Source organism: Cupressus sempervirens, chromosome 4, assembly GCF_028749045.1.
Source record: "Cupressus sempervirens isolate cs-2001-9-10 chromosome 4, ASM2874904v1, whole genome shotgun sequence".
NCBI classification, from domain to species: domain Eukaryota; kingdom Viridiplantae; phylum Streptophyta; class Pinopsida; order Cupressales; family Cupressaceae; genus Cupressus; species Cupressus sempervirens.
In genome coordinates, this window is record NC_143121.1 from 103748241 (window position 1) to 103820329 (window position 72089).

General features: G+C 32.9%; 2 protein-coding genes and 1 pseudogene across 2 annotated transcripts; 1 reads left to right on the forward strand and 2 right to left on the reverse strand.

The window, feature by feature from the left end:
* Window positions 1-16771: 16771 nt before the first annotated feature.
* Window positions 16772-18786, reverse strand: LOC149560155 (bidirectional sugar transporter SWEET16-like). Its single transcript, XM_089823561.1, has 6 exons — window positions 18686-18786; window positions 18314-18350; window positions 17981-18197; window positions 17706-17867; window positions 17421-17540; window positions 16772-17327 (listed from the first exon to the last, which is right to left on the reverse strand). Exons 1-6 carry the CDS (start codon window positions 18720-18722, stop codon window positions 17073-17075), a joined length of 828 nt encoding a protein of 275 aa, XP_089679687.1. The 5' UTR covers window positions 18723-18786; the 3' UTR covers window positions 16772-17072.
* A 12221-nt stretch (window positions 18787-31007) lies between these two features.
* LOC149560156 (bidirectional sugar transporter SWEET16-like) lies at window positions 31008-32992 on the reverse strand. The gene is made up of 6 exons (XM_089823562.1): window positions 32872-32992; window positions 32473-32509; window positions 32140-32356; window positions 31814-31975; window positions 31528-31647; window positions 31008-31434 (listed from the first exon to the last, which is right to left on the reverse strand). Exons 1-6 carry the CDS (start codon window positions 32906-32908, stop codon window positions 31225-31227), a joined length of 783 nt encoding a protein of 260 aa, XP_089679688.1. The 5' UTR covers window positions 32909-32992; the 3' UTR covers window positions 31008-31224.
* Window positions 32993-33057: 65 nt separating this feature from the next.
* LOC149560157 (inorganic pyrophosphatase TTM1-like) lies at window positions 33058-45914 on the forward strand (annotated as a pseudogene).
* The last annotated feature ends 26175 nt before the right edge of the window (window positions 45915-72089 follow it).

The following is a 72089-nucleotide window of genomic DNA, read 5'->3' on the forward strand; positions in this document are numbered from 1 at the left end:
CATTCTTATATTTGATGCTACTTCTTATTGCTTGACCTAGCATAATGGATTGCACTTTAAATGAAAAATAAAAACAAAAATTTCTCAAACCAACAATGTTATTAGTTATTAGTGGATTGAATTGTGCTATTGATACATTTATTTTTATTAATGCTGCTTTTTTTTTATTATTATAGAGGAGAAAAATCATATTTGAATTTCTAGGTATAAAAGAGGCCAGTAAATTTTAACCAAAAAAACCCTAAAAACATAGAAAGAAAAAGCTAGAGGTCTAGGAGGTAATTGTGATTCTTATATTTAATGCTACTTATTATAGCTTGACCTAGCATATGGATTACACTTTAAATGAAAAGCAAAAACAAAAATTTCTCAAACCAACAATATTATTAGTTTATTATTTTTATCAGTAAATGGCCAATGGCTATGATAATTGATTATTATTAAAATAAATATACAAATACAGTAGCGTTCCACCATTCAAACGGGCACTAGTAGGAAAGAATGGGGAAGGAAAACCTCCAGTCTAGCCTAGGACTAAAGTCCTATATTATTACATCATAAAAGGGGCATACCCTAGTCCAAAATTCTATCCCATATGTTGTAACAATCGAATTAAAAATACATCTTGGAGCTTTTGCTCTTTAAAAAATTACAAGTTTTCTTAACGAAGTACATCTCAAACTTTATGCATTGCATAGGTGCCAAAGCCAAGCTTACCTGTCTACCATCTTACCAAAAAAAAAGGTTAATCGTAAAATATTGCATACTACTTTATGTAATGACACCATATGATACAAAACAAAATAAAACCCATATAAAATATCATTGCATAGCTCCATGTCGAGGATAGACTAGGCTACTTAATAGACCTAACAAACTATTTAAATTGCTAAAGTTGCCCTAAACCATGAAAAAAGTCATAAAACTAATGAAAAAAATACTAATCATGCCTAAAACTAAGAAATAAAAAATGAAGTGGATAATCCATAGAAGTCAAAAACACCACACCAAATCAAGTCTCTTAGGATTTAAGCTGGTCCGAACAAAATAGACACCCTACTAATCTTCAATCTCTCCATTGGTAGCCCACCACCAAACACCATCCAAAAGCCTAATTCTGAAAGCCCATTAAAGAGATTCCAAAATATGCATATTAACTATACCATCAAATGATACAAGTACCAATCCTACCAGAAATAAGCCCTCATCAGCATAACTAGTTCATAATACAAACAAAGGCCCTTTATGTCAATTGAATCAAATTGTAATCATGATTATATTAAAACACCTTGAATAATGTAGTCAAAATTAGAAATGCTGAAAAAACTACTTATGCAAGTGCAACATCTTGAAGATTATTCCAGTCATGGTGATAATGCAAAAATGTTTAATCATACATTGTCTTGAATATAGAACATTAATAAATTTGAATTATAGAGAGCTAAGTTATCTTGTCACTATCTAATGAGAAATTAAAGTGAGCTAATAGTAGTAGTAAAACCAAGCAAGCATATTGGAACCATAATTAAAAACCTTAATATCTCATTTTGAATCATAACTTGCCATGAGTGCAGAGACAAGCCCTAAAATCAAGACTTGATTATCATCAAACTAGAATTCTGCAGATATCCATTCAATCAATACAAAGAAATATTAAACTAATAAGCTTCATATATTCGAACTAATATATATACAATATATAGATGATCGATAACTTCATTGTTTAAATTGATGAGCTTCTAGTAGTAAACAAAGTTCATACATATTTATGACATAATAGATTGAATTGTCCTAAAGTCCACCAAAAAAAAAAATGGACAAGATACCTATCTGCTACTAGAGCACTAATCCTATCAACAAGCACAAATTTTTAAAAACCAACAAGAAACACCTTACTTCCAGTACACCATGATCATGTTAGGAATATCATTGGGATGCTCCACATAATAGTTAGGTGAGAATTCAAAGTCAACCTTGGCCCTCCTAATTTTTTTCAGAGTTTGGTGTATAGAAATTTAGGGCATCAAGGTTATCAAACATCACACCCAGTTGCAAATAGGCTTTGGACAAATGTAGATAATTGATCAGCCAGTCTATGTTCCCATCCACAATAATCCCTCCGTAGTGAAGTAGAAAATGGATGCTCACCTCAATTTTAGGCCACTCTTGATAAAATGCAAGGCTCTCATGGACTACCAATGATGGTCGCTGGTATGCAGTTTCTAAATTAGGATACCCCATAGGTAACTTCATATATTTCTCTAGCAATCGGATTTGCAATTTATTATCTATGTTGCATACTACTTTTTCCAAACCCTTCCTCCATGTTGGAAAAAATAGGTAATAACAGAGTCTAATAATCTTAGCTCTAGCCAAGCATCCAATGAAAGATCTGATAATATCATTGTTAATCCTCCATGTAAATTGGTAGTCAAAGACCCCTTCCCCAATAACCCTACTGATAGCAATCCGAGTCATATCATCGACTGGGTTGAGAATTCTATTCCATCTCTTTGGCTTTTCATTTCCACAGAACACCGCGGTTCAATTTTTGGTTGCATAGAACACAAACATATTTGATTCCATATTTGGAGGTAGAAAATGATAGATGATGGAGACAAAATTCAACACCCAGATAAAAAGGGAGAAGAAGCTCCTAGAACTAGACCCACGTGATGCTATGAGCTAATGTCATGCATAATGAAGTAACCATGACCACTAAATGATGGTATTATCATAGGATAAACCAAGAAAACATGGTAATTATAAGATCATCCCACTTCATGATGAGATCAATCACATAAAGTTAACCTAGGAGCCAGTACTAAGGTAGGCTAGCATATATAAAGAATGTGAGACTTCCGTAATATGCCAAAGGAGAATACAAAAACACAAATAGAGAAAAAAAAATGACAGCGAGAAAATACATATACATATATATTTATATAAATGTATAAATATATCTATATTTATCTATGTTTATATCATTTATATACATACATACATACATATATACATACATACATACATACACACACACACACACATATATATATATATATATATATATGTATGTGTATGTATGTATGTATGTATGTATGTATGTATGTATGTATGTATATGCATATCTCTATTACATATAATAATTTATTCTTATCTAAATTATATATATATATATATATATATATATATATATATATATATATATATATATATATATAGAGAGAGAGAGAGAGAGAGAGAGAGAGAGAGAGAGAGAGAGAGAGAGAGAGGAATCTCTCTCTATATATAAATATGGTAATAAGATGTATTGAAAGAGGTGTGCTAAAGGATAGGAAGATGGGTCTTGCTTAGCAAATGTGCTTTACAACCCGGATAGTCATGGATAGGATGATCCATTTTTGAAAATCAAGGAGTTGATCCCATCCAACCCCATATTTTCTAAATGATTTGCTTTCTGATTACCTTCCCTAAAAATATGGTAGATCCAACTATCTTCAAGCTTGTCTAGTTGCACTAGGACCTTCTCTAACTATGAATTGAGTACCCAATTAGGCATCCATCATTTTCTAATTGCATTTAAGACAATTTTAGAGTCATCTTCTATGACGACTTTAGATAGTTTTAACACATGGCATAAATGAAGACCTTGGTTTAGAGCCTCCAATTCTACTATGTTATTAGAGGTTGGATGGATAGACATAGCATTTTTTGCTATCCAGTGACTAGAGTCATCATTAATGATGCATCTGATACCAACTGCACCTAGATTGCCTTGAGTAGCACAATAAAAGTTTAGTTTAGCCCAACCATTTAGAGGAAGCACCTATCTACAATTTCTTCTTACCTTTGAACTATTCTTTAGGTAAAGCAGAGGTGGGTTAATCAAGTTAGGCCAGAGCTTCTTCATTTACCCATCCCAACAGGAGAAGAATCCTTCTTCTTTTGGTGAGTTCCTAAGATGTGAGTTAGTGGTCTCAACAATGCTGGCCTCCAGTTTTAAAATTAATTCTTTAGGTTTCATTTCTAAGTTCTAGAATATATGATAGTTCCTTTCCTTCCAAATTTCCCATACCAAAATCGAGGGACAAATATTCCATAACTTATTATATACCCCTTTGACTAAATCCATGGGCCATCCCTTAACAAGATCACAAAGTGATTTCAAGAAAGGGGTGGACCATCCCAACATGTGCCTGAGCCATTCCCAGTAGCCTTGGGAGAAAGAGAAATTTAAAAAAATGTGATTAGAATCTTTGTTGTCTTGTTTTCATAGAATACATCTAGAAGGACCTTGAAAGCTGAGTTTACGAAGCCTATCCATGGTTCGAATTCTATTTTGAAAAGGCAACCATAAAAAGAATCCTACTTTTGGAAGGCATGAAGAGTCCCAACACACCTTTAGTAGGATGTCCACTTTGTTCCAATCTTGGGAATCTAGTAAGGCCCTATATCCATTTTTAATGCTATACTTCCCATCATTCAAGGCTACCCAAATAAGATCATCTTTCTTATCTGACTACTTAATCATCCTATCTTCTAATAATTTTTGGTAAACTTTGACCGACTTAGTCTCCATACCCAAGCCTTCCACAAATTTCCATACCCATCTAGGAGTACTATCAACATAAACCAAGGTCTTGTAGTCACAAACCTTATTGTCCCATAGATGAATAAATGTATCCTTAAGATCCAATGTGATACAACTTTGATCTAAGGGTGGATGTCCATCCCAAGAATCTTCCCAACAAAGGCCTCATCATCTTTGCCTACATCCTAGGTTAAGAACTTACATATTAAATGGTGGCACTTTAGCATGAAGTTTCAACTTTCTGACCCTTTGGGAGGATTTTTAATTTTGAAAATCAAAAGGGGGTTCTCTACATTGAGATATTTATTGTATATAATTTTTGCCCATTTGTGCTTTCTTTCCTTATAGAGGCACCAAATAAGTTTCACCTCCAAAGCTTCATTTTGCCATTGGAGATTGTTGATCCCTAGCCCACCCAGATCCTTAGGTTTACAAATGTTCTCCTATTTGATAAGTGCCAATTTTTTGTCCTCTTTATTATTTTTCCAAAGAAAATTATGCAACTTGGATTTGAATTTGATGAGGTGTCACTTAGATATAGGAAGACATGATAATGGAAAAGTTGGAATGGTGAACAACATAGATATAATCTTGGTACTTTTCCCAGCTTTTGTAAGCCACTTATCCTTCCAACAACCAAGATTAGCATCCATTTTTCCCAAGGTGTTACACCATACCTTACTCAATTTTGATCCTTTCTCTAAGGAAATTCCCAGATACTTTTAGGAGAATAGATCTTTTTTATATCCCATGATCTTACATATTTGCTGCTCTATATCTGGTGTTGTGTTGATAATTTTTTTTTTGGATTTGAGCTCATTAACTTTCTATCTAGAGGCTTCCATATAGTTTCTTATGATGGTTTTTAGACCAAGCACTTCTTTGACTGTACTTTTGCCAGGCAAGATGATATCATCTACAGATTGTTGGTGTGTGAAGTTGGGCATATTTCTCATAACTTTAATTCTCAAAATATTTTTCTTTTTATGCACATCAGTCAATGCTCTCTTGAATGCCTCTACCATGATAATGTACATAGATGGAGATAGTGGATCTCCTTGTCTATGCCCCTTGATATATCAAAAAACCCTTCCAACATTCCATTTATAAGAATTGAGATTTTGGGGGTGGATATAAATTTGAAAATTAGGTTGATCCATTGATGGGAAAACCCAAAGGCTTCCAAAACCTTACATAAGAACCACTAATCAACCATATTGTAAGCTTTTTGGATGTCCAATTTCATGAACATGCATGCCTCTTTGTTCTTAAATGCTAAATGAATAGTCTCTTGAATGGTAATAATTCCATCAAGAATTGATCTTCCTGACATAAAGCTAGTTTTTTCCTTTGATATTATTTTTGGAAGGATACCTTTAAGCCTGTTAGCCACAATCTTGGAAAATTTTTTTTACATAGTGTTAAAAAGTGCAACCAATCTAAAATCACTCAAAGTCTCAGGTTCAACCTTTTTTAGGGATCAAAGTGAGAAAATAATGATTGATTTCTGATAAAGGAGCACCCCCATTACTGGAGGCTTTAATTTCCTTCTAGAGATCTGAACCTATAATATCCTAAGATTTTTGGAAAAGGAAGGCCTGACAACCATCTGAGGTTGGGGATTTATCTAGATTCATGTCAAAGACTACCTTCTTGACTTCTTCCATTGTTATAGGTTTATGTTGCCCCACTTTTGACCCTATACTCATTTTGCAAAAATGGAATAGATTTTGTCTTAGTTTGGCCTAGGCATGTCTAAGTCTAGTCTTTTCTCCTTAGGTAAAAAGATTCTCCATCAAATTTCTCATCTTTCCCTTCTCTCACATTTCATGGCTAGCTGGGTTTCTCCTTGATGTCATATGGGTAGCTTAGTACCTAATTCAATGGAGATTCTTGTGTTTCATAAAGTTGTTCACAAAGTTATTTTTGAGGATGGACTTGTTTGCAACTTATTAAGATTTACACAAAAAATATGAAGCTTGTAGAGAATCAAACATTGCCTTCTCCTTGGTGGGTTTTTGACCTGTGAAGGTGATTTTTCATAGAGGTTAATAAATGTGGTTTGCAGATTAAAACAAGAAGAGAATTTGTTTTTCTATGGATAAGCCTTACTTTTATCATAGTATTCTACCTTGGACAACATCTGGGATTCATCATGGTGCTTAGAATCACCTTAAGCAGAAAGCTCTGAAATGACTTCTCTACAGCAGGCTTTTGACCCATGAAGTCAATTTTTCGCTAAAGGCATTTGTAAAGGGAAAAAATGAAGAACTGGGCCCTCTTTTGATGCCCATAGTCCTTTTGTGCATTTCTAAATTCAGAGGAAAGGCTAACCCAAGAGTTAGAAGGTAAAAAAAGCTTGAGCAAAAAATTGAAGATCACCTTCTCCTCAACGAGCTTTCAACCCATGAAGGTGATTTTCTACATTCATGAAAAAATCAACTTTGTAAGAAAAATGAGTACAAAAATTGCACGTAAGACACCTTAAGATGACAATGGAAACAAGCTAATCATAGTTGCAGAAGTGTAGTGAGAAAAATTTGATTGAGTAGATATTTCCTTATAGAGTACTCTATTCTTAATTCTCTGGAATTAGGTGAAAAATGGGAAGGTAAGCATGTAATAAAGAAAAGTTACCATTGGGCCAACAAAAATAGTGAAAAGACATGGAAAAGTCCATTAAAAATTCTTGCATTTACTAATCCAATGGATTTATCCTTTATTTCATTTGTGTGGCACAAAACTTGAAGATTAATGGGTGGATTAGGATTTCTATATAGAGAGAAACATAACAAATTACCAAATTACCAATTTTTTTTGAACTATTATGCTATTGAATTGCACAACATTTTCAAATCTCTTATACTTGCAAATTCTATCCTTTACGCTTCCTTCAATTTCAAGGTTTTGATCCACTTCTACCTCAGATAATATGGCAACCAAATTTTCTAAGTTTGACGGACATAATGGGATCAAATCCACATTGTAGAGTTTCAATAATACCTCACTCTATTTCTATGACATGCAAGATTTTCAAAGGAGGCTAAGGTTAGAGCCAATTCACCCTATAGCTAAGAAGCTCTAAGGAAGTGGGTTAGTGGTAGCAACTGGGTTTTTGGTGGTAGTTCAAGCTCCTAAGTTAATTGTTGAATTCATAAATCACTACAACCTAGATACTAGACAAATTTTTCTACTTGATCATATAGTTCTAGTCTCTATTGATAGGCAAATAGTGGTAAATTTCCTCTGAGTTCTAGAATAGGAAGAGTTCTATGAGTTGATAGTAGGAGGGGTAATGTCTGAGTTCTCCTTGAAGAAAATGGTGTGACAAAAATAAATTATGAGGTCCTGCTTCCAAAAGTTGTGGTGTGCTAGGATTAAGGTTCCTAAGACTCTATTTGGCACTGATCTCAAGCCCGAGATCATAGACATTTTGGTTCTCTTACACAGATTGAAAGGTGAGGTAGAAGCACTTAATTTTGTTGAACAATAGTTTTTTTTTGGTACAAATTATCTGTTTAGATATACAGTATGTTGATTGGGCCTATGAGGTAAGTGAGCATCTGTCTAGAGCCCTTAGCACCGCAAAGTTTTATGACACCTTTTATAAGTCTTCTTTCTTGATTTATATGTTAGCTTCTCTAAAATTGTGGCTAGGCCTTCCTCTAATAGATATCTTCCTTGATGATGTGAAAAGATATGAATTTTATCCATGTTTATGATTTCTGAATAGCTATATAGAATATGTCAAAGTTAATGGCACATTTACAATGAGAATTTGTAGGGAACTCCAAGGATGCCTGGAGAGGAGGTCCAGCCTGGAGGCAATGGTGGCCATTAGTCAGTTTGGTAGCTATTTTATCCAATTCTCATCCTTTTCATATTTGTGTCTTGTAGCTTTTGACAGATTTCCTTTGAAGCTACCCAGGTATCCAAGTGATATGATCATTCTAATAGAGATCATGAAGTAGGCAATATAGGTGAATGTGCTAAGTGCAAGCTTGAAGAAGAAAGGGTATGAATTCCCTATGAGGGTTGGGGCTTACAGTTGCGAGTCTCACTCTAATACAAAAAAATGCTCAAAGCATTTGAGAGTAAGTATTAATTAGAAGCATATGAGGTTGCAAGACCCATGTTCAACCCGAATGGATATGCAAGAGATGTGTTGCAAATTAGGAGCATGATCAAACATGTTACTAATATCAAAGATTATTGGGTGGACTATAGAGATGAGCTTGAAAGTAGAGAACGTGCTTTTGCTAGGCTCATAGTGGAGCAAATCAAAACATATGGTATCAACTTTAATGTAAAAGGCTTGGAGGATGATGGCAAAAATATGTATAGAAATATGTATTTAACTAAGTTAAGGGGGATTCCTATTAGTTTCGAGCCGTATGTAGATGTTAACGAGATTTTTTATATCATGATGCCTAGAATTATCAAGAGAATGAGGAAATCGGTTGAATGGACAACCAAGAGGAGTCAGAGTAAAGGCGTAGCTACTCAAACTTCTCCAATAGCTACAACACCTTCCTCATCTCAGAGTGCTACACCAAGCATAACAATAGCTACCACTCAAGGGCTAGCTCAACCATTAGGTGGAGGTGATCAACCTCTAGACAAGAATGTCCTCATTTCTAAGACCTATCATGATGGTTCCCTCCCAATTATTGGAACCTACACTGGCACTGAAGAAAAGAAGATGGAAGAGCTAGACGATAGCACAACCACCTCTATTATATCTCCCCATGTCACACTAGTTCCATCCTAAACTACTCCAATTCCCTCTCCTCATCATAGTCCTATTCTGCCAGCAAGTGCTACACTTTTGCAACCAAGTGGGTCTTTGATACAAATAGTAGACTTAGGAGATGGAAAGAGAAGTAGTAGCGAGTCTACTGAGTCAGATGAAGTGGTAAAGAAAACTCCAAAAGTAGATAAAGGTCAAAGCTCCTCTAAGCTCATCTCCTAGGATCTAAAGAATCCTTTCTCTTCTGCTACTGTGATAGTTGCCCCAGCTAAGAGGAAGATGTTTAGTATAGAATCACTCAAGACAACCTCCAAAGTGATAGGTACTGACTCCTAGTTGGAGGATACTCTGGAGAGAAAAAGGAAAAGGAAAGATGGGAGTACTTTTGCTAAAGATACTATATCTCTCACAATTCACTTTGAGTCTACATTGACAAGAGTAAAGAAGTAGAAAACCTTGCCCATACTAGGGCAAGATCCATAGACAGGTCACTTGACAATGGAGATCACCAAACCCAGCAAAAGAGGGCAGACCAAGGACATGATGGCCAAATATTTTACTCTACACTCTATGGATCTTGGAAAAGCAAGGCATGACACCAAAGTTGGCATATGAAAGTCAACCAATGATGTGATCGAGGGGCAACTAGAAAGTATAAAGTTGTCTAAGACTAAGATGAAGGATGAGATAGTAGAATTAAATAAGTTCATCAAATAGCTAGTCACTCCAGGTTAGTAGCCATCTCTAGAGTATCAGTGAGTAAAAATCCTGCTACTACTAAAGTTTGGGTCCTCATCTCTCAACTCCAAGAAGATAGGCATTTTGGCCAAATTGGTAAAGAATAGATTGAGAAGCTCAAATCTGAAGGAGCTAGTATTGTGGATTAGATTGGTAATGTTATCTTAAGGTTGGAAACAAAAAAGGATAACATTATATCAAATAACAATACTCTAGCTAGAGAAAGGGTGAAGTGTGATGATTGCATCTCCCTCTCGAAGATGATCATCCAAATGAAGGCCAAGGACGTGGTTGAAGCAAAAATATTGCCAAAGGCAGATGAATCTCTATTCAAGTGGCTTCAAAGAATGCAGTTTAAGACTGAGATGATCCAGTTTGTAGAGAAAGGGCTCAAAGAAATAGAGGATAAAGTGAAGAAGACACAAGATAAAGGATTTGAACTTATGAAGGGATTACATACAGATTCTCAAACTAGTGGCTAGGGAAAAGCACTTATTGGAATCAATGTCATGAAGGAGAACTTTTCCAATTTTTTTGATAGTTTGTTTGATACCTCTTACTATAATCAAAATAGGGTTGCTGAACTACAGGCACTTAGCGGATGCATACACATGGCCAAAGAGGAACTGCCAAATCAATTAAATGCTATGAAGGAGATGGCTAGAGAGCATTCTAAATGGCTCTTAAGGTATACCAACATCCACATGCCTAGGCATGAAGAGCTCATCCCAATCATAGTTGCTGCCAAGGCCTACAGAGCAAAAGCAGAAAAGGGGAAGAAGTCAAAGTGATTGACATTCTTCCTTTTCTTTTGTTTTCTTTTGTAATTATTGAAATGTGGCAAATTGGTGCCTTGCCATTTGTCAATCTTGAGAAGATGAACTGATTGAACTTCTATTTTAATGGTCATCTCAATATTGTATATGTATGAAATTGAAAGATTAATGAAAGGTTAGAAATTTTTTGGTGTGAAGTACTTTTTTTTGCAGAGACAATTGGATGGTATTTTATATCAATTATTTTCTATTCCAATTTCTGTTAGATTTAGTCTTATGCTTTTCTCTTTTGTTTGAATTGAAATGAGGAAAGAACAAAGTTTCACTTCCCCTATTTTGAAGCAACGATTGAAAGTGATAGGTAGTGTTATTGTTCATTAAAAGAGAAATCCCTTTAGCATTTTTTATTTATTAATCACGGTTCAGATTCAAATTAACCTAGTTCAATACTAGCCATTGCTCGGTTAAGCTTTGTGAATTCATAAGATGTGTGAATGCATAAACTTGTTTTGATATTCAAAAAAATTTATTCACCTAAGTTAGATTCTATTTAGGTCTATCTTGGTTATAGCTCTTTTTTTCTCAGGTCAAGAACATGCCCCCGAATTAGTTTAGGAGAAAAACATAATTTATTACAAATCTATTCTAGGGAGTTGTATCTACCAATTCAGAGAAAAGCCAATTCATCCACAAGTGGCTTTTAAATTGTTTGTAACTAGATATTGTTCCAAGTTTGGGCATTCAAGAGTTATAATTTAAAAGAACAAATCTGTTTACCAACAATTTGTTTAAAACCTTATTATCTTCGGATGTAATGATTTTTAGGATTACTTTAAGAAGATTAGCACTATTCTATTTGATCCTTCGTAATTGTTTAAAATATTCTGATAATAATTGACAAAGGTATGCATAATTTCACTTAGATTATTAGTCAGAATGCCCAAGTGATTTTGGACACAAGTTATTATACTCTTTGACCTATTATATAGAGTGGAGCTATGAAAGGATTTTGTATTTCAATCTCCTTTAGCTAGCCATCTCTCTCTTGATTTTTATCTCCAAAAAAACTCTTCTTTAGTTAATATATCCTCTGTCCTTCCTAATAAATCTTTTTCTAAAAGGTAGCTTTCATTGCTCATACCTTTCCTAATCACTTATGTATTTAAATATTTTAGTTGCTTCTCTATATCTAGTTTTTCTTTAAAGATGTTATTGAAATGTTCCTTATTCCATTTAAGTATTTGTTCCTTGAGAATCTTCATTTTGGAGACAAAAACAAACATCTTTGAGCCTTCAAAACTATCTTGTGTCCACCAATTTTTAATATTATTGATGAAACTTGGATCTAAAAACCACATTTTTTCACATTTAAATAGATTCCTAGCCAATTTATGTGGCTCTAAAAATTCAAATCTAACTAAAAAGTGGTCTGACCCAACAATAGGCAACATATTAGATTGGATATTCATATTATTGTCATCCAAGTTACCTTTAATCGAGAACCTATCAATTTTTTTAGCAATGTATACGAAATCCTTTCCCCTATTATTCCATGTGTAGGTCCCATTACTGATTGGAATATCAATCTGATAATGTGAAAAATGCCAATCTCTAAAGTCTTTAGCTGCTTGTGATAATTGTTTATTACCACCTACCTTTTCATTGATATCTAAAATTGTGTTGAAATCACCCCCTAATAAAAACATATTGCACTTATACTTGTTCATGAATAGGCCAATATCTTCCCAAACTAATTTTTTTATCGATATTCATAATAGGACCATGAATATAAATGCGAATAAACCTAAGATCTGATTTTAAACTTTGTACACTACCACTAATCCAATTGTTGCTACTATATAGAGTGTTTATACAAACCTTCTTGGGATCCCAAAGGATGCCTAAACCCCCAAAAGCCCCTGTCGATTCTTGACAAATAGAACTCCAAAGACCTAACATCTTATCTAGTTTAACTCCTATGTTACATAATTTAGTTTCCTGAATTAGAACAAGATTACATTCAAAAGCCTTAAAGTTATGTTTTAATAACATCTTTCTGCTAGGGGTATTAAGACCCCTAGCATTCCATGTGGTAATCCTCATACCTCCTCAGGAAGGCACTTCCCCTTCCCATTGTTAAAAAATTGGCCTATCTTTTGTTGTTCCCTACAATGTCCATTTGCTTCCCTGAGCTCTTTTAAAGGTCTTCTACCTTTTTTACCTTTCATTTTACCACATATAGGATATTTCAGACTTCTTGATTCATACAAATCCCTAGACAATGTAAACAAGATTCCACCTTTTCAATAGAAGAGATCTTCTCGACATAGTTCTTTTCCTTTTCTTCATTTTCAACTTCTTTAAGCATCTGAATTAGGAAATCAGAATGCTTCCCTGCATCTATATCAAATCCAACTTTACTAACATTGCGGGTATCATTGCCCTCCTACTCTGCATCTGTACTAGGTTCTACCATATGGGCTTGGCTTAGTATATTATCTTCATTTTCAATGTTTAATAAATCTTTTCTTAGATCTTCTTAACTATAGTTGTCCCCACCTAACTTGAGGATTTTCTACATTAATTCCTCCTTTTGAGCATTAGTCCTTTTATCAATATTTCAAAACAAAACACTTGGATCAATTCCTCCATAAGATTATTCAAGTTAGCTTCTTCTAATTTTGAAATACTCACATTTTCCACTTCAGAATCTAGAGTATTATCCTTGTTCAGGAAGTCATAAAATTCTCTTATCAACACCTTATCTTCTCTCTCTATACTAATTCCTCTAATTTGCTAATTACTAATGGGGGTAAATGGGGAAGTTTTTATGGTAGTAGGAGTTTGCCAAAACTTGTTTTTGGTAACTGGAGTTTCCATATTTTTATCGGCCTGTTGAGGCTAACAATGCTTCATTTGTTCCACTTCCTTCTGGGTATTGAATTCCATTTCATTATTCCCACTTGAATTAAATAGCAAAGAATTCTCAATTTCTTCTATATTGACCTCTTGATTATCCCATGTGACTTCTGCTTGCTGAACTTTTGAGATACCTTTATGTATGATATCTTTGCTAGCATGATTTATCTTAAGCTCTATGTCTTTTTCATTAGTTGTAGCCTCTGCCTTCTTATGCTTGGCTGAAGTAGTGTTGAGAGTTCCTTTTTCTTTGTCTTTATATGTCTGATGTTCCTATGTACATTGGTCTACTCTATCTCCATTTTTACTTTGGCCCTCACTATTTTTTGATGATTTCTTTATCCCTTTAGATTTTCTTTTCTTTGTGCAATCTAGATCCTTTGATGACTCTGGATACTCCTTGTGACTGACCACTATGATAGATTTTAGCTTTCCTTTATCTACTAGAGGTTCATCTATCCAATTGCTGACTGCTCTTTCTGTACATAATGGCTCTATCTAGAATTCAAACTTTTCTTGAGAGATTGGAGAAATGTTCTGATCCAAAGACCTTTGCTTACTTCTTTTCCTCATTATTCTCATCTAGAGAAACTTACTGTTGAAATCTGAGGTAAGAAGTAAGGTTTTGAATCTGATCATGTTCATGTCATTTAATATTATGATCTCTAAGATTTTACCCTCATAAATTTGCAATTTTAAATCATAAGTAGGTTTGTTAGTTACAACTTTTTTCTGAATTTGAGTAGATTGATTAAACTTGCTCTTGGTAAGTAATTTAACATTATTATAGCATTAGAATGAAGAACCAATGCAAATAAGATCTCCTATAGATGAACCTATAGACTTGAGAATTTCTATTTGAAGAAGTTCCAGAGGTAATGATGGAATGTTAAACCAAGTTGGAACCAAAAAGTCTAAATTTTCTACCTTAAAATCATGAGACCATTCAACGAATTTCACAATGTGATCATTGAAGAACCACTCAGAAACTTAAATAAATTCTTCCTTTATTGATTCCTGAAAGCATTGTAAATAGAGAATCCTATCTAAGAAATGAAAGATACTTACCTAATCATAGCAATTTTCTTCCAGCCAATCGGAGAGAAGGGGAAAATCTTTCATGGGGCCATTCCAAACCATGAAAATTCCTCCCTTTTGGCATTCATACCAAGAATCATCCACTTCTTCTATGGAAATAATCACAGCCTTGTCTACAGGTTTAGCTAGAGATTGCAACTCAAGATAAAAGTTAGGGTTTGATGGAGAATGGACACTTACTGAAGGGTGATTATGCAGGGGAATGTATGGAATCAGAGAAGATGCAACAAGAGATGACTGAGCCTTAGATCTATCAGGATAAGATAAATGAAAATCTACATCTATTGATTTTGTAGACCATTCACAAAACTAAGGGTGGGCATACTTAGTTAAATTAAAAACCCTAAATTAGTGATCTAAAATATTAAGGGTAATGAACGAAAGAGGTTTACAACTACCTGGAAGACTTGAGAGCAAGGGTGGTAATTCAGATGCATTTTCCTGGCCTCTTATTAGTTTTTGATGGAACCATGTTCCCTGATTCCTTCGTTGGCATTGATGTTTTTCTTCATAATTCCCCAAGATGGAGAAGCTATTTGTAGTTTCTATAGCAAATCTAGGATCTAGCAAATCTTGGCCTACCACTGAAAGCCGTTTTCGATTTTGCAGATTAATATCATTGTATACAAAATTACCCTACATATGCTTCTACCTAGGGATTTTCTTCTTGATTCTCTGATTAAATGACAGCCCTTCTCTATTCGCTGCTCTGTAAAAATTCACCATTTTTTATAGATTATTAGAATAAACAACGACATTATTAGTTATTAGTGGAAACAAATGTATAAATGAGCACATGCCTTACTGTCAACCAACGTCTCACATAATTTTTTTATCACTATTTTCTCATTTTAATGACTCTCATTTTAAATTCTATAAAAAAAAGAGTATAAAAATACAAAAATATAAGTTTTAGAAAAATATAACATTTTTCCTATATAGATCAAGCAAATTTAAACTGTCAAATACGATTAAAAAGTGAAAAAATGGCCATTACAGCCATGAAATTCTAGGCCTGACCGACCACAATGCTAATCAAAAGTAATGTCTTGTTTCTAAACGCAATAGGACAATTTGTAGAATAAGGTATATTTCTTGTCATGAAAGAAATTGAAATGACGGAGGGCTCTAAGCAGCGTGACACCCTCTTGTTTTGTCAAGCAATCTTTTCTCAGAAGAATGAAATTGACTTTTGTCTCATGAAAACTGAGAAAGATCAAACTTTTGTACAGCAATTGCAGGTACCTATAATGCAGATCTTTTTGGTGGGGTCGATTTAAGACGCTGATATTTTGGAAAGCAATCATACAAAATGTGATGGAAGAAACATGTAAGCGGTATAATATTAACCTTAATAAACATGTAAAATGTGCTCTTCTCTAATTTAGAGAGATGGTTTGTATAGTATAAATATTATTTTTCTAATTATTAAATACATTTCATTATTCTTCAATTAAAAATAAACTTTTTTTATTAAATTTTTAATAATTTTATGTTTATAAAATTTCGAATAAATTAATTACAACTCAAAGAATCAAAGAATCAGACATTATAATGTGACACCGTATATTAAATTTTAATTTATCAATAACTGTTGTCAAACAATTTAGGAAGCTAATAAATTGTTAATATTATTATTATTTTTCCATTAATTTTATTTATATTCCTTAAACAATCGTTGATGCTTATGCCCCTATTGCCCATTACTTTAAGCGGCTTGACAGAATAAACTTCTTTGTCATCTTCTTTCTTTACAAACAAATTGTTTAATTTTTTATTTTCTCTGTATCTATGGAGATGACGTTGTGTTAATATTTAAATTTGTACTGAGCCTAGCAATGAAACTGTTGCCAATAATAATTGAATAGACTAATACAGAGCAGCTGGAGAGAAGCATCAGATCATAAAAGTACTTTGATTTAGAACGATACAACTCTCCCTAGCAAACCCAGGTGAAGAAACAGCGTACTGATATTATTATAGTGCTTAATTACATAACGTTGTAGACCTAAACACAAATCATTAATACTATTTCATTACTCTGATCTGTAAACTACTCTTTGTCGGGATATACGGTAGATGAAGAACTGCATATTCATCAGCATGGACCTTTAGATCGATATTTAACCGTATTCGTCCAATTCTGATTTTCTCATGAAGCTGTATAGACCTTGTTGATCATTGATCGATGAAGATGAAATCAAACTTGATCAACTGCAGCCACTTTAACAAAGTTCGAAGAGTCCAACTCCACGTTATGGATAGGAAGATCATCTGCATTATTTACCTTCTCAATTTCTGGAAGTTTATGAAGATCAACTGCATTATTTACCTTCTGAATTTCTGGAAGTTTATGAAGTTCAGTAGATATCGGCAAAACACGCTGCGAGCTTCTGTAAATGAGGTAAACAACTAGCTGAGTCATTCCTAAAAGGAAGCCAATGCCACTGGGCACCTGGAAAAAGAAAAATACGTTAATTAGAAAAGAGATGCATAGCTCTTGCCAAAGTTTACATGGAAATTGTACTAGGAAAAGGTAGAAGCTTACAGCTATAAAGATATCCTTGACTATTACAGAGTATGCAGACCAGACAAGTGCATTGAGAGTGCTGAACAGAGAGACCAAAAGAGGCATGTACTTTACACTTTTTGTTCTGATAACATCCCCCTGCAAACAAAGCAGAAAATCGTCAATTTCTCTGAAAAGATGGAATTATCTGCAAATTAGACCTTATAACTTTCAGGGCAAGAGCTCTGTGTAGTTCTAATTTGGTTTAGAACACTTTTCTTAGAAATCTGACTTAGGGGAACATTAATATGATTGAAAACTCACCACTACGGATAATGGGGAGGCATACATAGCAATAGAAAGGATGGCACTTAAAATGCCAACCAGCGACTCCCTGACTTTGTGTGCGTGCAACGCATAAACAGTGACTAGAACCACAACGACAAAAGAAACCATCATCGCAATGACTAACAGCACCGTTTTCACCTGCCAAACAAATTGAAGGAATCTGTTTCAGAAAAAATACAATTAAATATTTAGCTTCTTGCTTATATAATCTATTAGCCATCAGCTATCTACTCGTAGATAAAATAATATACCTTCTCCCGCTTAGGGGCAAAGGTCAGGAAGGACATGAGATAAATTATTTCCAGAACAAATCCTGCACCATTGATAGTCAGCAGCAAAATACTGTTGGGTTTAACGAATGGGGCTCCGTAAAGAAGCCAGAGAGAGCAGTTGAACAAGGTACAGACATATGGAAGTCCCGAATACGCTTGGGTAGACTTACACTTGTATATCCCCCAAAAAGTTGCGCTGCAATTTCATAAGCACGTTATTTTCATCAATAGTTAAAACATCACATGTTCTTCATGGTCATTTACAATAGAATAGTTTTTGGCACACAGAAGTATGGTGTACACAGTACTTACATAGGTGACAGGAAAAGTGCCAGTGAAGTTATATTTCCTGCACCCCAGAACACCACAAAACATCAGTTTAATTTGTACTTACATATAAATCCAACTTAACGAAAATCAACCATTGCACTTAAAATCAAGCTAATGATCAGATAACAAAACATAGAAACAAGCACCCATCCTACAGAAAGAAGATTACAGCCAAATTTGTACACGCAAGTCAAAACAATGATCAGATAACGAAACAATCATCTAGTCGCCCATATGGAAATCCTTGGGATGCAACAATTGAGAAGAGGGTATTTCTTTTATGAAGAAACATTATGATGCATTTATTCGTGGACAGTAATAAAAACATATGAAATAGTGGTCTGGATGTCATACCCACAATTCCCACTAAAAGCTGCACAGAAAAGGCCATTGCGCAAGAGAAGAGAAACTGCCTTTGTTGTGGTCAAAAGGAAAAATGTGTTATGCAAATTGAGATCTAATGTTATGCACAAGAAGAAGACGAAGCTGTGAAAAGCACGAAGTTTTTAGGTTTTTTAGAGGCCTGCAGATTACCTACTTGATATTATCAAGAGGGCGAACGTAGGAAGTAACGCGTTGGCCACTACTACATTGTGGAGATACCTCTTAGGAAGTAACGCGTTATTTAGGATGATAAATTAAGACAAAATTTTACTTTTTTCTAAGACACATTTTATAATTTAAATTAAGTTTTTTAACTTTTTAATTACTCTTAAACAAAGACAAAAACACGTGAGAGTTTAGTTAAGTTCTAATTATATCATCTCATTTCATGACCGCACTAAACTCTTGTGTTGCGGGAGGAACTCATCGCCTGCTACATATCCAACGGCAAAGAATGAAGCATGATCGGTTCTGCTACTTTTCCAATGGTAAGGACTGAGGCATGACCGAATGAATTTATCAGGGGCGGGAAGGGTCATCATGCAGGCCTTGATCTATATGTGGGAGGATCCCAATTTTTAATTTATATGCCTTAGTTGTATTCTTCCATGGTTTTGGAGTATTAATACAAACCAATCTGTTACAAACTATGTGAAGGCCGCATAATCTCTATTCTCTATAAAATCTAAATAAAAAATAAAAAATAATTTGTGTATAAAATTGTGAAGTGATGATTGGTTAATATTAATTAACTTTGATTTGTTATTGTTAATGAATCTTTTTCTAAATATATATTTGATTTTAATTTAATGATATGAAATGATTTGTATGTAAAAATATAATTTTATTTTTATATTGATTTTTAATTAATAAATGATAATTTTTCGTTGAGTTTAAATAAATATGGAATTTTTTATTTCATTTGAAGTGAACGATTATTATAATTAAATTATTAATCCAAAAGATAATACTAAAATAAAATCTGAGTTGCAAACAAGTGTGGTTCTTAATTAGCATTTTTATCATATGAGTAAATATTTAATGGATTCAATATTCTTCTTAAATGTGTGTGTGTGTGTGTGAGAGAGAGAGAGAGAGAGAGAAAGAGAGAGATGGTAATTATGTTGGTAGCATTAATTTCTATCAACTGTCGGCAACCTTATGGTTGGTTAATCGTCCACCGTCCAGCCCACAACCCAGCACCGTCCACATTAAAAGCAGACAAACAACAACATACAGCCATCCAAGGTCATTTTAGAATCAGTCTTCAACTACCAGTAGTTGCATATATTAATTGATATATATTAATATTATATGTCATGCAATACATGTGTTTGATATTCTAGAGAGTTCTCAGACCTCTATAAATAGAGGCATTATGCAAACATTTGAGTATCAGATGTTTATTTGATCATGGTGGATCAGTAGAGCCCATTTTGGGTTTCTCATTGTGGATCATGAGCGAATGGAATGCTGTACCATTCTATGGATTTGTAATAGATTTCAGATATGTTAATGAGTATGAAGTGGTGTAGCAAAACTTGATGTCTTTGTGTTTATCTTTGATCCTCTCTATCCACCTCCTTCAAATTATGGTTAACATATTGTGTGATGAGGGTGTGAGGTGGGTATGAGGCAGAGAGAAAATGGAAAATGGAGAGATATGGGATAGACCTTGAGGAGGGGTAATAGGGGATTAGAAAATACAACGATTTTAGTGGATTTTTTGTTAGAAAGTAAAGTCCACCAAGATATTTGAGAGGCAAGGGGGAAGAAATTATCCAATTATTAAAACACTTATCAACCTTATTAATCCTTAAGCATGTGAAGCATATAATCAACAACCATAAGAATATATACATACACAATAACACTAGATATGTTAACTAAGAAAATCTCTGATTAGAGGGAAAACACTAGTGGAGATGGTATCCACAAAATTGTGTACTAATATAAAAGTTCCTTGTTAGAGGATGGACTCTATTAGGAGCCAATAAAATACATTTAGTACATATAAATCCCTATTAGAAGACTTTTTTATCCCTATTACGAGGAGTTGTAGAAGACAGATGGACCCACTATCCAAACAACTTTAGAGACTAGACTGTTGAACTCACTATTCAACTAATCTTTGTATTATTCCTTGTAGAATAATAGAAATGGAATAGCTTCAGCTCCTCTATCCTCTTGACCCAACTTATCCTATTATGATCTCAATAGCAGATCACTAATTTCACATTCAAATAATCCCTTGGATCACTTGCACACATTTATCAACATCGCATATTATTTGCACAATTCATACTTCATACATAAATCATTCCTTTTACCACAAGGAAACAAGAGGACCTCTTCACTAGTACATTTGGGGATCAATTCCAACCTAAAGTTTTGATGGCAAGCCAATTTGGCTTGTTAAATTCATTTAAAAAATATATATGATCCTAATAACATCAAAATATGGTGACAGTTAAGTTTAGCATCAAAATTTTGACATTGTTGGGGATATAAAAAAATAAAAAGAAAAGTGATTGTTCATTCATTAATGCAAGAAAGTGTAGGCGTGGAGGAGGAAGGCTTTAGGAAGATTTTTACAGCTATTGAAGTTAAGGATTTTTATATGTTTATGATGGTTTTTCCATCATGAGAACCTTTCAACCTCTGACCTAAAAGTGTGATTTTTGTTTTCTGTTGTTTTGAATCAGCCTGAGATTCAAAATGGTGTCACTGTGTAGCTTATGATTCGTGAGTTTCTATCTTGAAATCCTTTCACCTTGTGACTTTAAAATGTGATTTTTAATGTTCCTGTAGTTACTAAATTGGCCTAAGATTTGAACTAGGTTTTGTATAGCTTACATCTAGGGCAATTGCTAGCCATTGCAGTTCTTGGTAGTTGCTTATTGTTAGGGCATCATTTTAGTTACAATGAAATGTTCTTAAAGGAAGAATCTTAAGCGTTAGTAGTTAGTCTTGGTAGTGAAATGTATTAGGGTTTGTTTATATAGTCAAATTTAGAATTTTTTATATTAGGTTTTTTTTTTTCTCTAAAATTTGAAATTCATTTGCAGCATGTTGAAATGCATGTGACATGCTGAATGTCAAAGGTAGGCCCTTTCTTTCTAGCTAATTAGATAGAAGAAAAAGTGAGAGTATGATAAAATTTCCAAACTAGACAAAAATGTATTGTTCTACTCTATTTTAAAAATAAAATATTTGATTAGTTTCATTGGAATGGGAAGTAACTTCATAAATTAGAGACCAAATCAATTGAAATGATATGATAAAGGTACTAAAGAAAATAAGTGAAGTTTAAAAGAGGAGATTTCCACAGTTCAAATTATAAAGTATGTTCCTGGGAGTAATCATGTATCACTATTTTTAATATATGGATTCCAGAATCCACTATTATGTTGACAGATTTTAAGGAATCCATATTATTTATTACACGATAAAAGATAAGATAGTGGCTTCAATTAAATCCAACTATGGCTACATCCTTGATTGGTAGTGCCCAATATTCATACAATCTAACATGAATATGATCATAAAATCAATTCTATTATTTGAAAAAAAAATCTTAACAATGAGATAAATACTTTTAGAATCTCTCCAGAGAATATAGCATAATAGTTATCAACACAAAAAAATGATTAATGGACACAGAAGAGACCTACAAAGCCCAATTAATACCTATATAACTTAGTTTCTAAATCATCTAGGTGCATACTAGGCCCATAGAAATGCCAGAGTTTAAAAATTATAACCAACACAACACAAAAATACAATGATTATCACATACCTGGACCAGCTCATACCTAGAACAAATATTAATAGCTGGTCGATGTTGGGTTTTGAGACTATTTCCCACACTCTAATAGAGTCTCATCTGATTTCAGATCAAATCCTTTGTCTCCTTTATTTTCCATTTTAATCACAATATCAATTGTTGGATCCATTCCAAACATAATTGTGTGAGGAACCATTTCATGCATATTTAATCAAATATATCATTATCGATGTACAAGGTAAGGTAAAAATGAGCATCATTCATGGACATTTCATCAAATATGTCATGGGTAATAACCCCTCTATTGCATTGGCATTCAAACACTTGTCTATCCATGTGGAAATCACCATCGATCAAGATTATTGATTTCTCTTACAACTATGTGCTTTGATTTCTTTCCTACAAGTTGGAGATAAGCCACAGCTTTCGTCACATAGATCATATCAATGGTTTGTGTTTATAGAAATAAGTCATGCATCTGGTCACTTCTATGACATATTTTGCCAATTTTCCAAATTGTAAAGTATGCAAGCTAGGCGGTGACCATTCTTAGGTAAAGCACAAACTTGTGTCACCTTTTTGTAAAGGGAAAGGCTAACAAAAGTATAACTATTCACCTCCAATGAAATCAAATTTGTATTATTATTTTGAATTTTAAATGAATTAAATGAATGAAATGTGTAGAAATGGATGAAATTTATTATTATAATTTTTAATAATTATTTGGAATAAGAATTAATTATATATCTTCTTAATCTGTATAGATGATTTTTTCACTATTGAAAAACACTAAAAGTTAGGGGTCTAGTTCCCACCACAAAACTATATGGAAATCAACTTATTTTCCTTTGATTTCAAACTATGTTAGAGAAAACATATATAGCTAGAAAAATTGAAAATAAAAATCATCTCCAGACCTATATTTTCTCTTTCACAATTATTCAAATTTCAACTCACCTAAAATCGATAATTTTCATCTCCCACCACATTTAAAAAAAAAAATCTATTCTAACCAAGACGAAAACCATACATTCTAGAAGGTGGCTCTCTCCTCTAATATGTCATATAATTTTTAAATTTTTTTAATATGATTTATTATTTTTTTCTTTCTCAAAACTAACATCGTTTCGAGTGTTAAAATATATGCTTGCAGATTTTTTTAATTACAATATATTGAATCTAATTAAAATGTTATAAAACTTATTGAGAATATTCTTGACTTTGGGTTGTATAAAATGTTGTTTATATGTTATTAAAAAAATCTCATAAAAAATAGTAAGAGATATTGAAATGCCCCCTTTTTTTGAAATGATTGTATTTGTTTAGTAATTGGATAAAAAGTACTAGATAACATGCATTTAATATACATTTCCAATTGGAAAAGTGTAAAATCATATATAAGTTAGCTTGAATTAATTCATCTAGATAATTTGTTTGAACAACATTTATTTTTAGATAGAAATACTCAAATTCAAACATTTTGATAAGTCAACATGAAAGGTGACACGACTTTGTACCTTTACTCTGTTATTATAAAGACTTAAAATTTAAATATCTTTCATGGTAGTAACCAATCACTTTGTATTATTTGGGAGATTAATGATAAAAAAATATTTGCAATCCCTTTTGATAACAATCTAAGCCATAGTATGATTGTCTTATCTCAACAACATGAATGATAGGAATTAGGCAAAATAGACTCACCTTTAGGATTGTCAATGATATTCTTAGATTTAAAAAATCACCTATTACAACTCTTAGATTTTATAATACAAAGCCAACTATAGATCATGCTTCACATCTACAATCTTACTATAACACCTTGCTTCGCAATAGCCCCCACCTCCCGCCCCCCCCCCCCCCCGCTTTTTTTTTCTCTTATCAATGATACCCATTGACTTGCATTTAAATCAATTATGATTCTCTGAAGTACTATACTCCTCATATCTGAATTTTTAACTTAATGCTTCTCTAGAGAGATTTAATAGTAAAAGAAAAATCACCTCACATATTCTTTTTAGACTCTAACATAATGTAAACAAATAATAAATATCTCTCCTATCATATATCTCAATCTTGGTATCATTGACTCCATATGACTTGTATTTTCTCATTTAAAAAGATACATAACAAAAATATTGTAACTTTCTTCCAAACTCTAGTAATTTAACTATTCTACTCTTCCAAAGGGTTTTTAGTTAATGGCTACAACACTCCAAACACCATGAAAATTATACATGAGCTTCTACTAGATTTCTTGGATGCTAATTCATTGTATTTACCATGCAATAGGAGATACTCATTATTTCTTGGTCCATTCTTTATAGGAATTAGGGTTATGATGCAGACCCATGAGAGGGTGATTTCACACAACAAAAAAAACCTTTAAACCTTCCCTAATCTCTACAAAATGAAAGCATGCAACCATTGTGGCACTTTTGTCTAAAAGTGTGCAGAATTTACTATTTATATAGTGAGTATTGAGATCTTGGTAATAACCCCATTGATACTAGGTATCCATTTAACATTAGAATTAGTTCAAGCCTCCATTTCCCTATATATAAAAATTAAGAATTGTCACAACCATGAGATAAGGGTGAAGATATTAGGAGTACATTTAAATACCAGTACACAAGTAGATTTTCACCAAAAAAATAGAAAAAAATTAATTTTACTATACAAAACCACACACACCATACCCTTCACCTTGCTTCTCTATATCTCACTCTCTATTTTCTTCATGAGATTCATTTCTTATATAATAGAATAGCTTTGAGATCACCAAAGAGTTCATCCAAGATGGTTGACCTTCCATCTTATACAACATAACATTAAGAAAAATACTATGATCCTTTCAACCAAGGTAGAGGTCTCATTTTATAGACTTGAAAAATATGCAAAGATGAGAAATGGTGGAGATTTTTTAGTTTGTGATCTTTTAGAAGTTTCCAAAACAATGTGCAGTTTAAATTGAGTTAATTTCTTTAGATAAGATAGGCTGAGGTTTCATAGGAGCTTTACATCAATACGATAATGAGTCAATATGTAAGAATTCACTGACTTTCAAAGTAAAAGAATCAATATAAGAAAAAATATTTGCATCAACATCAAAGGAATTCACATTTTATATATGCATCGACCATTGTGCATAGGATGTTAAAGACAAATATAAAGACAAACAAAGTAGCAACCCCTATCAAATGCTAGCATTGTTTTTAAAATATTTGGTGGCTTTTGAGAAATTCAACACCCAAAAGTGATGTTTTGTTGATGCTCTGCATTGTACAATCCAATATCGATTCAAAGTAAAAGGTATTTAATTTGTAGACCATAGGAGTACAAGGTAACAATTAAGTAGTTTTGTATGAATGAGTACTTTAGTAGATAATAGGGTTGCAAAGCAGCAACCCTTATCCAATACTAGCATTCTTTTCAAAATATTTTTGTGGCTTTTGATAACTTCAACACACAAAAGTGATGTTTTATTGATGTTTTACATTGTACAATCCAATATTGATTCAAAACAAAAAGTATTTAAGTTGCAAACCATAGGAGTACAAGGCAATAATTAAGTAGTTTTGTATGAATGAGTACTTTAGCAGACAATAGGGCTGCAAGATAACAATAATGTAGTTTTGTATGAATGATTATTGTGTATCGCATCATAATAGTAAGATAGTTTTGTGTATGCATATCTTTCTAGAGATCTTGAGAATATGTCTAAGAGATCCCCATTTTCTAAAATTAGTCTTCATCATAGAATTTTCTTCTTTTTCCATAAAGAGAAATACTAGCAATTTAGGTTTAAAATTTATTATTACCATATCTATAGTTTGTTGTGCATTTTTCCTTTATTATGTTTCATTTTTTTCATCAACGTTCCAACTCTCTTAACGAAAGAACCAATGATAGATCATAGAATATGATGCAAAAATTAAAACATAATTTACAAAAATAATATACCAAATAATTTTAATTAAATTTTCAAAATTACTATCTTCAATCAGATTTATATTATAACCATGCCTATTGAATTGAATTGTGCTATTGATACATTTATTATTGTTATTGCTTGTTATTTTTTATATTAATGTGGAGAAAAGTCAAATTTGAATTTCTAGGTATGAAAGAGGTCAGTAAGTTTTAACAAAAAAGACCCTAAAAACATAGAAAGAAAAAGGTAGAAGTTTAGGAGCTAATTGTCATTCTTATATTTACTACTAATTGTTATTGGTTGACCTACCATAATGGATTGGACTTTAAATGAAAAAAAAAAAACAAAAATTTCTCAAACCAACAACAGTATCAGTTAATAGTGGATTGAATTGTGCTATTGATACATTTATTATTATTATTGCTGCTTATTTTTTATATTATAGAGGAGAAAAATCAAATTTGAATTTCTAGGTATAAGAGAGGCCAATAAGTTTTAACCAAAAAGACCCTAAAAACATAGAAAGAAAAAGCTAGAGGTCTAGGAGCTAATTGTCATTCTTATATTTAATGCTACTTGTTGTAACTTGACCTAGCATAATAGATTGCATTTTCAATAAAATATAAAAACAAAAATTTCTCAAACCAACAACATTATTAGTTATTAGAAGATCCTAATGTTTAGTTTATAGTTGTATTCTTCCATGGTTTTGCCCCTGATTTGGGTAGAGTGGGGCACTGGGGTAGTCAAACCAAGCAGAGTCAGGGGCACAAGGGGTAATCAATTTTTTTCTTAATGTAGCACCACCTTCCATATTGGTTTCTGACATAACAACTTCCTCATCAAGAACCTTTGATTTCGAACTCTCACCATCCTTAACTCCCTTCCTATTAACTTTTATAGGCTCCCTATAATGACCCATATTAGGTTATATACAATTTGGGTCTGATTTTGATTACCAATTAGTAGGTTTAATTTTAAATTATTTTTTATCTTGATTATTCAAGCATGTAAGAAATGGATATATAGTGGACCCTAATTTATTATATCCACTTATGTAAAATGTGATATTCTTATCTAGTATAATGGGATGTACAATTATAGCTTCTTGTAAAAAGGTATATGATAGTAGGGGTCAATGCTAAAGAAGGGTGTAACGCTTCTCAGACATGTACAAGAAATAGAATAGGAATCTGAACTTAGGAATAAACTGAAGGGCTGGATGGTATAGAATGCAATGCCATGACACTGTTCAAATCCATGAAGACTTGTGACTAATATAACAAAGAAGGGGAGGGGCCATCACCAACATCACAAACTATGGGTGAGAGTTGTTGAACTCATTTGGCATCTTACTTGTTGTGTTATATTTCTTATTTTTATTATACAAAAGATAAATTAGTCAGTGTATATGATTTCATATTTTATTTTAAAGGCTACTTTATACAATAACATTTTGTAATTATTTTCTTAGTTATTGTAATTAAGTTGCTTAAATTAAGAATGACAGAAAACTTTTTAAGCATGTCCATCATTAATTATTTCTACCAATGAGCTATATAGAGTGATTATTTCTCAATTGATAACACCTCCATTTTTTTTTGTTGTGATTTGTGAGAGCTTTTTGTACACTTGCTCTTACATAGCCATGCTTATTTACTATAAAAGGTGTCACTATCTAAAGAATTAATGGATTTTTTTTTTAATTAATGAAAGATAGAATGTCATATCATCTTGTCACTCAAAAGATCTATTTTATGTAGAGGTGATAATTATATCCATTTATCAATATAAATCACAAAAAAAAGAAATTATGAAAGAAAATACTATATATATATATATATATATATATATATTTGTCTTCTCGAGAAAAATGCATAACTTATTATAGGTACAACCTTTCATAGGTAAAAAAGAAAGAACACTAAACTAAAATTGAAGAAAAATATAACTTTTAATGTCTAATTAGAAAGTACACAATCAATAATTAGATATGTATTTTGGTTAAAGTAATATATCATGTATTTTTTTAACCATTTGATCCATTGAAATTCAAAAAAGAAAAAGAAAAAGTGGCCTAGACTATTTAGTTATTAACTAAATTAATCAAATTGGCATTACCATTTAGTTTCATAATTGAAATTATAATATAGATTTGATTTTGATGAATGTCAAGTAGTGGATGCTAGTTTAGTTAGTCATGTATAAAATAGAATATATGTTTGTCACTTTGCAATATCAAATGTTTGCCTCTAAACTTTGTCTACTAGAATAAAGGTTTGTTATTTGTGTTTTATAAAATTTTGTAGTCATTTACACTTGTTCTTATTTACAAACCCTATGCTCATTGGAGTAATCAATGAAGGACAACAATCACATCTTATAATTGCACAAAGATGTCCCTTGTGAAATTTGAACTATTGTTTGTACAATGAGAACTCATTACTCCAAACAACTAAGTCAAACCCATTAGATAGATCTATTGAATTTGTAAAATATAGCTATCATTAAATACTTAAATAATACTTTATTCATTTATTTTTTAAGGATAATATAGAATGTATATTTTGTTCAAAAATCAAATCATACCTCATTTTTGTTCAAAATACTTTTGAAAATTATTATTACTATATCTATAGTTTGTTGCGTATTTTGCATTTATTGTGTTTCAATTTTTTTATCAATGTTCCAACTCTCTCAACAAGAGAACTAATGATAGATCATAGAATATGATGCAAAAATTAAAACACAATTTACAAAAAAAAATACCAAATAATTTGAAATAATTGTACAAAATTACTATCTTCAACCATATATATAGATATTTTCAAACCATGCCTATTGAATTGAATTGTGCTATTGATACATTTATTATTATTATTGCTGCTTATTTTTTATATTATAGAGGAGAAAAATCAAATTTGAATTTCTAGGTATAAAAGAGGTTAGTAAGTTTCAAGCAAAATGACCCTATAAACATAGAAAGAAAAAGCTAGAGGTGTAGGATCTAATTGTCATTCTTATATTGAATGCTGCTTGTGATTGCTTGACCTAGCATAATGGATTGCACTTTAAATGTAAAACAAGAACAAAAATTTCTCAAACCAACAATGTTATTTATCAATGGATTGAATTGTGCTATTGATACATTTATTATTATTATTGGTTCTTATTTTTTATATTATAGAGGAGAATAATCAAATTTGAATTTTTAGGTATAAAAGAGGCCAATAAGTTTTAACCAAAAAGACCCTAAAAACATAGAAAGAAAAAGTTAGGGGTCTAGGAGCTAATTGTCATTCTTATATTTAATACTACATGTTATAGGTTGACCTAGCATATTGATTGTACTTTAAATAAAAACAAAAACAAAAATTTCTCAAACCAACAACATTATTAGTTATTAGTGGAAACAAATATATAAGCAAGCACATCCCTTACTCTCACCCAACCTGTCACATAATTTGCTTATCACCCTTTTCTCATATTAATGACTTTCATTTTAAAGTTCTATAAAACAAATTGATTATAAAAATATAAAAATATAAGTTTTAGAAAAATATAACATTGTCTTTGTATAGATCTAATGAAATTTAAACCGTCAAATACGATTAAAAAGTGAAAAAAGGACCATTACAGCCATCATTACAGCCGTCAAATTCAAGGCGTGAGCAACCACAAAGCTAATGAAAAGTAATGTCTTGTTTCTAAACACAAAAGGACGAGTTGTAGAATAAGGTATATTTCTTGTCATGAAAGAAATTGAAATGATAGAGGTCTCTAAGCAGCGTGACACCCTCTTGTTTTGTCAGGCATCCTTTTCTTAAAAGAATGAAATTGACTTGTCTCATGCTAACTGAGAAAGATCAAACTTATCTACAACAATTGCAGGTACCTATAATGCAGATCTTTTTGGCAGGGTCGATTTTTGAAGCTAATATTTTATTAAACTTTAAATAAACTAATGACAATAAAAAATCAGACATTATAATGTGATATCCTATATTAAATTTTAATTAATTAATAACTATTGTCAAACAATTTAGAATAAACTTCTTTGATCTTCTTTCTTTACAAACAAATTGTTTAATTTTTAATTTTCTCTGTACCTATGGAGATGGTGTTGTGTTAATATTTAAATTTTTACTGAGCCTAGCAATGAAACTGTTACCAAGACTAATAGAATAGACTAATAAGGAGCAGCTGGAGAGTAACATTAGATCATAAAAGTACATTGATATAGAACGATACAGCTCTCCCTAGCAAACCCAGGTAAAGAAACAGCGTACTGATATAATTACAATGCTTCATTATATGACGTTGTAGACCTAAACACAAATCATTAAGACTAATTAATTAGTCTGATCTGTAAACTACTATGTCTTGTGATATGCGGTAGAGGGAGAACTGCATATTCATCAGCATGGACACTGATACTCGAAAGAATTTATTATTTAAGCACAAAGCCAAGGAAATAATTCAATATTCAAAAACGGCAATAAAGGCTCCCCAGTGTCTAAACTCTCCGGAAACCTGAATCCTGTCTTAAACTCAAAAATTGTGAACAAAAGTTGAACTAAAAAATTGTGAGCAAAAATTCCTGGAATTTGTATGGTACTGCTAGCTTCACAATCTCATTTATTTTCTGGCGACGCTTTTGATTTTTATATTGATTCAGTATTACTGAAAAAGGTGAGCTTTAGATCGATATTTAACCGTATTCGTCCAATTCTGATTTTCTCTTGAAGCTGTATAGACCTTGTTGATCATTGATCGATGAGAATGAAATCAAACTTGATCAACTGCAGCCACTTTAACAAAGCTTGAAGAGTCCAACTCCACGATATGGATAGTAAGATCAACTGCATTATTTACCTTGTCAATTTCTGGAAGTTTATGAAGTTCAGTAGATATGGGCAAAACAGGCTCCGAGCTTCTGTAGATAAGGTAAACAACTAGCTGAGTCATTCCTAAAAGAAAGCCAATGCCATTGGGCACCTGGAAACAGAAGAATACGTTAATTAGAAAAGAGGTGCACAGCTCTTGCCAAAAATTACAGGGAAATTGTACTAGTTAAACGTAGAAGCTTACAGCTATAAAGATATCCTTGACCATCATTGGGTATGCAGACCAGACAAGTGCATTTATAGTGCTGAACAGAGAAATCAAAAAAGGCATGTACTTTACACTTTTTGTTCTGATAACATCCCCCTGCAACCATAATAGAAACTCGTCAATTTCTCTGAAAAGATGAATTCATATGCAAATTAGGAGTTTTTAACTTTTAGGGCAAGAGCTCTGTGTAGCGATAATTTGGTTTAGAAGAGTTTTCTTAGAAATCTGACTTAGGGGAACATTAATATGATTGAAAACTCACCACTACGGATAATGGGGAGGCATACATAACAATTGAAAGGATCACACCTAAAGTGCCAACCAGTGACTGCCTGACATTGTGTGCGTGCAACGCATAAACAGTGACTAGAACCACAACGACAAAAGAAACCATCATCGAAATGGCTAACCTCGCCGTTTTCACCTGCCAAACAAATTGAAGAAAATCCATGTCAAAAGAAATAGAAATATTATATTTAACTTCTTGCATAAAACCTAGTTAAGCAGTCACTATGTACAAGGTTTATAAAATTCAGTAGTCACCAGATGGCCTTCAGCTATAAACTCATAGATAGTGTAATTATATACCCTCTCCTGCTTAGGGGCAAATGTGAGGAAGGACATCAGATAAATTATTTCCAGAACAAATCCTGCACCATTGATGGTGAGCAGCAAAATACTGTTGGGTTTAACGAATGGGGCTCCGTAAAGAAGCCAAAGGGAGCAGTTGAACAAGGTGCAGACATATGGAAGTCCTGAATACGCTTGGGTAGACTTACACTTGTATATCCTCCACAAAGTTGTCCTGCAATTTCATAAGCACGTTATTTTCATCAATAGTTAAAACATCACATTTTATTTATGGTCATTTACATTAGAATAGTTTTTGGCACAGAGAAATATGGTGTACACAGTACTTACAAAGGTGACAGAAAAAGTGCCAGTGAAGTTAGATTTCCTGCACCCCAGAACGCCACAAAACATCAGTTCGTACTCATATAGATCCAACTGAGTGAAAGTCAACTAATGAACTTAAATACTTGCTATTGAAAATGAGTAACCAGTCCTACAGATAAACTTGTGCATACAAATCAGAAAGAAAATTATAGCCAAATTTGTACATGCAAACTTCACAACAATGATAAGGTAACAAAACAATCACTCAAATAAAAAATTTGGAACGCAAGTATTAAGAAGAGGGTATTCTTGTAGGGAAGGAACTATTCATTAGAAGTTTTACCATTTGAAAAATTCAAGTATTTATGACCCACTTAATCGTGGACAGTAAGAAGTTCAGAGATAGTGGTCCAGATGTCATACCCACAATTCCCACCAAAAGCTGCACAGAAAAGGCCATCGAACAAAAGAAGGCAACTGCCTTCGTTGTGCTAAAAAGGAAAAATATGTTATGCAAATTGAAATCTGCACAAGAAGAAGATGAAGCTGTGAAAAGCACTACGGTTCTAAGAGTTTTATAGGCCACATATCCTGAAGACGACAAACTTGATGTTATCATCTACGGCGGAATGTAGGAAGGAACGCGTTGGTTTCAGCTTTACACATCAGAGTTGTTGGAAACCAGCACAAATCAAAATGGGCATGGCTTATCTTTATTCCGAGAGAGGAAACTCACCACATTTCCAGAAGATACCTCGCAAGAAAAGTACGAATGCAGTACAGAAGGGCCATATTCTACAGCAGCTAAAAAGTATGGGATACAGAGTGATTGATTGATTTTTAGAGGAATAGTTAATTTTTTTAATATATTTAATAACATATGGGACAGGGTGCCCTCCCTCATAACGATTTCTTCTCTGTTAAGACTTTTTGTAAAGATGCTACTAACTTTCCGATTGTGTAGTAAGCTACAAAGACTGGAACTGATAGCTACCTAGGCAAGTTGCAAAAGGTTGATAATGAGATGTGGAAGAGAATCCATGTGCTGGAGGAGAGAACGCACCTACTGATTATGTTCAAGGTTAAAGTGATACATGCCGCTGCCACCACACTGAATTTTATGGCTAACATTCTTCTATGGAGGAAGGAGGCTAAGAAATCTTAAGAGTTTTCTCCTTTTTATTTTTATGATCTTTATCTGCTGATTGCCGAACTTGATATGTTGCAATGCTGTTAAGCCTTTGTTTATTTTTTTACTATAATTTCTCTATTTTGAATACAGGCAATATGTTTAAAGCCTGCTGAAACTTTTTTAATTATGGTTCTTAATCTTGTTTTTGTTTTACTTAGTGGTCGGGGTTAGTTTTGTTTGATGATAATCTGCTCGTAGTCGACCAAGTTGTCTATTAATGAACCAGCCCCTTAATTTTGACTACTTTTAATTCAAAAACATATTAAAAAATATCTACACGCATAGAACTATTATTTCAAATAAAACCGTACTCCTCCCCATTCACTCAAATACACGTAGATTTCGTGGCAGCTACACCAATTTGCATTTTAATGTAGAAATGACAGCAAAATGCAGTCAAACCGGTATTCTCACTAAACCCTTTCGCCAATGTTTTACACAGTTTTGCAGATCCAGGCTGTAAATGTAGTAGCCTTTATCGTTCATTTGATTTTTCACCGTTTTTTCTGGCACTCGGTCCATTTGTTCTCGATTTTGTGTGTTTTGTTTAGTTTTGTTCTCGATTTCGTGTATTTTGTTTAGTTTTGTGTGCCTGTCTCAGTCTATGCTATTGTTCAAGCGCACTGTTCAATCATAGCTATGTTTTTTCTAAGGAAAAATGTGTTGGATGTGAAGTCTAACTGTCATGTCTTTTTATTTCACATTCTTCTTATTTGTCTCTTCATCTTTTCTTGAAGAACTAATGTAGAAATATAAGGGCAAAGTCCTGTGTATGTAAGCTACAATGATTGAATAATATATTTGTTCTGCTCTCAGTGTAGATGTAGCCACAGTTGTGATGAACCACCATATATCTTGTATCTCGTCTCTATTTTGTATATTCTCAGTTTATCTCTTAAATTAACAAAATGAAGTGTATAAATTCTTTTCTTCCTTCAAAGGCCTAGATGTGTGCAAAAAATTTCAGAACATGCTTTTAGCTTGGATTTAATAGTGTCACGTAACATGAGGGGATAGATGTCTAGCTTCGTGTAAGGATTACAGTCTCACAAGTAATAACCCATCCACATTCGCAAGCTGTGCAACACTAACATTCAGTTTGGTCCCATGTCATTCGAATTATTGCTCTAGAAAGTTTGTAGGCTACATTTTAAATTATAGCTTTGGTTTATTAGTGTTTTGATACTTTAACGATTAAATCTTATTTGATTTTTATTAAATATAAATATAAATAATAGGTTTTTTCAAATATGGAGGTACTAGACCTTCAATGATTATAGAAGATAGAGTTTGAAATAAAGATAGGTAAATTAAAGGTCATTAATCAGTTAGAAGAACAAGAGCTCTAGAGAGCTCTAGTCCCACTTTGTGAATTACAATGATAAAATTTCAAGATTTTAAAGAAGAAAATGTTTCGTAATTAACAAGAAAGAAAATATCGAAATTGATAAATAGTTTAAAAAATTCATAGCATTAAATTAATTCATAAAGTAATAAAAAGGTAAAAATTTAGTTTTAAAATACATAGAAAATTTAGAAAAGAGTCTAATGACAACTTATGAAAGGTTTAAGGTTAAGTGTTAATTAAACCAAATAATAACAATTAATTTTAATAAGTATTATTAATTAGTGTAAGCTTTGACACATTACCTATTAAAAGCTAATTAGAAAATATAATTAATATGTTTTAAAAGTTTTAAAAACGTGTTAAAATAGGTTTATATAATTTATTATTGTAACTCATTTCAAAAAATAAGTAAATGTATAAGAAAACTAGAAATATTAATAGTAGATATGTTTCTAAGTTTCAATAATAATTATTATTTAAAACAATAAAATGATGTATATTATTTTTGACATATATTAGAAAAATCTTTAATTCTTTATCTTTTTTGTATTAGCAATAGCATTACTTGCATGTTTAAAAACTTAATAATCACATAAAAAATACATATACATATTTTCCTATGAATGATGGGCCGAATTGATAAGGAAAAAAATTATTACTTTTAACCAAAATACAATGCTACATCATCCCTTAAATTATGCACCATTTAATTACTTTTTAAGGTTTTACGATTGAGTAGTCATAATAATCAAAGTGAAGATATTCTCTCATTAAAATATAAAATATAATGATAAAGATGCAAATATTAGAGTTAAAACATGTGAATTTAGAGTTAAAACACCTAGAGTGAAATCATAATTAAGTAACCACTATGACCACTTTTAATTTCTACATATTTGTTTTGACAATTATTTTTAATGTTTCATTACTACGAATATAAACCCTAGAAAAATTATAGGAACCAAAATATAGAGATACAAAAAGTTAAATTTAACAACAAATGATGAACTAAACATTAGGAATTGAGGCAACATAATTTTAACTTGGACAACTCAACTCATCAACAAAGAGAATTTGGTGTAACAAAATTATGATGGAGGGCTTGATTCCTTTCCAACTACATTATTTTTCAACTAAGATCTAAGTTTGACTAACTTTTTTGACAATCTCTCCTTGAACATTCCATCTTTCATGTACTTCTTAGATATTTATCTCCTTGAAATGGATTGGAACATATTGCTAATGACTTTGTCACTTTCAAATTTCCTCATATTGAACTTCCTTTGCCATGTTCTTAGATTTTTGGATTTGACCTTTGATCTTTGATCTTTGATATTTGAATCTTCTAACAATTATAAGCTAATTACAATCTGTAATCCTTCACATCTCAATATCACTACAAGAAATAATCATTGCGTCACACCTTATAAAAATCCCTAACTCTAAGCCCTTTTATACAAGTATTTTTTTCACTTTAGAGTTAAAATTAGTTACAACATGTCAGCCATAAAATATTGAGAAATTATGGAGTTTGTACAATACGTCCTTGATCAGTCACCATAAACTAACAATCTCCCACTTAGGGACTAATCAGGCTCCACAGTAGACAACATGTTACTTTTGTAATCCTTCTTCATATGTCTATACATCTTGCATGCATGACATTTACCTTTGAATTATTTTTTGATGGCTCACCCCAACACATCATATCTTGGAGAAAAGTATTTGTTGCGAAACTCTTGCATCATGGAAAAAATCCATGATCACTCAAAATATCTTGCCTTTGAGAAAATAGTTGTCACATAATTCTTCCATCATGGAAAAAATTCATGACCACTCAAAAAGTCATGCATTGGAGAAAAATGGCTATTGTGGAATCCTTCCATCATGGATAAAATCCATGACCACTCAAAAAAAATCACCTTGGAGAAAGATGGTTGTTGTAAAATTCTTCCATTGTGGATAGAGCCCATGACTACTAAAGATTTCTTCCAACAAGAAAACTAAATTTTTTAGAAAAAATGGCTAGGTGTTTGAAAACTGAAGAATTGTCTAAGTGTTGGAAAACTTCTCCTCCATATCTCAATTTTCACCTTCCAAGTGTTGGGAATTTCTCCTTCATGGAAGAAAAAATGGCTAAGTGCTGGAAAATTTCTCCTCCAAGAAAGAAAAAATGACTCAGTTTAAAAAAAAATTTCCATCATGCAAGAGAAAAATGGCTAAGTGTTTTAAATTTTTCCTTCATGGAAAATGAAAAGTGATTAAGTGTTCAAAAATTTCTTCTTCGTTGAACAAATTTCAAATAATAGATAATATTTGTTTAAGTGTTGGAAATTTCTTATTCATGGAAGAAAAGATGGTCAAGTGTTGGAAATTTCTCCCTCATGGATGGGAAAATGGAAAAGTGTTGAAAATTTCTCATCGAGATCTCAAATTTAATCCTCTTCTAGTGTGCACTTGTAACTAAAATATTAATTGATGATGATAAATAAAAAGAAGGAATTCTTCAAAAACATAAGAAAATGTTAAATAGTGAATTTAAAGCATTTGAAGAGAAAGGTGTGAAGAGAGAGAAAGGGAGAATTTTTGGAGAAATATAATATTATTCCAAAGTGAGAGAGAATATGTAATAGGTATATATGTTTTAGTTTTGAATTTTTTGCACAATTCTTATATCAATTATTTTTATTTTGCAGGAGGAGAAAGCTCTTGTTCTAAAAATTCAAGAAAGATACTCAAATCCAAAAGTCGAGTACCAACATCCTCTTCAACCTCAAATTTAAAACATTTATCCTCTTGAACAATCTTGACCATTTAACCAAAGTAAACAACAACCATAAAGAGATGCACATACACAATTACACCAGATATGTTGACTAGGGAAACCCTTGATTAGAGGGAAAACCTTAGTGGGAATGATACCCACAAAATGATGCAATAATATGAATATTCCTTTTTAGAGGATGGACCCTGTTAGGAGTCTTATTACAACATTTAGTACAAAGTGTCCATGTTAGGATACTTTGAATCCTTATTAGGAGATTCCAACCCTGTTAGGAGTTATGGGAGGTAGCTAAACTCACTATCCAAACAACTTTAGGATTAGATGAATGAACCCACTGTCCAATTGACCTCAATACTATTCCTTTTAGAATGATCAGTACTACATTTGACCTCATTTTTCTACCAAAATTTTCGACCATCAACTAAAAAAGTTTAGGTTGGTCAGAATGTAGAAGGCAAATTTTATTTTATTTTACCTCTAAGCCTCGTGTTGGTCAAAATTTTGACCAACACATGTTGGTCCAAATGTGTTGGTCAAAATTTTGACCAACACGGGGCTTAGATATTAAAAATTAAAACATTTCCCATGCACGGGATCATTTCCTATTTCTTGCCATCTCTACTTCCTCTACCGCTTTTCTACTCCATCTGAGAGATTGTAAATTCTCTAAATTGCTGCCTCTTGTTAGTAGTTTTCCAATTATTACTTTGATCCATTCTCTACATGACCTCCTTATCTACTAGTCCACTATACAAACCCCCTCTGCGGACTACTGAGATCTTTGCTTGGATTTAGTGCAACCCTATTACAGGAAAAATAATAGTGGAATTGAAGGATCGTATAGAGCTTTGAAATGATGAAATGGAAGAGAACCAATAATCACAAAGTCTTCCCATTACGCATTCTTCATAAAAGAAGAACTAAGCAATGTAGGATGAAGCATTTTAATCGTTTCATCTTCTACAATCATTTCAATCCCCCGTTAAAAGTTGGTGAGATAATGGAAAACCTCGAACTTTACTCAGGGTATAAGTTATACTGCCTTCTAAAGATTTAAAATATCAAATTTGAGAATTATGTGTTTATTTCTTCTTTTCTTGTCGATTATAATAATACTACAATGCTAATTATTTTTCCATTCAAGAGAAACTATAACTTAATAAATGGACTAACTATTTTAAGCTTTGACAAGCTCTCATAACTCAGAATATCATCATAGAAATGCCTAGTAGACTCATTTCTATTGAGGACACACCCTTTTTATAGTAGCAAAATTCATAGGAGCTAGCATAGAAATCTCAAGAAATTGGAATAGTACGCTTAGTATGGTTGAACCTACATGCCCTATAAATTCTAATTGCTGCCAGTGGTTTCTCTTCAACATCAGCTTCCAAGCATGGCCCCTTGTTGTGGACTTGTCATCAGTTAAACAGTTGGTGATAACATGGACATGGAGGTTTATGTTGCAATGGCCTGAAATATGTGCCCCACTTATGAGATACCTTTCAAACTTAAACAACAACCTTAATTAGTGAATCCTCAAGATTACCAAGTAGTAAGCATGAGTGTTTTGTAACTTACTACAACCATGGAAGTCAAGCCAATGCTTTTCCATTGCTTGATTAGTATAACATCCTTGTAGATACTTACCTTCTTTTTGAAAATTTGATAATCTTTAAAGGGAAACAATAGTAGGATGGGCAGCAACTAGATGAGAGTAAGGAGAAATCCCAAGGGGCTTGATTATGGCAGAGCTCATGGGATCTTCATTATAGAAATATCTTCAGTGGACTGCTAAGCTTTAGGGTTTTGACATATGTTGGATTGGGGATGGGAAGAAGGGTTGGTCTAGGATTTTTATACTAGTCCAATTCCTCTTTATCATAAGAATTTTTGTTATGGTGGCAAGTTTATAAGAGCCGAGGTTGCCAAGCAATTCTTTAAATCATCTTTTAGCACTTACTGCATCTCGCTGATGCTCACAAAGGTGTCACACTGGAATTTCCTAAGATAGGATGCTTACCCATGAAGTGATCCAACTCATAAAGATTACTTGAAACTATGTAGTTGAATCCCAATAAATCATCACATAATTTAGCACATTGTGAAAACAACACCTATATATTTGTGAAATTGGTTGAGAATATGATGATGGTCTCCCAACATTTGAGTTTCCCATCTTTCAAATTGCATCCTAAATAGAGTCTTGCAAGAATCAAGAGTCTTGCAAGAATCAAGAGTTTTTCTTAGTAAAAACCATATAAATTTGATGGGTGTAAGCCTTTATAAGACCCTACCACATGGCTGCCAATAATGGCATGTTTTTATGGTTAAGTTTTTGTGTTGTTATCCTTTCCATCAAGGTTCAAATCTCTTGGGGATGAGGTCCCCCATTTTTGGCCTCACCGGTTCATAGCTCCAGGTCAAAAGCGTTTACCCCTCTTTAAAAAAAAAAAAAAGACCCTACCACATGGCTAAAGCTTTAGTACCATTGTTTGTCTCTAAATTGAGGCATTAGTGGAATAAACTAGCTACTTTTTCCTTAGCGTTCTGGCATATGACTCTGCAGATCCAAGATTGTTACTGGATGGCTCACCAGTGTTTCACTTTGCTAAGAGTGATCTCTAGGAGACAACAAAGAATAATTTAGGTTCTATTTTAGCAATTTTTCCCATTTGGGTTAAAATATTGAGATTCTAAATCTGAAGAGAGAATGAATATTTACTTCAAAATCTTATATTAGATTGTTGCCAGCCAAATAGACAAGCTTTAATATATATGCGAAAGTGCTTTCCAAAGGTTAGCAACTGGATAAGGACAAAAGTTGCATGAAATTTAGGGTATCCTACATTGGTCTGTAGTTAAAACATTTCATAGAACTAAGAGAAATTGGAAAAATGATATTCTTACCATGGTGACATCTATATCCAAATATAAATGGAAAATAATGTAGTATTTAATGTTTGTAGTGAGTTTAACTATTAATACAACATCATGGAAAAAGTAGCCCCACAAAGTCCTGGTGCTTCATCTTTCTGAGCATCACCTAGATCCAATTAGAGGTAAGTATTCCATTCAATCTTATGAGAGATTGGTTCATGTAAATCACTACTCATGAAACATGGGTCAATGAGTTGGACTCAAACTACATAGTTGAATCTTGATGGCAATATCACAATGGAGAGTAGTTTTTGTTGTCATCATCCTGCTTGTTGACCTGTACACCATCATTTTTGGGCTTATAACATAAATTATCAACTTCTCTCCTAGAGTTGATAGTGTCATATTCAGGATTCAAGAATTTTTGAAGTTTTTGTCTTTTATTATTAGTTCTTTTATTTTTTTATTCTAATTTATTGGACATATATGGTGGTCAAGCCATTTTCTAGAGATCTTAGTCTTGAATCTCTTTCATAAATTGAATAGTGGAGGACCCTTTCTTTATGAATGCAACTTCTTAACATTACATTACAACTGTTTACAATTGTTTGGACCATTTAAAGAGAATCTTGTATTTTTTTTAATCCCAATTTTGTTTCTTCCTTAAGGGAGACCAGAATGTGGTAGTCTTGGCTTTTATCTCGAGTCCTTGAACTATTGTAATTTCATTAAGAAAGGTCAAGTACATGTTAGGAAATACTAGTGGTTTGCCTAATGTGCCAGGAATTAAGATAGATCATAATGGTAAAGATCATTGAGAATGTGCCATATAGAAATCAGAAAATTTCTTCAAAATTTTAATATTTTTTGTGGACATTGGTTTTAGCGCAATAAAGAAATTGAGACAGTTTAATGAAATAAAAAGTGAAAAGATTATTTAGTATTCTCTGAGAGTTATTTGTTCTTCTTTATTTAAATATGTTAATTTTTGAAGATAACACTTAAAAAATATAGAGGAATTTCTATACTAATCAGATGGTCAGAATCATTCTCTTAATTTGTTGCAAATTCTTTGCTAGACATCTCTTTGAGTAATGTGCTTTGCAATTTGAAAAGAGCTAACAATAATGCATCCATAATCATGGGTGATATTATCTGAATTCAATTGTCTAGTTATTTTATTACATCATGCTTTTACTTTTCTTTACTGTTATCTAGCTGAAGCTAATAGTCTATTCTCATTCCCCAAATAGACATGAAAGACACTAAATTTTTTATTTGGAAATTTTTGAATTCTTTCTCTACTTTCTGTTGCTGGGAATTAAGATTCAGATCTTGATATGAATGTCATGATCAATTCTTAGATAATTTTGGATACAGAACATGCGTAGATACAATACATTCTTATCTTTTTGCACATCCAAATTTAATGAGAAAAAGTTGACTGGCTATATTTTTATATTTTTCCTCCTATGTACTTTTGGATTCCATTATCCTTTCTCTAAATATTGCCAATTATTTATGCACGAGTCTATTTTATTGGTGGGTAAAGATGGATGTTTGTGTCTTTTACTGAGAAAAACAAATGCAATCTCAATCATATTGTTAAGATTTCTCCCTGTATTTTTATTGGCAGATCCAACACTGACTAATTATGGTGCTCTTCTTCAGAACATAAGGGATTTAAAAGATGGGAAACCTGTAAAAATTCTTGTATATGATTTTAAGCTCAGCTATCGTACTGGCTACATGTTTGACTTTTAGTTTGCATAAAACATATTAATTGTAATTGTCACATGTTGTAATATAATAGTTTTGAATTTTGAATGCTTTGCAAGAAATATTAAATGCTGTCTAGGAATTGCCTGAACGAAAGTTTAGAGTTGGCAAACATTTTATGTGAATTATTTTCTAGGGATGTTGAAGTTCCATTATCTATGATTGTTATCATTGAGGGTATCCATGCTCTAAATGAACAATTACAACCATTACTAGATCTTTGTGTGTCTATCATTGGAGGTGTTCACTTTAATCTTGTCAAGTGGGTTCTTAGGGATATTGGCCATTGTGGTCATGAAAATGCAGAGATCATTTCTCAAATATCAGAAATGGTAGGTTGACTTTTCCTTATAAAGTTTGGCAAGGGAGTTCCTTTTGGGAACCAACATACCTATATAGCAAGTTGAGAATAATCTCCTCTTTGTTGGTTCATTTATTTGTTTAAGGGCCATTACACAAGATGAATTATAGGGAAAATATTTTTACATATTTAGTTTTCTTATGCATGTGTCGTATGGTTGCTACTTGCCTGTCTTTCGAGTATTTGAGCTTACACATTGTATCTAATCATAAGTCTACATCTTTTACTCTAGGACGTGCATGTGCACATAGTTGGCTTATTTGTACTTAAAGGAGACATCTATTCTATTGTTATATCTTTTAAGAATCACAACATCACTATCTCCAGTTTTCCATAGTCAATGACTATAGCATATTGATAACTTTACTAGGTCCTGTCATGCTTAAATCTCCTTTGTGTAGTACTGTGGGTAGGTGCACATACCAAATGTAGGAAAAACATGCTCAATTCTAATTGGCATTAAATAACTACCAATAATAATTCTTTGCATATCTTTGACTTAGACCTATTAAAATATTTGAAAAAACAACTGTCATAAATTCTACCTTTGTGGTTAATGAAACTTTTCTATCGAAATGCTTTTGTTTGGTCTCAGACCACACTTGCATTTGTTTTTGCTTCCCATAGATGGTCTGGTGTACACTTTTCCCTTGAAGCTCAATACCAAAATACATATCATATGATTTGCAATTTTATTTTCCTTTCCTCTTTAAAAAACATACTTAATTTTAACAAATATATAATATGATAATTACAGTAAAGTAGAAAATCATTTTAACAAAACCCTACTGAATGAGGAAGTGAGACATGGATGCACAATTTTTTTTGGCCTATTCAATGTATAATGGTATAATGAATGTCATACTTTACTTCAAGATTTCTTCCATGAAACTCCTCATTTATCCAAGATTCAAGTGATGTCTTTTAAGCATGTATTGCTACTAATTGTGGATTCAAAACTTCCTTTTTGAATTTAGATTATTGCTGAACAATACATTAGCCTCTCGTCCAAAACCCATTGCTTTGTGTGACTGGAACCAAGATATGGAGTTCACTCCTAAAGCTTATATTACTTTTGAGAATTCCTTTTATAAGCATGGGTTATTTTCTGCCTTTGTCTTTTGTATATTATTATTATTGATTGATCACTGGAATAAAGAAACAAGAGAACAATCTTCAAAATTTAATTTGCATTGCTGGTGGGATCTTATGTATTTTAAATGGCGATGATGCCCAAGAACAAAGTTGCTTGGTGTCTATTGTCAAGAACTATAGTTTGGATTGTTATCTATAGATATTTGTCTTTGTGTTCTCTAATGAGAGGCATTTACAAATGATATTTTTAAAATTTTTAATTAAATGTGAGAATGGATTTTGTAGGTTTATCCAATGTATAAGGTGCATATTGAACCTCAACTAGAAACTGCACATATTAAAATTATCATTAAATTTAATCCTTTTTCTAGGTTTCAAAACCCAACTTACATTTTGAAGGTATTCTAATATAACATCTTATGATTTGGTGCAAATCATAATTTAGCTAAGTGTCCCAATGGATAATTTTAGTTAGACACTTTAGTTTCCTGATACATGTGCCTACTACTTTTTTTTGCAGTCTAGTCATGTTATTACAGAGGACCAAATTAGGGTAGTTTTGTGCATAGAAGATCTTGGAAAAACTAAAGAAACTTACGACATCTATCTTTTGCTCCCTGGGGAAGATGCAGAGACATGCCAGTCTTACCTAAGGATGTGAAGTAGAGAGGGAAAATACAACCTTATGTTTGAGGTAATTATGACTCTGTCCCTTGCCTCAGTTTATAATAGGATCTGACATATTTTTTGAGTCACAAAATTTGATATGTAAATTTTATGTTTGTATTTGCAAATATCTTCCAATTTAAAAAAGACACATTTCTTTCTTAGTAAAAGTGAAATCCAGTTTATCCGAGAAGTTTTCTTTGAGATCGTGAAAGTCTTCATTTCAAACTAAAAGTAGTTGCTATGTCATTGGTACTTGGTGCACTTTACTTTTTCTGAAATGATAGAATTTCATTGTGATAGCAGGAATGGGTTACAAATCATCCATTTAACATATCTCCAAGGATAACATTTGAAGTTGGTGTCCATCTTCTTGGAGGCTTGATGGCCCTAGGATAGACAACAACTTCATCATTGAAGTGAACAATTTGTATATTCACAAATGATAGGGTGATAGTGAAAGTTGATAAGCTTGAAAAACTATAGTAGAAGTACATACAGGTATTCAACACATTTCAATACTTTTTGGGCTATGAAAGGCATTCAATTGGGAGGTACTGTTGTCTTTCTGATGTTTTGAAAATTGTTGATTTGAATTGTTGTGAATTCATCATCAGGTCCAGGGTAAGGACAAGTCCTTAGTTGCAGAGGTTTCTTGGAAACTGGGTCTTGATGGGTCATATATTCCTCGCTCCTATATTGAGAAAATACAACTTGAGAGGTTAAGAGCTGAAATAATGGTAGGGATTGAGTCATAAAGCTTCATATCATATTTTTATACACCAAACAAGTCACCAAGTTTTCATTCAAGTTATATTTGTACTTATGTATTATGTGCTTTGACAGGCACTTCCTGATGACCTTAAATCCAAGTTATTGCAAAATGATTTTGAGGCTACCAGTCCTAGGTCATTTTGTTGGATATCTGATGTAAAGCCTAGGTTAAAGACTCAGTATGGTAAAAGGTATTTTGTTGGAATCCTAAAAAGTGTGTTTGGCCATATCATTTTCACCATGTAATAATATGAAGGCCTATATTTGCATTCTTTTTATGTATATATTTTTTGTCTTTTAAATGGCTTAATTATCATAATTATTTTAGTTAGTACTTTTTTATTTTTTCTGGACATATGGTTAGTTGAAGCTAAGATACCTTAATCCTCCTTTGCTTTTTTTAAACTGGAAATATAAAGACATACTATTAAAGTTTGAGGTGTTTCCATCTGCTATATATTTTGGTTGGAAGATACTCTTTTCTTTTAACTATTTTTTTCCATTGTTATAGGATCTAGATTTGATTTCTACAGGATACATTGTTATCATTTTCACTATTGTTACTGGCCCACATGATCTGACATGATTGGTATTTACAATCTCTTTGTTCATTGTGTCAAAGATGAATTTATGGATTGGGTATCTCTCAGATTCTGATACTCATCTTTCTTGTGTTCTTTTTCTGATGCTAGATATTAGAGGTTTTCATTTTTATACAAAGAAAACAAGTATAGAATAGTACTATGGTAGCAATTGAGAAGCAGTGTTTTAGTCATATCATGGGTTTTCTAGTTTTTTATTTCTTTGCAATATGTGAAGAATGTCACCTTCATCATGTTTCAAATTATATCAAAACTTTTGGAAGACAAGCTTTATGGATGATTCATATTATAACAATCTTCTAGACAGTATGTTTACCGAGCTTCTTTGATGGGCTCTAAATGACTAGCAGTGAAATTATAATTTTTCTTTTTTTGTTCCATCTATAGTTTGAAATATCAATCAATAAAATCTTGCAAGACATACCATGATTTTTCAAGTCAAAATTTGCCAAAAATTCACCAAAATTGAGGTAGGTGAGTTAATGTACAAATTTCTTGGCTGTAAAATTAATTCACTACTTGTAAGATTCTTGATTACTGCAAATTTCCAAATAATTACTATCTAATTGCTTAACATTTCCTAATATATTTATCAAAATTATAGTTAATGCATTATTTTTATGATAGCTGGTACTTTACCATGAATCTAAAAATTACTGCGAATTCATAGGCATTTTTCACTATAGTTGTGAGTTAGAGTGGTATGATTGATACATAAATGCATTTTGAAATTCAGTGCTATCTTTATTTAGGGCTTATAATGAGTCTAATTTCATTTTATCATTACTTATTTTTCTGATGCTTTTTAGTGTGTCCAATTTTGTACAATTGGGAAAATTGCAATTCTAATTTATTTTTTGAGTTTAAATCTGTTAGTTCAGGTTTATCCACTGAAATTGGGCTTATTTAAAGATTTATACGTACTTATTGGTTATTGTTACAAAGAGTTTAAATTGGTTATTTCTTTTCCTACTATTAGAATACTAATTATTTTCCATAACATCCATTGTATCTGTAACTATAAGGAAAATGGTAATGGTTGAAGTTATCCAACTTAAAAAGATTTGACAGAGGCCTGGGCAGTGAATTTACTCTGAAGAGAAGATATCTTTATTGAGATGCCTGTTGACTCAGTTCCCGTCCTCCAACATCATCTTTTTTATAATTGTGAATTCTTTCTATGACACATGGCTTAGAAATTATTAATTTATTGTATTTCCTTTGTTTGGAAGTGGCTATAATGTTCCCAAAAATATCACCATTAAGTGGAGAACATCAAGTGGCAAGTTTCAAGAGGAATTGGGAAAATAGGGGTAGCTTAAGAGATTTTACTATCAACCACTTGGAGAGCTTTTAAATAGTATCTAGACCAAGGCTCAAAATTTATCTTCAAAAGCTTAAAAAGCTTTGATGGTGATTTCACATTGGTTGCTAATTTGCCACATGCAATTTATGTTCGTGCTTAATGCTATATTTGTATTGAAAAGATTTGCCTCTACATCTTGCAAAATCACATGGGGTCTTTAAACTCTTTGTAACAACCTGGACAATTTTCTATCCTTACTTGTTATGTTGTGGAACACACATCTCCAACCATAATCCTCAATGCTGGAAAAATTCCAACTTCCACTATCAAATTCCCCCGCTTTCTCCCATTTATGTACTATTTTTCTTAACAATCTCCATAATTTTTCATCCTCAAAACTTTTATCTCTTCTATGAGGAGCCATCGTGGAGTAGCTAGTCCATCAAATGAGAAAAGTGATATTGTAAATGTGCGCGTCTTTAAAATCAGCACAATATTTGTGATCATTCTATGAACTTTTCCCTGAACAAAGAGAGCAATTACTATATTAGATTGGTGCATACCAACACCAATTAGGGTGATTTAGTGATATTTTGACTAAAAGTGTTCATCCAGTAAAAGAAGATTTTTCTCTAAGGGACCCTTGGAAGAAACGATCATATTGATAACTATCATGCTATGTTGTATTTTCATTAATATCAAATTCATAACAATACTTTACCAAGTGGAAAAACTTGCATAGCTTATTTTCTACATTTAGGACCAACTGAATACTATGTGGGAAGATAAAGTTGTGTATTTCAAATCAATATGTCTCCTACAAGTGGGATTCAAATATTGTTTGTCATAGATTTGTAAGTGCTAGCTTGTACAAGTTTATTAGAGATATTGTGGCAGCCCTTTGCCATCTAGCCCTCAACAAGATTTTACTTTGTCTCTTGAGATTGACACATAAGTGATCTTTCATACAATGGTATGAGCTTGTTGGTGCAAGGCATCCCTTGTGTCAAGGGGGTCATCTAAATGAAGTTCAATGCTTTATGGTAGTGTTAGGTCATGTTAGTGATTTTTGGTCCACTTGTAAAAGTGTTAGGCCATTTGGTGTTTTATAAACCAATGGCTTTTCACCTATAGGACCCTTAGGCTTAGGTTCATGCCAATGGCATCTAGGTCTTTGATTATGCATATCTACATTTTAGGAGTATAGGCTAGGAGTTAGTCTCAATTTTGGTCAATAAGAGCACTTTTTCTTACATAGTTGCTCCAAAATGTTTTAATGTTGGAAAAAATGTTTTAATGCAACATTTTGACAACTTTACAAAAAGTTGTCAAATGGCAAAACTAAATTTAGTTATGAAATTCAACTATTCCTGCAATCCAAAGCAGTTGGATCAAGCAAGTAGTCTTTAAAACCATTGGTGAACCTGTCACAAGGCAGAGCTCAATCATTTTTTATAGGTTATATTGATATCAATAAAATTTTCTCTATTTTCTCTCTAATTTTGCTATTGCAAACAACCTTTTTGTACTTGTACAGATTGGCATGGGTCTAAAATTCATATGAATGAATAGTTCTATGAGTCTTCTTTCAAATGCAACAAGTTTGAAGGAATTTGGTTCAATTTGGAGTGAGATCTTGCTATTTCACTCCGACTAGGTCAGAAACCCTCACCAATCTGGGGTTTCATGCAAATGGATGTGGATCTGTTACAATAACTGATCAAATTGCTTGAAATTTTGGTGTTGTATAGTTTGATGAGTCTGAGACTCGAAGGATGTGGTTTACTATTTTTAAACCTATGCCCTACGACAAGCAGTCATGTGAGTTTGGCTTGGGAACAATTCAAATGGAACTCAGAAACCAAACGCATGGATTCAATAAATCAAGGTGGATAGTGCAAGTCATGCGACAATTGTAAGACATTCCTAACATTAACATTTTGGCTTATGTACCCATTTTGGTAGGGTTTCTTTGCAATCAAGCCTAGATAGGCCTGCTAGGACTGCATGTGCATTGAGCACTATCATTATGTTGGAGTAAGTTTAGATGTTAGATGTTGGGGAAGACTATCAAGTGTTTAAAAATACATTGATTCATCATCCTTTGTCTAGTCAAGGATTGGAAGTCTGTGCTTTTCAACAAAAACAACAGAATCATAGATTGGCATGACTGTCATATATCATATAGTTTGAAGTTGTTGTTGTCTGTGAGTTCAGAACCCTGTCAAGACTGAGTTTAGAGAATCCACAAAAAAATCCTTATGTCATATCAGTGACTTGGAATGTTCCAAAGTTACTAATAGATTAGTGAGGTACAATTTTGAAATGACTATCACAATCAAGCAGTGGTTGTTTGGTTCAAAGGTGGACATCAAGAAGTTTGGGGTTGTGTTAGTGATTTCAAAGAAATCAACAAAGGAAAGTCTTAAATTAGTGTAAATCTTGTCAATGACTTGGAGTCTTCAAGGTTTGTGTTAACCTTTTGGAGTACACTTGTGTTATATCTGTCCCTATGATTGTTGGCATACAATTTGTGTGGGCAGAAAGTGAGTTATCTATGAGTCTAGTGTTCTTTGGGTAGAATTGATGGTCATAGGAATTTGTCAAGGGTAAGGCACATAGAGACCTTCAAGTTGCCCTTGAACATTGAAGTGGGGTGTGTTGGGAATTGCACCAAGCAGAAATAAAGTATCTTTGTTGTAGTGCCATTAAGAGATTGTAAGATTATTGATTTCTTATAGATTCCTTGAAGGATAGAAGGACTACAAATTGAGACAAGTACCATTGATTGATGAAAAGTATAAAGACTATAAGTAAGTACAAGAGGCATTGAAGTTTCTTCCATTGCCACTCTGCATCACTTGTATACTCTAATGCTGGAATACTTACACTACCAAAGAAAACTCTCATCACTAGGAATTTTCTTAATCATTGTTTATAATGCCAAGTGGTGAAGCTGCATCAATTTAAACAGAGATATTATAACTTCTTTGGTAGTGAACTAGAACTTCTATGTCTGACCATTATGTATGAATAATGAACATTAAATGGAAAATATTACTGGAAAATTTTGAAAAATGTTTGGCATTATACCCCTTATAATGCATAAGAAGTTTTGAATTTGTTTCAAAATTACCTAAAAAATTAAAGAAATAAAAAAAATACTATAAGAAATTATCTCAATTCCCTTATTTGATTTCAATGCTCTCTCTATGTTAGTTTCAAAGATCAGATTTGATGCTAGTTTCTTATAGAATTGTCTTTTTATAATACAAAACAATGTAAATCTATCCATATAGATGCAGGTAAAGGAAGGTTGAGGTTCTGGGTTAATAGAGATATTGTGCACATCACAGTTGACATGGATATGGTGCTCCAGTTATTAAATCATCCAATCTCTAAATTGGGTAGGAGGATAAGATCTCTCAACTCCTTGAATTTATTTTAAGTTTCAACACTGCCTCTATGACTAATTTGGTCCTAGATTTGTGTTAGATTTTACTTCCCTTGCTAGAAGTAATATTTAGGCGCAATTTGTCTCTTACAACCCCCTATTTTGTTTCCATTGTACTCGATTGGTTTATGTTCCTAAAGGAAGGGTTTAGTTTGTGGCATAATAGGAGATGAAACACAATAATGGTGATGGATTTGAGGTGTTCCCAGCTATAAGATGATACAACTAACTCTAATTTGGACAAGAGGATAAGAACTCTTCAACTCCCTGATTGATTTCAATGCTGCCTCTATGATTGATTTTGTATATCTGATTCGGTCCTAGATATTTGTTAGATTTTTATTAGCATTCTAGAAGTAATGTTTAGCTGCAATTGTTGTCTCTTATAACTCTTATTTTGTTTCCTTTGTACTTGATTTGTTTAGATTCCTAAAGGAGGGTTTAGTTTGTGGCACAGTAGGAGATAGTATGCCATAGTGGTCATGGATCTATTGTTTCCACCTATAAAGACAATACAACTAATTGCAGGAGGATAAGAAATTCTTAACTCAATTATATGATTTCAGAACTCTCTTTATGATTGATTTTAAAGAATTGATTTGATCCTATAATTTTGTCACCACAATGGTCATGGATTTGGTGTTTCCACCTAAAAGATAGTACAACTAATTGTGGCAAGAGGATAAGAAATTCTTGACTCAAAAGGAGGGTTTAGTTTGTGGCATAGTAGGAGATAGCATGCCACAATAATCATGGATCTATTGTTTCCAGCTATAAAGACAATACAACTAATTGTGGTAGGAGGATAAGAAATTCTTAACTCAATTATATGATTTCAACACTATCTCTGATTGATTTTAAAGAATTGATTAGATCCTATAATTTTGTTTGAATTGTGTTGTTCATACAATTTTTATACTCCTGCTAGAAGTACTCATCTACAATAACCATAGGAAAGTAGATCTTGTGCATAAGGTTTAATGTATATGTTGGATGTTGTCAGGACTGTCAAGACTATTTAGCTATTTTGTTGGAGTGCTGGATTTGTTCAGGTTTCTGAAGGGAGGTATATTAGAGGCAACCCCTCAAATATGTGCATGTATTTGGTGTTTCTAGCTATAAAAAAATACATCTAATTTTGCTAGAAGTATATGAAATTCTAAACTCCCTGATTCATATCTGACACTCTCTCTATGTTTAGGTTAAAATAATTGATCTTACTTTAGTTTTCTTTATAGAATTGTCTTTTTGTAACACAAAAAAATGTTAATCTATCTATATAGATGCTTTTAAAAGAAGGTTTGAGGTTCTTGGCTAATAGACATATTGTGCACATAATAGTTGACATGGATCCATCTATTAAATGATTCCTATTAAATGATTTGATCTCTAATTTGTTCAGGAGGATAATAACTCTTTAGCTATCAAATTTGAATTCTATGCTACTTCTAAATGACTTTAAAGGTTCTTGGCTAATAGACATATTGTGCACATGACAGTTGGAATGGATCCAATTATTAAATTTTGTATAAATGCATTTGTTTAATAACAGGTGTGAGAAATTAGATTTTTTCTCAAATAAGCACAAAAAAATCTTAATGACAAACAATATTGTCTGTGTTAGGGGTGTGATTGTTTGGGTTATATCAAATATTTTGATGCACTCTTCACAAATTTCATTGGAGGAGTCAAAACTATTGAGAATTGTGTCTACTTGCACAAGGAAGATCATGGGATTCTTTGGAAACATCAAGATTGGAGGACATGCTTAGCACAAGTTCATAGATCTAGGCATCTAACAGTGTCCTTTATCTGTACTGTTGCAAACTATGAATACAACTTCTTTTGGCACTTTTATTAGGTACAAATGTTGTTTAGTCTAGAACTTTTATAAAGTTTTGATTTCACACTCATGTTGCTACTATTTCAAAATTCAGATATAAGAATCAAGCATTCTCAATAAGACTAAGAATTTGCAAACCTAAAAATGTAAAGTTGAAATGATAGAGAATGGATGGCAAGAATTTAATTTAGTTTGTTTTGGCTCATACTTTGTAATGATAGTTTGAGTGGCTGCAAATATATTTAGGTTTTTTGGGATCAATATTTTAGTGGTATACTTCTATAGTAGGAACATTTTGGAAAAATAAAATAATTTTCTCATTATGTATTGTACAATGATGCTTTTTGGTGGTTATATTAATAATTGAAAATTTGTATGTAGGTTGTAGAGGTGAATGTTGAAGTTGAAGAACCTGGGGCCACTAACATTCATAGCAATGCATTCTATGCCAAAGAGGACTTATTACAAACATAACTACAAGCTCAGTGAGATTATACTAGGTTATGGTGTATGCTTAGTGACTACTACAATTATGCCTTATATAGTAGATTTTAGGCCTACCCACACAATTGTGGACTCTTAGAGCTATCACGTGGAAGATTCTAATGTAAGTATGCAACACAATATTTTCTATTGACTTTTGGTTCATGTGATGAGTTAGAATGTTGTGTATTCTAAAGCTTTGGTTACCAAATGGCAGGGATTGAGCTTTACAAATCGTATAGTAACACCTAAAAGGCTCAAGGAGATAGCAAGGAAACTAGTAGTCATTAGTGAAGCCATAAACGGGGAGAAGAAAATGAAAAAGAAGAATAGAATTAGGAGAATTCTTATGCCAAACTTGTATTCTAAGATTTCAATTCAAAATGCCTCTATAATTAATGTCAAATTCTCCTAGACATCTATTCCTAGGATGTCTTGGGATGGAGTGGCTGGAGGAGAACCCAAGTATGTATTTCAAGACAATGTAGGATTATTTGTTTGTGGCAGTAGTTAGATTTTAGCAAAATGTGAATGCCATCTCCTTACAAGAAATATTATCAAGAAACAAAGATGTTGAGTGACGTTCTTTGCTAATGCATAGGATCTACTTTGGGCTTTCTGAGTCTATTGTTTGAAGTAGAGACATCAAATTTGTTGGGAAATTTTACTCCATGAGGATACAAGGCTCAAGAAGAGTGTTTCCTATCACACACAAATAAATGACCATGCATAGGTGATAAACATGAACTCAGTGCAACTCATAAGAGGATACAAAAATTAACATCCTCAATCTTGGAGTGTGTCACTTACCTAAATTTAACATTTAAATTATAAAGCAGGTCATTCTCAACAAATTGGTCATCTTTTGAAGCATATCTGGGTCATTTTCCTTCAACTCTGCTTGACATAGCTTTGGAATAATAGGAAGAGAATGTAGGAGAAGATTTCTAAGGAGTTAGACATTAAATTTTTTTCAGAGGTCTAGACAAATTTAAGACATTAAAATTTGCTGAGAGGTCTAAAAAACTTTAACTCCAAGTAAACTACCAATTGTAAAAAACTTAAAATATGTACTACCAAAGAAATGATCAGCATACTACTTCTTTTTATATGACAAAATTTCAATAATGTGAGGATAAATTAGTCCCTGTCAGACTGGTTGAAGTTACAATGAAAATTCTTTTGGTTCAGTTTTGCAGATTTTTTGCAAAGAAGCTTTCCTATTGGGATTCTTTTGTCAAATTTGATTTTGACTGAATTTGTTTTAGTCACTTCACAATGAAAATGTCCTTTTCAAAGATGTTAGGCTTGCAATATATATTAGAACTTCAGTTTGGGTGTTTGTTGGATGAGGAGTTCTAGTTGTGAAGGTTTATTTTCTACTCAATGATTATGCTATATGTCTTCAACTACTAAGCTCATGTTTTTGAAGTTTAAACTTTAAAAGTAATTTAGACATTTTATCTCACGACTTCCAATTTTATCATGTTTTGATTTTCTTTGGGTAATAATTTGCACTTTTGAACAATTTTATATTATCTTTTAATAGATTTATATTTATTTTTGGACAAATGTATAGACACCACAATGTATATGGGAGGTCCTTTGCTTATGAGAATGCATGCATCCACTATATGTAGATTCTTTTTTAATGTAAAATTGCAAGTGGACCTACATGATAGTGGTTATTGGTTGAACATTTTTAGGTAGAAGGAAATATAGTGCATATAATGAAGGCATTGGCTAGTCACCCAAGAGCATCACAAAGTCTGATTGAAGATGATTCACTACAACTTTTATTTCAAATGGTTGCAAAAGGGGAAAATATTGGTACACTTCCTTTCCACATAGTTCAACTTCACCAACATTCTGTGCAGGTTAGATTTAGCCATAATTTATGAAATTCTAGGAATAATATGAGGGTTTCCTTTGAAATATTGAGCTCTCTTAATTATAAGATTTTAAATACCATTTCAGTTATAATGCAGATACTTGGTCTCCTTTTGGTCAATGATAATGGAAGCACAGCCAAGTACATTCACACTCAGCATTTGGTGTGTTTTCTAATGACTAATTAGGCTTGTTAATTCAATGTATTGAGCAGTCAAATAATCATTCAGTGGATGAATGGCCTTGAACTTATTATGGTTTTATAACTTGGTAAATATTTGATTTCTATGAATTTTAATTTTCTATGCTAAAGTGCATGTTGATCTTTGTTACTATTAGAGTTATTTCTTTATCTAGGGGCAAAGATAAAATGATTTTTTTTTTATTCCAAGTTTCAAAATTATTTTTATCAGTCATTTGTTTCCTAGCTAGATTTTTCTTTGTTGGTTCTTGGTCATTGTTGTCTCAGAACCATTCCATTAATTCTCAAAATACATCCAATAAAATGGCTAATGTAGATAGTGAATGAAGAGAAAGGTCTCTATATTGTTGCAAATATTATGAATTTGAGGTATACTTTGATTGTTATTTAGGAATTTGATGCTGAAGTTGGCTCATTCATAATATTTATCCATTAGAACTATTCCACTTTTTGCTATGTCATATTTTAGATTCATAAAGATGGATACAGTTTCTAGCTCAAGTGATTTATTTTTAATACACATGATATTCTTATTCGTTACTGGCAGAGTGATATAGATCAACCATCTAATAGGATGGGGCTAGGCCAAGTTAAAAATATTGGTATTGTTGAAAATAAAAGATACAGCCAAAATAAGCTTGCTAGAGATCAAGTCCACCTACAGTAGGGGATACAGATGACCTGGAGAGTTGACCTAGGGGCTAGACTTGGTGAGAAAACTTAAATAGTCAACTTGGTGAGCATACTTGAATTGTCAGCTTGGCAAGTTCACTTGGGGAGCTGACCTAGCGATCTGACATGGTGAGTGGGCTTAAAGTGGTGACTTGGTGGGGCAAGTTAGTGAGCTGACTTAGCGAGGCCACTTGGAGAGGCAACTTCATGAGATGAATTGGTGAGAGGACTCAAAGACTAACCTTGATGAGGCGCTTTGGTGGGGTGACTTGATGAGCGAACTTAAATTCAACTTGGCGAGTGTACTTGAATAGTCAACTTGGTGACATGACTTGGTGTGTGACTTGGTGAGTCCACCTAGTGAGCGTACTTGAATAGTGGACTTGGTGAGCTGACCAAGTGAGCTGAAATGGTGAGTAGGCTTAGAGAAGAAACTTAGTGGGGCAACTTGGCAAGCACACATAACGAGCCAACTTGCCGAGGCAAGGTGGTAAAATCATTGGGTGAGCTGACTTGGTGAGCTGATTTAAAGAGTCAACTTGTTGAGGTGACTGGGTGGGGGAAACTTGGTGAGCTGACCTAGGGGGTAGACTTGGTGAGTGAACATAAAGAGTTGACTTGGTGAGCATACTTGAATTGTCGGCTTGGCAGGCTGACTAGGGGAGTCGACTTGGCAAGCTAACATGGCGAGTCAACTTAAAGTGGTGAGTTGGTGGGGCAAGTGGGGGTGACTTGATGAGCTGACCTAGAGAGTTGGCCTAGGGGGTGAACTTGGTGAGCAAACTGACTTGGTGAGTGTACTTCAATTGTTAGCTTGGCGAGCTAACTAGGGGAGTTGGCTTAACAATCTAACATGGTGAGTGTGCTTAAAGTGGCAACTTGGTGGGGCAAGTTGGTGAGCCGACTTAGCAAGGCCACTTAGAGACGTGACATCGTGAGCTAACTTGGTGAGCAAGCTCGATGAGTGGACCTAAAGACTGACCTTGATGAGGCACTTTGATGGGGTGACTTGATTACCAAACTCAAAGAGTCAACTTGGCAAGCATACTTGAATAGTCGACTTGGTGGGGCAAGTTGGCGAGCTGACTTAGCGAGTCTACTTGGTGAGGCAAGATGGTGAGTCGACTTGGTGCGGTGACTTGGTGAGCTGACTTGGTGAGTGGACTTAACAACTGACCTTGATGAGGCACTTTGGTGGCGTGACTTGATGAGCAAACTTAAAGAGTCAAATTTGTGAGCGTACTCGAACAATCGACTTGGTGACATGACTTGGTGGGTTGGCTTGGCAATTTGACCTGGCGTGTGTACTTGAACAATAGACTTGGTGAGCTGACTAAAAGAGTCAACTCATTGAGGTGACTGGGTGGGAGTGACTTGGTTAGCTGACCTAGAGAATTGACCTAGGGGATGGGCTTGGTGAGAAAACTTAAAGAGTTGACTTGGTGAGCGCACTTGACTTATCGACTTGGTGAGCAGACTTGGGGACTTGGTGGTACATGTGGGTGAGCTAACTTGGTGAGGTGACTTGGCAAGCTAACTTGGTGAGCATATTTAAGGACTAACCTTGATGAGGCACTTTGGTGGGGCAACTTGATGAACAAACTCTGAGTTAACTTGGCAAGCGCACTTGAACAGTCGACTTGGCGAGCATACTTCAATTGTTAGCTTGGTGAGCTGACTTGGGGAGTCAACATGGTGATCTAACATGGCTAGTGGGGTTAAAGTGGCAGCTTGGTGGGACAAGTTGGCAAGTCGACTTAGTGAGGCCACTTACAGACGTGACATGGCGAGCTGACTTGGTGAGCAAGCTCAATGAGCAGACCTAAAGATTGACCTTGATGAGGCACTTTGGTGGGGTGACTTGATGACCAAACTCAAAGAGTCAACTTGGTGAGCATACTTGCACTAGTACATATGGGTACATTTTTCGACCTTTATTGGTCAAATTTTTGACCCAAATTTTGACCAAATTTTGACCAAATTTGACCAACCCATTGGTCAAAATTTTTTTGCTCAAAATCTTGACCAACTCACTGGTACATGATTTTTCTCAATCATATAACTAATTATATATTCTTCATATTAGTTACTGTCAATGTTTTTTAGGCATTCTATAAAATAGTTCACATGCCTTACGTACGATATGACATTTTGCATGCATCCTGCACTCTCTCTCATCTGGCTAGGCAGAGTGATCTGAAACCATGATGCTAAAAAATACACAATCAAATCCAAAATGAACTTGCACTACAAATGGATTGTGGAAATATGATATTGGTAAAATTGCATGCATGTCTACCAGCACAATCACAACTTAAACATATATTTGTCTTGGTAAACATGCATGCAAAATTAACAATATCAAATTTCCACAATCCATTTGTAGTCCAAGTTCATTTTGGATTTGATTGTGTGTGTTTTGAAGAATCATGGTTTTAGATCACTCCATGTAATCCATCATCAGTCGGATGAGAGAGTGTAGGATGCATGTAAAATGTCACATCATAGGCAATACATGTGAACTATTTTATAGAATGCCTAAAAAAAATTTACACTTACTTGTTGGTGGAAATTTCCACCTTCATTGGTCAAAATTTCCACCAACGCCTGGGTTTTTTCTACCTTTGTTAGTGGAAATTTCCACCAATGCCTAAATTTTTTTCTACCTTTCTTGGTCAAAATTTCCACCTTCATTGGTCGAAATTTCCACCAATGCCTAAATTTTTTTCTACCTTTGTTGGTCGAAATTTCCACCTTCATTGGTCAAAATTTCCACCAACACCTAAACTTTTTTTCTACCTTTGTTGGTCAAAATTTCCACCAATGCCTAAATTTTATTCTACCTTTGTTGGTCAAAATTTCCACCAATGTGTAAATTGTTTTCTACCTTTGTTGGTCAAAATTTGGACCTTCATTGGTCAAAATTTTGACCAATTCCTATATGAACTTAGACAATGGCTTTGGTGGGTTTTTGACCAATAGATTGGTCAAAATTTTGACCAACCAGTGAGTTGGTCAAAATTTTGACCAGAAAAATATCGACCAATGGGTTGGTCAAATTTGGTCAAAATTTGGGTCAAAAATTTGACCAATAAAGGTCAAAAAATGAACCCAAATGTACTAGTGGATAGATGTGTAACAAGATTTTACTTCTTCCTTTGTGTAGTACATCAAAATCCTTCACCTTTTGATCATGCAATCAAATCTAGAACTCTATAATCAGTAATAGTAACCCTTAAGGTCACTTACACACATTAGTAAGTCACTCTACTTTGCAACTTAGTAATTCACAAGTCTTCTCTTCAAGACAATTTCTAAAACACAGAAAACATCTTTCCTTTATACCACACTTAATAATAAATCCTTGAGCCAGCTTCACACTTCATTATCATACATTAATTAAATGAAATACACATTTAATTAATGTTGTCAGCTCATAGTTATACACAAACTTTCACATGTTGAACTTTGATAGATGTGCACTCTCTAACATCATTAGTGGCTAGTATACCATCTCTAGTTAACTGTACAACACTTCATTACAAATGTAATGAGCTATAGAAATCACACAATAGGAATTAGTTTCCAAATACTCTGTTTTCATACAGTTCCCTATAGATCAATTATATCTTGTGTAAACTATCAATTCAGGTTTTGTTCACTTGCCCATGTAACAAATACACATTGTAGTATGTGTTGGTAACTGCACATAAGTAGATAAGTGATATATTGTCCTTAATACAAAAATCACAGTTTTTTGCTCTATCAATCTTTTATGAGCTCATTACTATGTTCTCATCAATGACAAACATAGTTATAAATACATCATAAAAATGTTCTATAATTCTCCCCCATAGCATCAGCATTCATGCTAACAATCTCCCCCTTTGGCATTGATGGCAACATAGATGAAAAACATCTAAGTTCCCAAAATACCAAATCATTTTCTGCTTTCTTCCCAATTGAATTTTTTTCATGTCACTCTCTCCCCCATTGACATCAATGTCAAATATAATACACAAATGGTTGAATTGTTTGAGCATATAGTAATTTATAAACACGACCACAAGCCGAACTGTTGCTTTACAAATTTTGCATATAACTCCATAAACAACTCAAGTGTCTAAAGACACTATTGTATACCAATTACAAATTACCAAGAGTCCTTTACTAACTTTGTTCATAAAAAATACTCCCCCGATTAAGGAAGCTAAAACATTCAATCTAGTCTAACAATGATGCTATGTACCCTAGAATGATGCACTTGTACATCTTCTATTCTAAATTAGGTAGGGGTATAACCCAAGCATACCTTTTAGGTACTCAAATGTATCCTTTGGTAGGGCCTTCATGAAAATGTTTGTAATCTATTCCTTAGTGTTAATATATTCCAGTCCAATTTCTTTCTCTGAAACTTTCTCTCTCAACACATGATACTTTATAGTGATGTGCTTAGTCTTAGAATGCAAAATAGGATTCTTAGACATGTTAATCGTACTTGTGTTATCACAATAAATGATAACAGGTTCTTTGAGTGTAATTCCAATATCCTTCATCATCTACTTCATCCATATGACTTGACTATAGTAGTTTACTTTTGCAACATATTCTTCCTCTACAGTGTTTTGTGAGATGTAATATTGCTTCTTGGTGAGCCAAGAAACTAGTCTTCCTCCAAGAAAGAATATTCATCCATTGGTTGTTTTTTTATCATCCATCTCTCTAGCCCAATCTTCATCAGTATAACTACAAAGAGTAAAATCATTACTTCTGTCATACCAAATGCCATAATCAGATGTCCCTTTCGAATATCTGAATATCCTATTTATAGCTAAGTAATGATATTCTTCAGGATTAGCCTAAAATCTTGCCACAATTACAAATACATTAGCTATATCTAGTTTACTATGAGTCAGATATTGGAATCCTCTAATCATAGATTTATACTTCTTTTTTTCAACAGTAGGTGTCTCATCCTTGCTTGATAACTTGTGACCAATTACCATAGGAGTTGCAATGGGTTTACAATTTTTAAGTCCAAATCTTTTTAGCAAATCTTTCAAATACTTGGTCTAAGAAATAAAGATACCTTCTTTGTTATGAACAATTTGCAATCCTAAGAAAAATTTCATTTCTCCTATCATGCTCATCTCAAATTCATCCTTCATGTCTTCTAAGAATTTGTTACTGGCTTCATCATTTCCTCCAAAAATGATATCATCAATAAATACAATGATTATTAAAAAACTATTTTATATTTCTTTCAAGTACAAGTTGCTATCTATTGTTCCTCTAGAAAATCCAAGTTTTGCTAGGTATTTATCCAATCTTCTATACTAAGTTCTAGGTGCTTTCTTTAATCCATACAAGGCTTTCTTTAATCTACAAACCATATCCTTTTCTACTGTCAAAGGAAAAGCTTCTAGTTACTAAATATAAACTTCTTATTCAAGTTCTCCATTCAAGAATATTGACTTAACATCCATTTGATATACCTTAATATTTTCGTTTGTTTCATATGCCAAGAACATTCTAACTACTTCCATTCTCACTATAGGTGCATATATTTCTGCATAGTCAATTCCCTCTTGTTGATACTAGCCTTTTCATACTAGTCTTGCTTTGTTCCTTATTACTTCTCCTTTTTCATTCATTTTATTTCTGACTAACCACTTTGTGCCAATCACATTTTTGTCCCTGGGTCTAGGAACTAATTTCCATGTGTCATTTTTTATTACCTATTGAAGTTCTTCCTCTATTGCTTTTATCCAATGATCATCCTTGATTGCTTCATCTACACTTTTTGGTTCTACATTAGGTATTAGGCATAGTTCTTCATTGATTCAGCTTCTTGTCATTACTCCTTTTTCTTTACTTCCTATTATCTGATTAGTAGGATGATTTCTTATCACATTTTTATTTGGGGTAGGAGTTGCTGCTTCAACTCTTATTTTAGGTAATGTGCTCTATTCTTCTCTAACTTCTTTAGTTTGCATATTATTCTGCAAGTCATTGATGGCTTCCATATCTTCATGGTTAGCCTCTAGATCAACAATAATTACTAAAACTATCTCTTCTACTACTTTCCTTTTATTAATCTTATCACAATCACTTAGGAATTCTTCATCTTTATTAAAAAGAAAACTATTTCTTGCTTTTCACAATCTCGTAGGACATTTACTTGAAAAATGACCAAACTTACATGTCCAACAAATGAGAAACTTCATACCTTTAGTTTCTCTCCTTATTAGCAAACCAATACCTTCTTTTATCTTTGTATCATCTTCTATTTTGGATCTATCTATTCTTGTGCTATTATTTCCTTGCGTGTAGTAGAAGGATTCTAGATCTGTAAACTCAATATTCTATTCTTTACGCAAATTTGATAACTCGCCAATAAATTCCATAACTCGTGTGCCAAATTTTCTTTTGTTAGATGTCAAACTTTCTTCTTTGCATATGTTCAGCTAAAATACATTACCTCTGGTTCTTGTGCCAGTACCAAGTAGTTTTCCTTTCTTTTCCTTGATGATGCATGTGTCATTACCAAACTATAATTAGTAACCTTTTTCCATAAGCTCTCCAACAATTAACAAGTTATGTTTTAGTCCATCAACAAAATAAAAATCATCATTATTTGTTTTACCATCTAGTGTGATATATCCAATTCTTGTAATGTGACAAGCTACATTCTTCCCTACTCTGACAATTCCTCCATCATGGCTTTTGGATTTGACAAATTTTCTCATATCACTAGTCATGTGATATGAACAATGACTATCAATGATCTAATCTTTCTTTTCAACTTGTGAGATCAGTGCACTTTCTTCTCTAATCTCTCTATCAAGTTCATCCTCATATATAGCTACGAATCCTAATTAATCATCACTTTTTTTTTTATTATATTTTTCTTCCTGCACTTCTTTATTAGACTATAAACAATTTTTAAGTCTTCTAGATTTTAATCTTCCCTTATACTTCCTTCCTTTTTTAGGACACTTAGATGCATAATGACCATATTTATTACATGTCCAAGATTTAAATATATTCTTACCATCTTTTTCTCTTTCCACAAGAAGAACCAATCCTTCTTAAACCTTATCCTCAATAGTCTTACTTCTGCTAGCAATGTCTTCTTGTGATTTTGTGTTCCTTACTAGACCAGGTTTAATATTTAATGCACTAAATGATGTCTCAACTTTTGTTAATTCTCCAGAATGTTTTAGATCAAATTCTGCAGCTTCCAATCTACTAAGCAATGTTTCTTTGGTGAAATTAGTAGTACAAGGTATCATCAGCTGAATCATCTATGCTACTGTGTTGAAAGGTGGTATCAAACTTTTCAAGATCTTCCATATCACTTAATCATCAAATTGTGTTCCATCAGAGAGATGTGATTACTACAACAATCTCAAAAATTCTACCAATATAGCTTCTTATAGATTCATCTTCCATCATTCTAGCATCTTGGAATGTACAATACAATTTTTCTAATCCAACCCTTTTTGCATGTGTATTACCCTCATAATTAGCTTCTATAGTTTTCCAAATTTCATGATATGTTTTGAGTTTTTTTACTTGATTGTACTCACTTTTAGGTAGAGCTAACAATATTTCTTCTCCTACCCTTATGTTGCACATAAATACTTCTCTTTACTCCTTGGTACAACTTTCAAGATTGTCTTCTTCCACAATGTTTTTAGATGCCTTGGTTACAAGCCAATATCCTCTTCCCATTCCCAAAAGATAAGCTTTCATTTTATCCTTCTAGCTATCATAATTTGTTCCATCAATGTTTTGGACTTCCCTTTCTAAACAAGTTTTCCATGGATCTCCCAAAGTTAAACTTTTCCTTCAAGGACCTGATGCTCTGATACCAATTGTTAGAAATAATAGTCCACCAATATAAATGGCAAGAGGGGGGATGAATTAGTTATGTGAAAATTTAAAGCATTTATCCTCTTGAAAAATCTTGACCATTCAACCAAAGTAAACAACATCCATAAAGAGATTCACATACACAATTACACCAGATATGTTGACTAGCGAAACCCTTGATTAGAGGGAAAATCTTGGTGGAAATGATGCCCATAAAATGATGTACTAATATGAATATTCCTTGTTAGAGGATGGACCTTGTTAGGAGTCTTATTACAAAATTTAGTACAAAGAGTTCTTGTTAGGAGACTTTGAATCCCTATTAGGAGATTCCAACACTATTAGGAGTTGTTGAAGGAAGTTAAACCCACTGTCTGAATAGCTTTAGGGTCAAATCAATGAACCCACTATCCAATTGACCTTGGTACTATTCCTTTTAGAATAATAGATGTGTAACAAGCTTTTACTTGTTCCTCTATCTAGTACCTCAGACTCCTTCACCTTTAGATCATGCAATCAAATTTGGAAATTTGGAATTTGTAACAATAACCCTTAAGGTCACTTACATGCATTAGTAAGTCACTCTGCTTTGCTACTTAGTAATTCACAAGTCTTCTCTTACACAAAATTTCTAGAACATGCAAAACATCTTTCTTTTATAACACACTTAATAATAAATCTTTGAGTTGGCTTCATGCTTCATTATCATATGTTAATTAAATAAAATACACATTTAATTTAATGTTGTCATCTCATAGAATTATATACAAAATTTCACACTTGTGACTTCCATACATGCATAGTCTCTAACATCAGCACTGGTCAGTATACTATCTCTAGTTAATTGCACAACCCTTCATTACAAATGTAATGAGCTGTAGAAATCACATAATAGGAACTACTTTCCTAATACTCTATTTCCATACAGTTCTCTATAGATCAATTATATCTCCCATGCACTGTCGATTTAGGTTTTGTACACTTGCCCATGCAACAAATACACACTGTAGTGTGTGTTGGTAATTGCACATAAGAAGATAAGTGATATATTGTCCTTAATACAAAAATCATAGTCTACTGCTCTATCAATCTTTTATAAACTCATTATTATGTTGCCATCAATGACAAACACAATTATAAATACATCATAATGATTTTTTGTAATGCTCCCTAGAGCATAAACATTCTTGCTAATAGTAATCACTATCTATCATAATAATATTGAACTCATTGTTTGCTAGATATAGCCCATGGATTGGGCAAACCATGTTAGATCTTGATGTCCTGTGTTCTCTTCTATGTGATTTATTATTTTCTAATTTTTTTTATATTTGCATGTAATTATTAGTTTTAACCATGGTTAATCCTAACAAGTGGTATCAAAGAAAGAATTTTTTTTCATTTATCCTCTATAGGAAAGTCTCAGGGTTGAGTGGGAGTCTCACAATTAAGCATATGAGAGTATGTTGAAGGTAGAGAAGTTTAACGGAAAAAAAATTCAATTATTGAAAATGAAAATGGAGGACTATCTTTATTAGAAGTATTTATAGAATCCATTGGAAGGAAAAATCAAGAAATATTGAACTATGATAGATGAGGACTAGGAGATTTTAGATAGAAAGGAACTTGGAAGAATTCAATGATGCCTATCACCATTGATGAAATTTAACATTACAAAAGTGAGGGTGTCAAAAAGTTGATGCAAACCCTAACAAAGTTCTATGAAAAGGCTTCCACTTCAAATAAGATTTTTCTCCTGAAGCATTTATTTGATATGAAGATGGTAGAAGGTGGATTTGTTGTAGATTATTTAAATAAGTTTAATACTATTACTAGTTAATCATCTTCCATGAATGCCAATTTTGATGAATAAATTAAGGCCCTCTTGATTTTGTCTTCTTTGTTGAAAAGTTGGAATGGGTTGATAATGGTTGTGAGTAATTTTGTTTCTAGATCAAATAGACTAACATTTGATGATGTGATTGGTTTATTTTGAGTTAGGAAACTTGTATGAAAACCTTAGGTGGATCTACATCAGGGAACACTTTAAATGTGCAAAATAGAGGTAGAATGAATGAGAGAGGAAGTAATTATAGAAATCTTCGGAAATTAAGAGGAAAGTCGAAGGGAAAGAGGTCTTGCAATCTAGAGGACCAAGAGATTGCTAGTATTATGGGAAGCCATGACATAAGAAGAAATATTGTTTGACATGAAAGAACAATGAGGAGATAAACCAAAATGGAACATAGAAGAAAATGTGGTAAGTAAAATTTTTGAAGATGATGCTTTGCTTGAGGATTATTCTATTTTAGATTCTAGTGTTTCATTTTATGCTACACCTCATAGAGGTTATTTTATTCATTATGTCAAAAGGGATTTTTAACTTACTTATTTGGGGGATAATGAACCCTATTAGATTGTTGGAAACATAAAAGTTAATATTAAGTTGCAGACTTGAAATCATTGGCTATTACATGAGGTATGACATGTTCCAGGACTAAGTAGTAATTTAATTTTAGCTAGCCAATTTGGTGATGAGGGTTGTGTAGTTACTTTTAATGAAAAAAGTTGGAAGGTTCCAAAAGGTTCCCTCATAATAGAAAAAGGTGTAAAAATAGGCTCCTTATATCTTTATATACGTAATATTATTCCTTCTACTTTAACTGTTTTAGAGAAAAATGAATGTTCAGGAGTAGTTGTTGTGGATTCTAATACATTGTTGTGGCACTATAGACTCAAGAGCACATGAGTGAGAAAGGTATAAAATTACTTCATTAAAACAAGTTTTACCAAGTTTGAAATGTGTCAATATGGATTTTTGTGAAAGTTGTGTGGATTTTTTGTGAAGAGTGGAAAGGAAAAAAAAGAAGAGAAATTAGAGCGTGTGCATATAGATATATGGGGACTAGCTTAGGTATCTTCCCTTGGTGGTTCTCATTATTATATTACATTTATTTTTGATACAAATAGAAAGGTATGGTTATATTTCCTTAGACATAAATATGATGTATTTAAAACTTTTAAGAAATGGAAATGCTTGGTTGAAAATGAGTCTGGTAAGAAATTATAATATCTTAGATCTAATAGTTGTGGTGAGTATTACAGTCATTAATTTGAAGATTATTTCAGCACTAATGGTATTTGTAGGCACAAAACTATTACAATGACTCCATAGGCAAATGGAGTGGCTAAACACATGAGCATGACAATAATGGAGCGTGCAAGGAGCATGAGATTGCATGCTAGGTTTCCCTTAAACATGCGGGTGAAGACTGTTAATACTACTATATATTTGATTAATAGAGGTCTCTCTACTTCTTTGGGCTGTAGTATTCTAAAGGAAGCAGGGACTCGTAAGAAGGTGAGTTAATCTTTTCTTAGAACCTTAGGTTGTGAAGCATTTGCACATATTTATTCTAAAAATAGAACCAAGCTAGAAGCTAAGTCAGAGAAATATATATTTTTCCAATATGACACTAATGAATTTGGTTATAGGCTTTTGGATTTTGAAAAGAATAAAATTGTAAGAAACTAAAATGCCATATTTAATGAAAAAGTGTTGTACAAAGAACTAAATTGCAGTAAAATGAGAAGAAAGAAGATGGTTATATTGTGTTGGATGATACTCTAAAATATGATGCTCCAAAAATTCCTCATGATCTACAGCAACAAATACCACACACCATAGTGAATGTTAGATGGTTAACAAGTTGAAGTAGGCCTCCAAAAATATTTTCTCTCTCTTTGTACTCTATTTTACTAATAGATGTTGGTGAACCTAAATGTTATGACGAAGATGTGTATTAGATTCAAAGATTCAATGCGCGTCTACAACAAAAGGAGAAGGGTATGTGCAGGATCATTGTCAACCAAACTATGGCCTTAAGTGGTAGTGAGAAACCAACAAATCAAGGTTATGTCATCTTGACACATAATTTTAAAGTAGTTATGAAATTTATATAAAAAAGTTGTAAGAAAATAATTTGTAGGAAATTGAATTTAGTTTCTAAACTACTAGGCCTTATCAGGAGAAAAAAATAATTGATTGGTCAAAAGTTTAAATTTTAATGCAGTACTACGAAAATTTCAGGGCAAAAATAAAAAGTAGGTGTATGTTTGATCACCTTAATCAAAATCAAATGATAATATTTTTTTAATATAATTATAGATATGAAAATTAGATCATGCTCGGATGTGATGCATATTTTTTGTTATTTTTATTCCAAATAAATAATGAATTATGAATTTTCTACCAAAACTTTCTTGAAAAAATAAAAGTCCTGTGTCTGACCACCTTAACTAATAAATTTTTTTACCAAATTTATTTTATTTTATTTTTTCCTTATACTAGGTGAAGCATAGAATGTGATGCAACTTTTAGATTTAAAAAATGTTATACCATTTGACAGTTATAGCTATTATTAAATCAATATGTCAATTAGCACTCTACAATAATTTTCATTAATAATTAACTAATAAATACTTATTGAACTCAAAATTTGACAAAAACTATATTGATGAAATCTTGAGAGCGATATTAAAGAACTCTTTTCATTTCATTCAATTTCGATCAAAATAACATTGTCAGATGGCTACCCAGAGTCTAAGTATCACTAAAACCCTCTTCAAACATGTCTTTTGGGTTGATCGAGAAGGGTTGGTAAATACCAAGCCTAATCAGATATCTGATATAGCTCGGTGAATTTTGCTAAAAAAATTGAAATCCCAACCCATTTTGGAGGGAAACCTGACTTTAAAAGTTATAGCTTATTATTTATAAATTATTTCAGTTATATATATATATATATATTAACGTAATATAAAGATATAAGAAATAATTTATTAATATATAATAATATATTACATTATTCTTATTATAACCTATAAATATAATTTATATTATTATTATTTTTACAAAATATAATAACATTATATATATATATAATATGTATTATATTAATATGTATGTTATTAATATATAGATAATAACATAATATTTTCATTAAATATAATATATGTATAATAACATAACATATTATATAATAATATATATATATATATATATATATATATGTATATGTTATGTTATTATACATATAGTATATTATTATACATATTAATATAATAATATATAATACATATTATATTTAATGAAAATATTACGTTATTATATATTTATTAATAACATACATATTAACATGTATAATAAGAGTGATTCTCATATGTCCCTAGGACTCCTAGGGACATATGTCACCATGTAATGGGTCAAACAGGGTGATAGGTCAACCTATGACCACCTTTGACCTATATGCACAATTCTAATGTGTCCTTAGGGGTTCTAGGACCCCTAGGGACATATGTCGTCATTTAATGGGTCATGGGGGGTCATAGGTTACCCTATGACCCACTTTGACTCATATTAACAATTCTAATATGTCCTTAGGGGTCCTAGGACCCCTAGGGACATATGCCATCATTTAATCGGTCGAAGCCCTTTGACCCATAATAACGAAATATGTCCCTACGGGTCCTAGGACCCCTAAGGACATGTCTTCATGTAACGTGTTGAAGCGGGTCATAAGTCAACTTATGACCCCCTATGACCCATAAGAGTTATTCTCATATGTCCCTAAGGGTCCTAGGGACATATGTCATCATGTAATGGGTCAAAGGAGGTGATAGGTGAACCTATGACCTCCTTTGACACATATGAACGATTATAATATGTCCCTAGGGGTCTTTGGACCCATAGGGACATATGTCATCATTTAATGGGTCAAAGGAGGTCATAAGACACCCTATAACCCCCTTTGACCTATATTAACTATTCTAATATGTCCTTAGGGGTCCTAGGACCCCTAGCGACATATGTTATCATTTAATGGGTCAAAGGTCACCCTATGACACCCTTTGAGCCATAAAAACAATTCTAATATATCTTTAGGGGTCCTAAGACCCCTAGGGACATATGTCATCATTTAATGGGTCAAAGAGGGTCATAGATCACCCTATGATCACCTTTGACCCATATGAACAATTCTAATATGTCTCTAGGGGTCTTAGGACCTATAGGGACATATGTCATCATTTAATGTGTCAAAAGGGGTCATAGGTCAACCTATGACCCACTTTGACCCATATGAACAATTTTAATATGTCCTTAGAAGTCTTAGGACCCCTAGGGACATATGTCATCATTTAATGGATAAAAAAGAGTCATAAGTCACCTTATGACCCATTTTGATTCATTTCGGACCCCTACAGACATATTAGAATTGTTCATATGGTCAAAAGGGATCATAGGTTCACCCTATGACCCCCTTTGAGCCATTAAATGATGAAATATGTTCCTAGGGGTCCTAGGACACCTAAAGACATATTAGAATTGTTCATATGAGTCAACGGAGGTCATATTGTGACCTATAACCCTCTCTGACCCATTAAATGATGACATATGTCTCTAGGGGTCCTAAGACCCCTAGAGACATATTAGAATTATTCATATGGTCAAAGGGGGTCATAGGTTCACCCTATGACCACCTTTGACCAATTAAACGATGAGAAATGTCACTAAGGGTCTTAGAACCCCTAGGGACATATTAGAATTGTTCATATGGGTCAAAGGGGGTCATAAGGGATATATTAGAATGGTTAATGTGGCTCAAAGGGGGTCATAGGTCACCCTATGAACCCTTTTGACCGATTAAATGATGACATATGTCCCTAGGGGTCTTCGAACCCCTAAGAATGTATTAGAATCATTCATATGGGTCAAAAGGGGTCATAGGGAGACCTATGACCTGCTTTCACCCATTAAATGATGACATATGTCCCTAGTGGTCGTAGGAATCCTAGGCACATATTAGAATAGTTCATATGGGTCAAAAAGGGTCATAGGGTAACCTATGACTCTCTTTGAACGATTAAATGATCATATATGTCCCTAAGGGTCCTAGGACCCCTAGGGACGTATTAGAATCATTCATATACGTCAAAGGGGATCATAAGGTGACCTATGACCTTCTTTGACCCATTAAATAATGACATATGTTTGTAGGGGTCCTAGAATCCTTAAGAAAGTATTAGAATTATTCATATAGGTCAAAGGGTGTCATAGGGTGACCTATGACCTCCTTTGACCTATTAAATGATGACATATGTCTCTATAGATCCAACGACCCCTACCAATATATTAGAATTGTTCATATTGATAAAAGGGGGTCATAAGTTCAACTTGTGACCCCTTTTGACCAATTAAATGATGACATATTTTTCTAAGTGTCCTAGGACCCCTAGGGACCTATTAGAACCATTCATATCGGTCAAAGGGGCTTATAAGGCGACCTATGAATCACTTTGATCCATTAAATGATGACATATGTCCGAACATATTAGAATCATTCATATGGGTCAAAGGAGGTCATAGGGTGACCTATGGCCCCATTTGACCCATTAAATGATGACATAAGTCTCTAGGGGTCCTATGTCCCCTAGGGACATATTAGACCAACATATGTTCCTAAGGATTCAAAGACCTCTAGGGACATATTCTAATTGTTCATATGAGTCAAAGAGGGTCATAGGGTGACTTATGAACTTCTTTGACCCATTAAATGATGACATATGTCCCTAGGGGTCCTTGGATGCCTAGGGACGTATTAGAATCATTCATATGAGTAAAAGGGTGTCATAGGGTGACCTCTAACCTCTTTTGACCCATTAAATGATGACATATGTTCCTAACGGTCTTAAGAACCCTAGGGACATATTAGAATGATTCATATGGGTCAAAAGGGTTCATACGGTGACCTATGACCACCTTTCATTCATTAAATGATGTCATATGTCCCTAGGGGTCCTCAAACCCTTAGGGACTTATTAGAATTGCTCATATAGGTCAAAGGAGGTCATAGGGTGACCTATGACCTCCTTTGACCCATTAAATAATGACATATGTTCCTAGGGGTCTTAGGACCTATAGGGATATATTAGAATCATTCCAATAAATCAAAGGGGGTCATAAGGTGACCTATGACCCCCTTTGACCCATTAAATGATGACATATGTCCCTAAGAGTTATTAGAATCATTCATATGGGTCAAAAGGGGTCATAGGTCCTTTGACTTATTAAATGATGACATATATCCCTAAGGGTCCTAGAACCTCTAGGGACACATTAGAATTGTTCGTATGGGTCAAAGGCCTTATGACCCCCTTTTACCTATCAAATGATGCCATATGTCCCTAATCGTCTTAGCACCCGTAAGAAAATATTAGAACTATTTATATGGGTTAATATGTGTGAAATGGGGTCATAGGATGACCTATGACCCCCTTTGATCCATTAAATGATGACAAATATCCCTAGGGGTCCCAGGACCCTTAGGAATATATTAGAATTGTTAATATGGGTTAAAGGGGATCATAGGGT

Excerpts from the sequence above, each read along its gene's own strand:
- LOC149560155 (XM_089823561.1), bottom strand. The coding sequence starts at position 18,722 with ATGGCCTTTTCTGTGCAGCTTTTAGTGGGAATTGTGG. Across the intron at positions 18,198-18,313 it reads GCACTTTTCCTGTCACCTAT|CGCAACTTTTTGGGGGATAT; the intron begins GTAAGTACTGTG and ends ATGAAATTGCAG. Across the intron at positions 17,328-17,420 it reads TCAAGGATATCTTTATAGCT|GTGCCCAGTGGCATTGGCTT; the intron begins GTAAGCTTCTAC and ends TTCTTTTTCCAG.
- LOC149560156 (XM_089823562.1), bottom strand. The coding sequence starts at position 32,908 with ATGGCCTTTTCTGTGCAGCTTTTGGTGGGAATTGTGG. Across the intron at positions 32,357-32,472 it reads GCACTTTTTCTGTCACCTTT|GACAACTTTGTGGAGGATAT; the intron begins GTAAGTACTGTG and ends ATGAAATTGCAG. Across the intron at positions 31,435-31,527 it reads TCAAGGATATCTTTATAGCT|GTGCCCAATGGCATTGGCTT; the intron begins GTAAGCTTCTAC and ends TTCTGTTTCCAG.